This window comes from Microtus ochrogaster, unplaced genomic scaffold, assembly GCF_000317375.1.
Source record: "Microtus ochrogaster isolate Prairie Vole_2 unplaced genomic scaffold, MicOch1.0 UNK109, whole genome shotgun sequence".
In the NCBI taxonomy this organism is placed as follows: Eukaryota; Metazoa; Chordata; class Mammalia; order Rodentia; family Cricetidae; genus Microtus; species Microtus ochrogaster.
Window position 1 is genome coordinate 776,311 of NW_004949207.1, and position 63,863 is coordinate 840,173.

Here is a 63,863-nt window from a genome sequence, read left to right on the forward strand (position 1 = left end):
GTTCTGTTTACATGGAAATGTGGCTCACAGGAGTCTACAAAAGGAAGGTGAACCTCCTGTAGACTGACCTTCTTCCCTGCATTCTACAGAAATGGGAATAATTGAGCTGTCCAATCAGGTACTACACTGAAAGAAAAGGGTGGAGGTAAAAGAGGCTACTGGGTTAAAGTACATGAATATGTGTGGGCTGTGTGATAGACATATGTTATGGGCCTTACAAACTTCAATGGCTGTACAGTATTAACTCTCTCACTGTAACCCGTATGGCAGTCATAGCGAGGATAGCAGGACAACTGAAAGCAGAGCATGGTGAATTTGGGCCAGGAAGTCCAGAAGTGTAGATGGACAAGCTATTGGAATTTGCATAACTAGCACTTACCACCCTGGGTCTCTACTTGTCTAGAGCCCAATTTCCCAGCTGTCCGCTGTGTGGTGTGGATCTGGGACCTAGGCTCTTGTCTGAATGATGTCTTGGGGCCTGGGGCCCTCTTCAGACCTGTCAATGTCCACATGCCCACAACTTCCCAAACTCTGGACTCCAAACAAAGAGAGCAGGGACAATCAGACACTTTGTGGGCTTGGTGCACAGGAGTGTCCACAATACAGTTCTCACCTCACAGGGAATAAAATGCACTTTATTCCAAGTCAAATATTAGTGGCTGTGGCCTACCAACATGGTTTTAGGTGGAAGTGGTTATATGAACCTTTATAGTCACAAGACAATGTCATAAATCAAGGCATTACTAAATATAGTGATGTAGCTATCAGGTAAGTGGCTGTATTAGTTACTTTTCTGCTGCTGTGATAAAATACCATGACCAAAAGCAACTTAAGGAACAGTTTATTTTGGCTTATGGTTCAAGAGGAGTAAGAGTCCATCAAGGTAGGGAAGGCATGGCAGGGTGACAGGAGCAGGAAACTGGCTGATCACATTTTTATCCATGTACAGGAAGCAGAGAGGGAGGATAGGAAGTGGGGCGAGGCTATAAGTCCTCTAGCAAGGTTGTACCTCCTAGAGGTTCTATAACATCACCAAACAGCACCACTAGCTGTGGGCCAAGTGTTCAAATACACGAGCCTGTGGGGAGAATTCCTCACGTAAATCGACACAATGGGTTGAGGCAAAGTAGGCAAACTTCTAGCATAGGTTGAAGATGCTATCTGTAGTTAGCTTTGGGGTGGCATGAGTCAGTGTTCTGTTAAATTAATACATACCAAACATTTTACCTGTTATAAATGGTATCCATATTTTATACAGGAGGTAGTAATTACATGTCCCTTGTGATACATCACTGCTACATAATTTTGATATTTGTTACTTTTTTTGTTCAAGTAATGTAATATGTTTATTACATAAAATATGATGGGGAAATATAAAGGAGGGATTGTATAAGAATACTATAAAACACAATGAGACCATGGGTATGTTAATTCTGCTGATTGTGGTACTGATGTTATAAATGTAAACATGTCAGCAAACAAAAATATATGCAAATCATGTCAATTATAAGCCAATAAACTTGGAGAAGATGTATCAAATCCTGGTGTTAAAATGAAGCATATAGTATTGATTACATAAAGATAATATTAGGTAAAACAATAAAGAGACTAAGAATTCATTGCCTAATCTCTGATCTCAGTAATTAAGAAAATAAATTTTTTTTTCAAAAGAAGGACTGACAAGATAGCTTGCTTACTTATTTTGTGTGTACAAGTCTCTCCTGTTATGTGGGTCTTGGAGATCGAACTGAGGTCATCCGCCTTGGCGATCTCCAGACCCACGTAACAGGAGAGACCCGACTCCTGAACATTGTCTTCTGGTCTCCATACAGTCTCTTGTCTCAGACTCACTCACGCACTCGTACACACAAAATAAGTAAGCAAATGCAATTTTCAAAAAAAGTTTGGGGGCGAGTATAAAAATCCAAAATAAAGGAAATAATGAAGAGGTATTGAAAAGGAACATATCACAGAGAATATCAGCAATCCCAGGCAACTTCAATAAGGAAGAATAGCATGTTAATTTGTATTATATATTTATACTCATACCTCACATCATAGTGTGAGACACCCTATGAAATGTTTTCTCAGGGATTCCGACATTCTGAAAACATTACCAAGTAAACTTATACAAACCCTAGTTACGTGCCACCATCATATATGAATCTCCTGAGAGCACAACATCTTGATGTGCCACATGTCTATATATTATGATGTTGGCAATTAGATGAATAAACAGAATAAATAGAACTGTGGATATGAAGGCAGAGCCCTTAAAACCATCCTTGCCTTTTAGATTCCCAGGTGACAGACTGGACTGCACCATAGGGAAATAATCCCTTCCCAATGGAAACTACTGAAAGACTGGAGAAGCAGGATGGCTACAGATGTTTGCACACCCTTTCCTCATACCCTGTAGGAAGTCATTCATAAATTATCAATCTAAAATCACACTAAGACATCCAAAAGGTGTTATGGGGGTTTGGAGTGGGAACACAAAAGTATTGTGGGAAATCTCTTCAAATATACACAAAGCTATATTTTAAAAAAATTCATAATTTAAACTACACTAAAATAATTGTATTCATCTAGTAAAACAAAGAGTAAAAAATGAAGTGGCCCAGTGGAAGAAACCAACTGTCTCACCTACATCTGATAACTTTAAATATGGAAGGAAAATAGGCAAGGGATTTGAAAAATCGGTTTTATATAGTAAGTATGTACATGTTCAATAACCATAAAAATTGAGAACACATTTAGAAATGAGAAAAAAATATAAAACTAAATTACAAGACAGACGAACAGTATTGACGACCACATGGAACAACTGAACACAAACTCAAGATGAAGTGTAAGTTGTTATTTCTTTGGAGAAAATGGCTATGAAAGAGGCAAAATATTATCTGTCACAGGTATAAATTTATGTCATGATAACACAGAAGACACAGAAATAATAACATAAGAAGCTGAAATCCTGGGAACGGAGACAAGAGGAGACACATTCAGGAAGTGACAAATGATTATTTGGCCTAGGTCACAGTCATCCTCAAGGTCTTTTCTGAGTAGCTAACGTTAACAGTGAAGCACGGGCTAAGTATTGCACAGATATCGTATGCCTGTGATATTTCACCTGGACATAAAATTTGCAAAGGAAATAGGTAGAACTTATTAGAAAATAAAAATTCAGAGAGGCACATAGAAGTGACCAGGTTACATATACCATTTGTGTTGAAAAAAATGTAAACATAACCTTTTCCTCCTAAGTTAATTAATATCCCATCAGAATTTCAACATGCTTAATTTTTAATAGAAGGAAAAGAACCACAAAACCCTGGAATTTTTCTTGAAGGTTTAATATACGCATGCATACATAGATAATATATTTATGTACATGTGTGTATCCATCGTATGTATAATATTAACCTAGAAGTAAGGGCAATAATATGCTATTATTATACGATACTAACATATGGTATGTAACTCTCATACTATAATAATAAACTCCAAGGAATCCCAATATAAGTAAGATCCATTGATGGATTTATATGGATGTGAGGTTTGTATTAAGAGCAACAGAAACACATGTATCAACCCGACCATATTAAAAAAAAAACACTATTAGTAGAGAAAATATAACCAAAGACTGAAAGCTCTGGCATCCAGAATGGGTGTGCAGCCCTTCCTAAGTTCCCCATTCACCCCAGCTCGTCCTGTCTACAAGTCCACCTCCTGGAGGAGTTTAATACCCACCAAGTGTCTTGGTCTCAATGTATCCCACTTTAAGGACGTAATCCTAAGCCTGAGAACTCTAGAAGCAGAGGAGGCTGGGCCTGTGCAAATGGCAACGAATCACAGTCAACATGGAACTTTTTAAGGTGGACACACAGGCACTTCATTGGACCTCAACTCCCACCATTAACGAAGAGTTAAAAGCCACAAGCCACTGCTACCCCAGAAGAGGTTTGAACACTCTTCCGGTGGTGACTTGAGCTCCACCAGGGACTGGTTACTGCACACAGCGGACCTCCTGTAGCTTCAGTACAGAATAAGGCCATGCCAGACAACAGTGTTTGAAAAGACCTGGATAGGGCAAATGAGGAGTCCTGGCACAATGCTAATGAGGATATAAATTATGCAAAACAGTTTGTGTTTCATTTCAAAAATCTAAGCGGAACTACCATATAACCCAAACATTATGATATTGATTATGTATTCAAATAGCAATCAATTTGCCAGAGAAATGGCATCATTCCCGTGTGTGCTGCTCACAGACCTGACACGGAAACAACTGAAGCTCCTTTTAGATGACAGTATACCGGGACCTTCCTTCCAGTAGCAGGACATCCAGGTGCTTCCCTGAGGGATGCACCCCCACACCTCAGAAAGCCTCCTAGAGGAGGAGAGGACCCAGTACCCTAGAATAAGAGCAGTAAGATTGGCTATCATTACATGACGCTAACATGCAGTTTATACCTCGAATACTGTGATAACTGCCCAAGGGCCTCAATGCTGTATTTATATTATCCACCGATGGATGTATTGTTAAGAGCAACAGAAAGACATAGTGATATAACCATATGAAAAAAATGCATCACTAATTAATCGAAAACACATACACACAACCAACAGCAAATAAAGCAGTGGACCTCTTGGCAGACTGATGGGACCTTGGTACTTCCTATGCCCTCCCTGAAGCTCACCCCACATTTCAGGTCTACTCACTGTTACTTAATCCAAGAGGTCAAAGACTGGAGACTAGGCAATTACAAGAACTTGGTGTCAGGTAGTTCTGAAACCTACCACTTGGAAAAGACACGGGGGTTGGGATGAGGACTCTCCCAGTTCCCAATGAGAGGGAACACAAAGACATCTCATAAGCTGTCCTGTCCTGGGGGCGGGGAGGACAAAAGGAACAGTTTCTTTGTAACAGGAACTCAAGTGATTCTTCTCCTGAAAGGTTCACAGGCAAACATCCTTGGGACTAGAGAGACAGCTCCGCAGTTAAGAGCAGTTGCTGTTCTTCCAGAGGACCTGGAGCTTGGTTCCCAGCATCCATATGAGGTAGCTCACAACCTGCGGCAACTCTAGTTCAGGGGATCATACCCCCTCTCTGGCACTGCTCTCACTGGTATACATGCATACATACACTCAGGCGCAAATACACACACACACACACACACACACACACACACACACACACACACACTCATGCACGCACGTACGCTCGCATGCGCTTAAAAATTTGTTAAAATCCATTTCTCTGGTACCTGGAAGAAACAAAACGGTTTTTTTTTTTTTTTAACGAAATAGTGTTTGAGATATACCATGAGGAGCAATTGGGAGGCATTCGGTGCAGCCTTTCTGGGGAGCACCTGTGGGAAGCCAGGGGCACGCACAAACGGTGGAAGGGGAAGTTACAGTGTTTGGGAGTGTGGGCGGGGATGTGGAATTTGAAGAACCAGGTAACCAGACGTCAGAGGAGCTGGCCTAGGTTCTGGATTTGGATCCTGCTTCCCATACATCTGTAAAGTCCAGGGACTAGGTGGAACACGGAGAGGACGAAGGGGCTGGGGATCTAGGGTACATAACATAGCTCCTTTCGTGAATGAACGGCACATTGAGAGACTCTTCCCTGATGAGCCACCAAGTCCTCGCCACACGTGATCCGGAGCAAACGGGCAGCCAGCGCAGAGATGCCCTCGCTGAGAGGGCTCCAGAGCCTGCCGCAGTCGCCACAGCGGGAGAGACAGCCCCACAGCCCAAGGGACCCTGCACGGCCGCCCGCTCCGCCTGGCCGCAGACCCCGCTCTGCTGCAGCGCTTTCCGCTCGCGCACCGCCACCTCCGGGCGCCACACGCACACTCACCATGTCCGCCTCTCGGTGCCGCCGGCGCCCTCCTACCATTGCCCTGCACCCACGGCGTCACCGCGCCACCAGAGCTGCGCAGGAGCTTCCTGGGCAGCAGACACACAGCCCAAGATGGAGGGTCCCAGACAAAGGCCTGGCAACAGGCAGAGCCCGCCCCCGTCCATCGTCTGTGTGTCTGATTGGACATGCCTCCGCCCACGGCTTTCGATTGGGAAGGGCTTCGCGTCCTGCCCGCTGAGTGACAGTAGTTGTCGCCAAGGCACGGTTAAAGGAGCCTAGGATGACAGGTTCTCAGGTGCAGCTGCTGGGAACTCTGGCTTCTGTCAGGTAAATACATGTGTTTATTAGTCACAAACGGGTAGAAGATATCAATTTTCAAAATTCCAAATTTTCTGAACTCTATTCTCATTAACCTGGCCTTCAAAATAGAAAAAGCTATCTAATGCAATTTTTTTTTTTTTTGTATTCAGACTAAAAATTGGAAAGAAACAAGCGAAGTCAATTTTGGTGGCACATGCCTGTATGTACTTTTAGAACTTGCAAGGTGAAGGCAGGGAAAGTTCAATCTCAAATCCAATTTGGCTACAATGAGTTTTATGCCATCCTGGAATACATATGTAGACCCTATCTCAAAGCAAAGAACTACAACCCATGAAATGGATGGTAATGGCCCAATGCACTTAAACACATCTTTATAATCTTATCAGTGTAAGATTGGTGACTTTTATGTTCTGTTGGGACAAAAACCTTCCAAAGTCAGCAAATGTTCTAAGGTTGTAGCTCGTCTCAGTTTAGAACAGCCACAACATCCTTTGAGAGCTGCGACTCTCCTGATCTCATGCCAAAGGGGAGGGAACAGGAGTCCCTATTGGCATTTCTCCTGAAGCCCAGAGAGGAGAGCCACAGCAGCCTGAAAGAGAGCAGAGAACTTCAATCAGAACTTCCCAAAAGTAAACCACTGCTTCCCAAGAGCTGTTGAAGACAGGCCTATTCTTCCAGAGATTGGACAGAGGCAGGCAGGGACTGTAGGGTCGCGAGAGGGGAAAATGTTATGTCTTTATATCTAGCTACAGCCTTGGTCTGTTGTTGAAATAAGAGCGGCAGGGCTGAGTCCCAGGCGCCCGGCCGCCCATATGGCTAGCTTAGCTTATGCCCCGAAATAATTACACGGAAACTATATTCTTTTAATCACTGCCTGACCCATTAGTTCCAGCCTCTTATTGGCTAGCTCTTATATATTGATCTAACCCATTTTTATTATTTTGTGTGGCCCACAAGCTGGCTTACCAGGAATGATCTTAACCTGCGTCTGTCTGCAGTGGGAGAACCATGGCGACTCTCTGACTCAGCTTCTTTCTCCCAGCATCCTGTTGTGTTTTCTCCGCCTACCTAAGGGCTGGCCTATGAAATGGGCCTAGGCAGTTTCTTTATTAATAAGAAATCATTCCCACATCATTTGTCTCGCAGACTCTCATGAATCAGGAACCCCGAAAGACCATCTCACCTTTTGGCAAGTTCAGCAGTCCTCTCTCTGTGGGTTCTCTGTGTCCAGTTTATGCAACAGTCCAGGCAAGAGCAGTTTCTTGCCCAAATGGCTATCAACGTCCATAAGGATCCTCTTCGATGCCCATCTTCTTCCTGAAGTAGATTGGTGCTGCCAGGAGCAGACATGTCTCATTGTCATGAATAACCCTAATTTATTAAAATATTTTAAATGCCATATTCTGTAGCCTTTAAGAGATATGAAGAATGCCTATCTGAAATATATCTCTATATATCTAGAAAATCTAAGTAACATGACTACAAACTTGACTATTATTTATGATTATCCATCAACAACCTATATTTCCTAATTATACATTACATTTTAAAAATGAACTACACAATCACAATACCTTAATCAAGATCAAGAAATACATATACATATAACAAAATTGACCTTAAAATCCATACCAATGCAAATTATTCATACCTATATCAGTCTGTAGAGTTTAACAAAAGATAACCTTCCGATTTTGCTATTTGTTCTAATGATCAAGCTGTGGGTATTGCTTCCTTCTGTGATGTGGGATATTGCGTGATTTCTGGAACAGTATATTTCTATACATATTTCTGTGAACACAACAACATCTAACGAAAGGAAAGGGAAATCGGTGTTCACATGAAACCTATTGTTAGCCAGGTACCTTGTAAGCAATATGTCATTCAGTCCTGGCAACCTGCTTTTCTCTATAGTCCAGAGCATGGTCTGTGGTAGCCATACTTCTGGTTGTGAGTAGGTGTGCTTATTGAGTGTACGAGAAGCAGAAAAAAATAATAAAAGATAAATTGCACACAGCTGATCAAGAGAAGCAGCAGATAGATAGCAAAACATCTTTAAAGCAGGAGTTTATAATATCCAGCAGGGACAACTGAAGGCCCAGCCTGAGTAAGAAGGCAAACAGGCTGGAGAAATGGCTTAGGAGCCCTTGGTGTGCCATCCCGAGGACCACAGTTCCAATCCAGCACCCACACAGATGGCTCAAGAACACCTGTAACTTCAATCCTAAGGGCTCCTATGCCCTCTTCTAGCCTCCAGGGCACCTGTATGTACACGTATGCATACACTCACCCAGACACATAAATGTATACACATAAAATAAATAAATAAACACAGGGAGGAGGAGGGAGGCCCAGAGTAACAACACTAAATATTGTGTTTACAAACAGGCAGCAGAAGCCGGGTGGTGGTGGCGCACGCCTTTAATCCCAGCACTCGGGAGGCAGAGGCAGGTGGATCTCTGTGAGTTCGAGGCCAGCCTGGTCTACAAGAGCTAGTTCCAGGACAGGAACCAAAAAGCTACGGAGAAACCCTGCCTCGAAAAATACAAAATAAATAAATAAAATAAAATAAAAAAACAAACAAACAGGCAGCAGAAATTGGTGAGGGGAATTGAGGCAGTCCTCTGGGGTTCCTGATCTAGATCTTTGTCTCCTCAAATGAGCCCCAGCCTCTTTTTCCTATTGCAAGTATTTTTACAACCGTGGAATGAACCATAGTGAAGTTTGTTGGAAGTGGTTTAGCTTTTAGCAGTTCTGAATGATGCACTATGTTTGATAATCCAGCATGTTTGCTTTGCTTTTGCTCTCCTTGTTACAGAGCCCGGGAGCCAGCCTGACTCAGGACAAGGAGTTTTGGAGGAGACAAGGGAGGACCTCCTCACCCCTCAAATCTGCTTTCAATACGCTGAAGGTAGTACGTGATAATTTGCTTATGTCATTTACGTTACCTTCCTACCTGTCTATTAAGGTTGTGGCCGATTTGATAAGTAAGGCTGGATGCAAGCCCCTTCCAAAGTCTCCAGTGCAAATTGGGGCTGGTTAGTAACCTAAGCAAAAACCCACTGGGCTCCGTCTGCTATATGTATTTATCCACCGCCAGATGAGGTGGCTCCACTGCAGGAGATGAGCTGGTTGCTAACAGGGACACTGCTTGATTTTCCTCCAAACAACATTTCATTTTCTAGCTGACTGCTGGGCACTTGTTCCCATGGAGATGGCAGGATTCTGGAAGTAAAAGGAAAATTACTCCTTAAAACCTTTTCTGCCTGTATCAGGAGCATCGGCTAAAGCACATTGCTGACAGGTCAGGTCGGTTAACAACTGGCTCAGTGGGTAATGTGTTTGCCACTTGTGCAGTAACTCTGGCGTTTGGATTCATAGCACTCATGTGAAAAGCCGTATGTCATCCCAGCTCTGCAGAGGTGGAGACAGAATTCCAAGCTAAGTGAGAGACCCTGTTTGACTTGATCAGTGTTTTGTTGCTGTGAAGAGACACCATGCCTATGGCAACTCATAAAAGGAAGCATTATATTGGGGCTGGTTTACAGTTTCAGAGGGTGAGTCCATTATTAGCGGGCGGGAAGAGTGGTGGCATGCAGGCAGACACGGTGCTAGAAAGGCAAGTTGAGGGTTTTACATCCAATCCACAGTCAGCAGGAAGAGAGAGCCCCTAGGCCTCACTTGGGCTTTTGAAACCCCCAAGCCCACTTCCAGTGATATACTTCCTCCATCTAGGCTACACTTACTCCGACAAGGCCTTATGTCCTAGTCCTAATCTCTCAAGTAGCACCACTCCCTAACGGCCAGGCATTCAAATATGTGAACCTTTGGGGGCCGTTCCTATTCAAACTACCACAATGGTGGAGAATGATAGAGGAAGACACTTGTAATCAGCCTCTAGCTTTCCCATGTACAGGCAAGAGCACCTACACAATACAAACATATATGTACAGTATGTGTATCTGTATATATAAATATCTATTAATATATATTATATCCCTAATAGTCCAAAAGCCCCAACTGTTTAACAACTGGGCTCAGGGGTCTCCAAATGTGAACACCTTCACTTAAACATAAGACTCGTGTTTTTGTTTTTCTTTTTTAGATCTTCGATAGCTTCCTCAGTTGATATTATTCCAAATTCTCATTATGTTTACTTATAAAACATTTGTTTTGTTTATTTTAATTAGTCTGTGTCTATGTGAGTATATGCCATGTATGTGTTTGTACTTGCAGAGGTCAGAAGAAGGATATTTTTTGTTTTTTGGGTTTTACTTAGGACTCCTGGATCTCTCTACATAGGTCAGGATGAACTTGAATTCGCAGAGAAAGGCTTGCCTCTGCCTCCCAAGTGCTGGAATCAAAAGGTGAGCACCACTGGGCCTGTATCAGAAGAAGGCATTAGATCTGCTGCAACTAGAGTTTGGGGTGGTTGTGAGCTGTCGGATGTGGGCATGGAACTTAACCCAGGTCTTCTGCAAGAGCAGCAAGTGCTCTTAACTGCTGAGCCATCTCTCTAGCTCCTGCAGATTTTTTAAATTGGCATGAAAATATTTGTTGCCGCTTTGTGGCTTTTCAGTCTTAACTGAACTACTTAATTTCAATCCTTTGCTGTATTCAACTGTTTATGTTGTTTCTGATTGAGCTCAGTTTCCCAAGCACCCATTGTACGCACTGATTTGTGTTAATTGGTAAGTGTTGGCTGAGGGCTTTGCTGGGTAAAAACAATCTCACACAAAATTGAAACTGCCCAGAGGCAGGCAGAGCTCCCTGATTTTGAGGCCAGCAGGGTCTACATAACTAGTTCCAGCCACAGATACATAGTGAGACCCTGAACATTATACTGTGGACATGACAATATGGAAGCACTCATGAACTCACTGAAGCTGGAGAAGCCTGTAAGAGATAAAGCCAGTCAACATTTCAGAATGGGAGCCACCCTCCCCCAACATTAGATGAGGAGCTATTTATAGTTGAGTGCTTCTGGGGAAAGGAGAATCAGTTTTCTTTAAGAGTAAGAGTATGGATCCACATCCACTAGCTCAAAATTGGAAGGGGTTGGGGGAGTGGCGTTGAAGGAACATAGACAGATGGGGAAATAGAAAGCAGCCTCCTTGAGATGGTGGCTTCTTGTTCCTAGAAGACATTATCAGGGGAAATGACATCAAGGATAGGTATCTAAAGAGGACCAATAGGGGGAAGGGGAGGACTCAGGGGCCCCTATGAAATAGCAAAGCCAATGTCCACTGAGCAATGGGCAAACACACAGGCTTGTGGCTCCTCCCACCCTTAAAGAAAAAAGCAGTTACTTTTACTTTCCTTCCCAGATATTCAATTCTTTGTCTGTTCAAGAAAATGAGCTCAGAAAACCACCCAGAAACCACCTGCCAGCATCCCTGTTAGAGCAGGGTGATGATGGATCAAGAAGGGGGCAGAGTCCCAAGTGAATATGATGGAAATACATAGTGTATGTAAAAAAAGAAGTGTGGGGTGGGGTGGGATGGAGGGGTGGGTGTGGTGGGGCTAGTGAGCTGGCTTAGTCTGTAAAGGCATAGGTCTCTAGGCCTGACAAGCTGAGTCCAATGCCCAGGACCCACAGAGTAGAAGGAGAGAATCAACTCCCTCAAGTTGTTCTCTGACCTCTATGTATGCACAACCAGGGCATGTTGACACCCATAAGCGCATACACATTCACCCCAAAAACTAACCACCAGGTAATCTCTGAGGTAGCCTTGGTAGGGTTGCAGTAAAGTAAAAATCTAGCTCGTAAGGATTCAAGAAGACAGGACATCTTTACTGTAAACAAAGTTAAGCCTTGCTAGGCAGTCCTTGGTTATGCCAGGGAAAAGCAATGAGGTCTGCCCAAGATCATTTACATTCAACTTTGGAGTATAACGTAGACTCAGTTCTACTGGCCAAAGGTTGTGGAGGCAGGCACAGTGACAATGCGAGCTTTGCTTATGTGTGTGTGTGTGTGTGTGTGTGTGTGTGTGTGTGAGTGTGTGTGTGTGTGTGTGTGTGTGAAATCTGGTTCTGTTAAAGCATCAGCTATAACTGGCATCTTATTTCTATTTGTGTGTATACACACACACATATATAATTCTTAAGCTTATATGATATTAGACATGAGGCTCTGAGGGTAAATCGCAAATGCCCAATTATAGGAATATATTGTGCTTCACAAGAAGCTCTCCCTGCCCTAAAATTGGTTGCAGTCAAGAACCTGTCATCCTGGATTCCTTTAGCCCTGCGTTGGCGCCAACCGCTGTCACTCAGCGGGCAGGACGCGAAGCCCTGTCCAATCGGAAGCCCTGGACTGAGACGTGCCCAATCAGACACACAGGCAGAGGGCGGGGGCGGGCTTTGGCGGTCTCCCGGCCTTTGTCTGGGAGTCGCCATCTTGGGCTGTGTGTCTGCTGCCCAGGAAGCTCCTGCGCAGCTCTGGTGGCGCGGTGACGCCGTGGGTGCAGGGCAATGGTAGGAGGGCGCCCGCGGCCCCGAGAAGCGGACTCGGTGAGTGTGCGTGTGGCGCCCGGAGGTGGCGGTGCGCGAGCGGGAAGCGCTGCGGCGGTGCGGGGTCTGCGGCCAGGCGGAGCGGGCGGCCGTGCAGGGTCCCCTGGGCAGTGGGGCTGTCTCTCCCGCTGTGGCGACTGCTGCAGGCTCACAAGGTGCGCAGCCCTGCGCTGACTGCCTGACTTCTGCAGGTTGTCTTAGGTTTTGTTCTTCCTATTCTGCGAGGTTTTTCCTGGAGGCGAACTGTCGTCCACCGGATGCTTATCCCCCCCCCCTTCCTGTGACTTAGCCTGTTTCTAATTTTCTGGAAGGTTTGGTCCTTGGAGTCCCAAATCCAGAATCACGAATGCCAGCCCCTCCCCTCCTTGTTCCGTGTGAGCACTTGCCCCAAATTTACCTCTCTTCCTCCCTTCTCAAACACCAACTTCCAGTTTCCATTATGCTAACTGTTCCCCATTGTATATTTTAAATATACAATATTGTATGGTTTATTTTTTTAAAAAAAATTTCAGAGGACTAGAGAAAAATAATCTCTCAAAGACTTTAAAAACTTTCCAGTGAATATAACACGAAAAGAAAGAAAAACAAGTCATTTGACTCTTGAACTTTGTGCAGAACGTTACTGAGTTTCACAGGAATGCTTCGTGAATGTTTTAGCATGCGGGTTACATCAACAAAAAGTAACACCTGTTAACGTTTTGCATACCTAAGCATCTGAGAATAACTCTAGAATGGAGCTTTGTTTTAGTGCTGGCCATGACCACACGTGTCCTTGTGAGGTCAGTTGTGGTATTTTGAGGTCCTCACCCTGGGGCGAACCCTAAGCACTGCCATGTTTGTTTGAATTTACTGAGTGTCATAGTTTGTGGATGACACTGTCCCTCATGTAGTGCTCACTGAAAACTACCTTATGCAGGCTAGGACACATCTGGTGTTGGGTTCAGTCAGGGACAAAGTAATTGCAGAGTTGAGCGAATGATACTGATTATGTAAACCTACGTGAATGGCTAAGACAGAAACACAACTTAGCAGTACATTTCTTTTGTTTCTTCCACTTTCACATTCTCTTTTTTATTGCAACTCAAGAGTCCAGTTAGTTAGGTCAGCTGCTTAGTACCTGAAGGGAGAAGTTCCTTGATATGGAACAGGTGCAGAAACTTCATCTGCAAGGAGCGGCTGAATGATACTGAGTGTCAGGATGTTAGCAAGTCGCTATTAGTTTTCCAGATTTATAACCGGGACAGCCCCCATTGAAAGGGAGCTCTATTTCCTGAACCTTGGATTCAGGGTTCCCTTTTTTTTTTTTTTTTTTTTTTTTCCGAGACGGTTTCTCTGTGGCTTTGGAGCCTGTCCTGGAACTAGCTCTGTAGACCAGGCTGGTCTCGAACTCACAGAGATCCACCTGGCTCTGCCTCCCGAGTGCTGGGATTAAAGGCGTGCGCCACCATCGCCCGGCTTTCAGGGTTCCCTTTTTGGCACATCACTTATGAAGCTGTGTTTGTACCTGCACTGCAAAGGCCTTGGAATCCATTCATCCTTTCTTTCAGATCTCTCCTATCTCCCTGAGAGGAGTAGGGCACTGGTGGATGAGAATCAAGGAGGAGAATCAAGATGCTCCAAATGACAGTCAGGTCACTCTCTGAAGCTCAGCTGCCTCTTCAACCATCAGGTAGGTGCACTTATCAAAAAGAGCCCACCTGATCCTAGCCTAAACTACCGGCCAGCCCAATCATACTGTATTTAATAACATCTAGTGCAGATAATTATCACCCCTTATGATAGATAGGATCCAAATTTAATGACACCTTGCTTATATTGGCAAAGCAATAGATGATTTATAGGTACCGATTTCCTCTTACTGAAAGATACTGTTAGGTCACACCAAAATACATGTAGATGTGTAAACACATGATTGGTGTTCAACTCACCGTACCTGTTATGCTGGCTTTTTCCATTTATGGGGTGGTGACTCTCCTGTTACTTAGGGACCTAGAAAGGCAGCCCCTCCTGTACAACTGAAGGCATTGGGTTGAGGAATGTCTAGTCAGACAGATGAACAGTAGAGGGCAGGCTTTCCCAGTCTTGCTAGGGCCTTATGCGTCCCTAGGCTCAGTCTCCTCTACTCTGGAGGTCTAGGTGGCTGTGCTGTAGACTCTGTTGCCCTGTGACGTGCTGGTGCGGGGAGTTCCATAGGGAAGACGCTCGATGCCCTGGAAGCCAGAAATGGTGAGTGTGTGGGCCAGCGTCTTGAACCAGGGACTGTAATTGGTGGGAATTGTTGGTGGCTCCCAAGTCATTAGGTTGGGAACCCTATACTGGGTGTCTGAGCCCCAGGTCCCCTCTTTCTGTGGGATGGGTGATGGGCTGGTACTTGGGACCCAGGTGGCCTGTCTCATTCCTGCAAGGTGACCAGCTCCTATTGGAGCTCTCTCTGTGCCTTTAGTTGCCTACCAACTGCAGGGCAGCAGGCTGGACCATCAGTGGGCACGGGGGTATTGTGTTCTGGTCTCAGATGATTACAAACATTTTAGCTATCACGAATTTGACTTTTAACATAATTGATACAGCTTTAAAAATTGTTTCAGAATTTCATATACTTTGATCAATCCCCCATTATCCTTTTATCACCATCCCCCTGAATATTTCTTCCCAATAAGCCTTTCTCTTCCTTTTCTGTATTTAAGTTTTTAATAGCCCTCAGCATTTAAGTAGGGTTGCTGGCATGAGTGTAGGTAGGGGATTATTGGTTGCAAGGGCAGTTGAATCCGTGGCAACACCACTAAGGAATACTCAGCATTCATTAACTGTCATACTCCCTAAGGAATGATGGGACCTTGTGAGTACTGCCCCATCCGCGGTGGATTGCAATGGACCACTTCTTGTGTAGGTAGCCACTGCTAGTCTCTTTTCCCCAAGACTACTTCGCTTTTCCTCTCTGGGTTGCTTGAACTGAGGTCACTGGCCACTTCTACTTCTCACTGCCTTGTCTCTCTCACTGCCTTTCAGCTTCCACTCCCCTCTGTTGTGTTTCTCGGTGTTCTCCCCCTCTGTTCAGAATAAAGTCTGTCTTTTGTTACTCTGGTCATCTCGTTCTTGGAGTCACCTGTAGACAGCTTGTAGTCCTCCATCTGACCCCAAAATCCCGAATTTCAATCTGTTTTATCCTTCTTTCTTACTTGACATTTTTTTTATTATAGGATTTGAAAACTGTGTTAAACTTGGAATTCACAAATGCTAGCTGACTGCTGTGGAAGTGAGCTACATTCCTAGCCCACAGACCATTATTTTTCTATTTGTTTTCTGCCTGAACTAGAGGAGGCAACTTTTAAACTATTTTCAAGCATAAAGATGAGATGGAAACATGTTTAGATTTTAGTCCTGTATGTTCTTAGATGTCTGCTGGTTCCTTGCTCCTTTCTATGCATATCAGCTGGCATGTGTGTAATCTCCATTCGTAACTGTGTATTACAGTCTCCAAACGCAATGCCGGTACCTGAAATATACTATTGTTGTTTATGTTTATTTCCCTGTGGTAAGCAATACTTGTATTACATTAATTGTTATCCTAAATAATATAAGTAAAATGTAACTTAAGTTATACCACTGGTAGGGGCTAAGTGTCATTTTTTATTTAGGGTTTGTTCAGTTTTAGTTAGCATTTAAGACAGTTTATAACAGCATCCTTACACTGCTTGTTATTTCTGGTGATGTTTATAATGATGATTAATTTTCCAGGAAGTTTTTTTTTTTTTACTCATACTAACCTATCCATCAACAGCATAAAAGTGTTTACTTCTCTGACTTAAAGTAAAGAGGAAAAAGATTTTTTTTTATCTCTGTGTGGTACATTCTCAGCCTTATGACAAAGGGAAAATGTGAACTTGTGGGTGACACCTCTGACTTGTGCTTAGAATACTGTGCATCCCTTCCATGTGGCTCCTCCGGCTTCTTCTCGAAGATTGTACATCACTTGCATTCACAGTGCAGAGGGGGCCCAGACAGCAGAGCGAGGCTCCAAGTTGGCTTATGTGAATGTTGTGTTTTTTTTCAGCATCTCACTTGGTTAAAGGCATGGCAGTCAGGGCTATGGATGAAATGTTTATCCTTTCCCCAGAACTTCTGTATCTGCAGATAGGGCTTATCGGAGTTAATTAGCATTAAATGAGCAAATGTGTGAGATGCTAACACCATGCAGCTGAACTTCCCTATTTAAAAGAGGAGGAAGGGCTGGGTGCTAGCACAGTGTAGGAGCATTTGTCTAAGGCATGGTTGATTCCTCGAAGAAATTAAAAGAATTACTTGATTTTTGCGTGGAAAGACATTCTGATTAGGCTGTCACCTGTTTATCAGGAAAGGAGACCTTATCAGGTACAGAACCACCTGCAACCTTTGCTATTAACTGACACAATTGTGAAAACAATTATCTTTCACCCATTCTATGTAAGTTTTTATTGTAACCCATGGCACCATGGCAACTAATGCAGGGGGAAGAATTCGATTTTGAAGCACAGGAATTCAACCTGTACTACTCTTGCTATTTTTGTGTTGATTTTTCAAGAATTGTTTTTATTATTATCATTATTATTATTATCATTTGGCATATACCTGGTGATCAGAGGACAACTTTTGAGAGTTGGATCTCCATGTGGAGCCTAAGGATTGAACCCAGGACATCAGATTTCTTAATGGGCATCTTTACCATCTTGCCGGTGTATAAATTTTGATAACAACATTGAAATCAACTGACCTAAGGAAAATTAATGATACTGTGATAAGACATCCAGTTATTGTATTTTTGTGGTAAATAATTTTACACCCATGAATATAGTGTTTAGTTTTTTTTATAACCTTAATTTGTTTTATTATCTGAGAAGTTGATATATTTTTGTTACTAAAATAGGTACCTTTAATTCGGTATTTTGTTAATGTCTGAACATATTCTTATGTGTGACTAATCTTGCTTGTCATTTTGACATACCTAGGAAGAGGGAATTTTAATTGAAAAATTGCCTCCATTAAATTGACCTGTGGTCATGTCTGTTAGGAATTTTCTTGGTTGCTGATTGATGTAGGGCTCCCAGCTCACTGTGAATGGTGCCTTCGTGGGCAGCTGAGGAAGCTAGAGGGAGAGAGTCAGTAAGCTTCCTTCCTCTGTGGTTCCTGCTTGAGCTCTTGGCTTGGCATCCCTTGATGATAGGCTCTATCTAATTTGAAAGATGTCGTAAATTCTTTCTCCCACAGCTGCTTTTGTTCAGTGTTTTATTGAAGCATAGAAAGCAATTAAAATGGTTTCTTGTGGGGCTGGAGAGATGGCTCAGCGGTTAAGAGCACTGACTGTTCTTCCAGAGGACCCGGGTTCAATTCCCAGCACCCACATGACAGCTCACAACTGTCTGAAAATGCAGTTCCATGAGATCTGACACCCTCACATCAATGCACATAAAAGAAAGTTAAATAAATCATAAAAAAATGGTTTCTTGTGCAGTTTATTTAGGCATTGCTGGATATTGAAACCAGAAAGCTGTGTGCTATGAAAGCCCTCTGCCACTGACCCACATCCCCAGCCCTTATGTCATTTGTGTAGTGTGTTTATTGAATCTTTCTATTTGGAGTAATGTCTGGGGAATTCTCTTGGGATGTAGGTATATGTTGTAAAGATGATGCTCTTTCTTATGTTTTGTTAGATTTTTCCAGTACTCATTATAGAGTGCTGGATACTTTTGTGATTGAGCACAGAAGTTAACCCTGCAGTTGTGTGAAGACATCAAATTTCCATTCACCCTTAAAAACACCACTGACAGGTGAAAAAAACTATTCCACTCAAGTCCTAGTGAACCAGTGAGCTTAGTTGGAGTTACTTAATAGGCATATGGGTAATTATTAAACAGTTACACAATTGAAGGGAATGTCTTTCTGCTAGATGTCTATAAATCTTTGAGAATGGTTGGCACCTTGTGAATGCCTCTCTTTGAAACCATCAATTGCCTATAAATCAGAGGTCAGAGTTAGTGATGTAGATGGTCAATTGGCTCATGTAACTTACATAATTTATGGCACCACATGCTTTTTTTTTACACCTTTTGATTTAGGAAATGAGTAAAATAGTCACTTTTATGTGGACCCTAGCAGTTCCTTTTGAATTAGTAAAAAAATACAAGAATGACCATAACTGCAATTATTATTTTTTATAGCAGGTTTAATTTTTAAAAGTTTTATGTATATTGGTGTATGGACGTTTTGTCTGCATGTCTATGTGATAGGAGTGTGCTTGTGCCCTTGAACATCTTTTGATCCTCTGAATTGGAACTCTAGATGACTGTGACCAGAATGTGGGAATCAAATTTGGGTCCACTGGGAGAACTTAACTCTTAACTGCTTAGCCATTTTGCTAGCCTCTGAACAGTTATTTATGTATGTAATGGACTACTAACAAATCCATGAAATTAATCTGCTAGAATTACTTAAGTGCAAAATCAATGGATAATAAATGATTTGAACATTTACTGGTATTTTCACTTATCACAACATGGGACTACACAGACATGGTATTCTGTGTGGTTCTGTTAGCCTGTCTTGTGTCCTTTGTGCTATTATAACTAGACTTCTGTTGCTTCTTGTTCATGAGAACACATCCATGTAAACATTTAAGAGTACTGCCGTATGTAAGTAACAAATGTTTTCTACTTCATCATTCTGTTGTACATGAACATTAACCTTTTGTACACATCAACAATGTGTTGGTACTTGTGTCTTTGAACTATATCATCTGCTTTCCTAAGAACTTTATTAATTCTATCTTCCTACTAAAAAAGATTATTCAGCATCCATAAGGGAAACTGGATAATTACATTTTCTTGAATTATATAAATTCCTGTTTAGGTAAGATAATACTTTCTGCCATGATAAAGAATACAAATCAAGTTTTGTGTTATGTTAGACAGATACCCATATAGAAGGATGAGCTCCTAGGCTGAAGAGAAATGTGTCATTACAGGGGTTGGTGTCATTTGAGGATATAGCTGTGGAATTCACCTGGCAGGAGTGGCAGGAGCTGAGTGAAGGTCAGAGGACCCTCTACAGGGATGTGATGCTGGAGAACTACAGCAACTTGCTGTTCTTGGGTGAGTGAAGAATGGAATGTAAACTCTTTATCATTGATTTTTCCTGAAATGAAGATATTTTCTTTTTTCTCTCTGCCTGACTTCGTAGTTTAACATTTCCCATTTACAGGGCACTGCAAGACCAAACCTGAGTTGATCTTCAATTTGGAGCAAAGACTTGGATCATGGATTGTAGGAGAAACCGTAGACCAGAGTATCCCAGGTACATCAGTGCATACTATTTAGAGATTAGGATGATGAGAACTAATCAGATATGGTTACCAAATTTACCCATCCCAGCCCTAAAAATGGCTAATCTTGTATATTTACTCTCCAAAGAAGATTGTTTTTGTTGTTGTTACTAAACTTTTTTATTAGACTAATTATAAATTAGTTTTTAAACTTAGTATAAATCCTATGTGGATCTTGGAGAAAGAACATTTATAGTGCTAATTTAGGAAAAGTCTAATAAACTAAATTGTAAGGAAGTAGCTTTACATTTATTTTTATTTAGGTAATTTAACTATGAGATGAGTATTTTCCAAGTTTACTACATAATATATAGGTGACTATCTAATAAAGACTTGATTATAGTCATGAGTATTAATAACAGACTTACAAATTAATGAATGAGTAGTTTAAGGCTACTATTTAATCGATTATTTGGCAGTTACAGGTAGAATTTGCATGAATAGCATTAGAATGTTCCATAGTAAAGCTGTAGACTAAAAATGCTTTAGGATTCTCTGAATACAAAGAGATACGGTAAAAGGGGAGAATATTCCAAGTCTCCTGGGCAGCAGAAAAGCAAAAGTGTAATATGTGAGCATACACACACACACACACACACACCACACTACACCACACCCACCTGATACCACACCAAGAGGAGATAGCCTCTCACTATTTCCCTATGCAGAGGAAAACCAAAAGCCATTAGCATAAGGGAAGCCTGGAGCGTGTAGTCAGCCTTAGGGACAACTAGACACAGGAGAAACCAATAGTTTTCAGAAGGCTTAAATCCAGTTGAGCTTTCCTTGTCTTAAAGTAACTTCTTCATAATAGACTAGCAATGGAGAAGAAATCAGTTATAGTGTTATACCTAGACTTGAGAGATACCTATACTCTCAACTTGAGAGGGCACTCATTCTGTTTTTGAGACTGAACTATGCTGTAGACATGAAATCAGATAATCACAGATTGTAGAGGGTATAGACATGCTAGCACTCTTATTAATTTAGCAAACCAGATGACCTTTTAAGATAAAGATTTAATGTATATCTTGCAATAAAAGTCCTAAATATAAGTATTTTTAACTTTAAAGCAGATGACTAGAACACAATAAAACAAAATAAAAACTAAGATCTTGTTTGTTCTCTGCAGCATCTCCTGTCACTGGCAAAAGTGCATATGGATTTAAAATAAGAACAGTGTTTCTTAAACAGTGTAAAGGGACTCAGCAGTAGCTCTACTCATATGAGTAAGCCAACTTCATGATTAGTTAGCTTAGAAGGCATAAAGAAATTTACCAAATATTTATAAAGAAACCAATCCATTAAAATACAATTCTTTCAAATGTTTATGCATTGAATATTGGTGTCTGAGTTCCATAAGAAATTATTTCTAGACACAAAGGAAGACAGAAATTCTGGACAGATCAATAGCGAGTGACTTCAGTATTCCAGGAGTGGATAATATTCCACTAATTAATATAACAGATTTGAACTAGACAACATCCACTTTCATGAGTGAAATAAATACTGGAGTTGAGTGATTAAAATAGTCTACTATCATAAATAACTAACTCACAGTTAACAGAGTGCATCACTGTAACTGAAGAGACATCTATAGTATATACTATCCAGTGGCTGTGAGATATACATCTGAGCTTTCTCTAAAATAAGTCAAATTTGAGGTCATAAAGCAAGCCCTAATGAACAGATAACATTGGAAATATTTTCTTGTATGTTTTAAAAATCAAAACTACCAATAGTCAGAGAAAAGAAGCGAAACAAATAATGTGGTTGAATGCAGTTTTGGATGATGAGTGGCTAGTAAAAAAGATAAGTATTAATTTTTAAGTAAACTTTAAATAAAAAAAAGAATGAGGAGTGTCTGGAAAGAGGAAGAGAACCTATAGGTCTGGGCAGAGAAAGATAGACATGAATATGATCAGAGTACATTTTGTACATATATAGAAACAAAACAAGGAAACCTCTTTGGGTGTGAATAGTATTCAATTGTATACATATATAAAAATAACATACCATGCCTTAGTTTGTATAATTAATGTTTGTTAAATTTAGAAGTCACGTACGACATTGAGTTAGACAAAGGAAAATGATATCATTTTGGTGTACTATATAATATTTTTCTAGTTTTTTTTTATTTTGATAGAATGAGTAGGAAGCAAATATATGGTTAAAGCATAATAGGGATTTGGGGGGTGTTTATCTTTGTGGTGGGAAGGAAGATAGTCCAGTTTGTGCATATAAATTTACTTTAATGTCATTTCAGATTTCCAGGAAATGAATGTCCTGGACAAATTCTGTCCAGAAGCCAAAACAAGGCATGTATGGCAAGTTGCGCTCGACAGTGATACATCAAAGGATTTGACTGGAGTAGGGAAGGCTTTCAGTGTGAGTGCAAACCATGTTTCAAATCAGAATGGAAAGAGCGAGAACCCACGAGGAATGAGTCCTGGAAAGTTTATTCTGTGGAAGAATGTTTATCTCCGTAATGATGCTGATGAGCTAGAAGTTGAACCAGATGACCTGAATGGAACTGTAAAATCCATCAAACATCCAGAGGATGTTACTCTATACAAGTCTGAAAATTCACAAAGTTATTTTCAGAGTCTTATACCAGGGAAATCCTTCAACACAAAAGCAGTATTACTGACTCATAAATTCAGTGAATATGCAAAGTCTTTAGGTGATACAACATTTATTGGCAAAGAGATGGCTCAGATAAGGGAGAAATCTTTTGAATGTAACATATCAGAAGTAAAATATAACAAGTCTGACCTTGATGAAAATGAGCAAAGATACCCTGGAGAGAAACATTACAAATGTAGTGACTTTGAGAACCCTTTCATTATTGAATCATACCTTCCAAATCATAAGGTACAGCATGCAGGAGAAAAACTCTTTGCCCAGGAGGAATACGAGTTTTCTCAGCAGTCAGAAGTGAATCTCCATCAGAAAATCCACAGAGGGAAAAAGTCCTATGAATGTAAAATATGTGGAAAGTGCTTTCATTGGAAAACTAGCTTCAACAGACATCATAGTACTCACACTGGTGAGAAGCCCTATGAATGCAATGAATGTAGGAAAGCTTTCTGCCAAAAGTCACACCTCACTCAGCATCAGAGAGTTCATACAGGTGAGAGACCATATATATGTCTAGAATGCAGGAAAGCTTTCTATCGTAAGTCAGAGCTCACTGACCATCAGAGAATTCACACAGGTGAGAAGCCGTATGAATGTAAGGAATGTGGGAAAGCTTTTTGCCAAAAGCCCCAACTCACTCTACATCAGAGAATTCATACAGGTGAGAAGCCCTATGAGTGTGCAGAATGTGGGAAAGCTTTCTCCACCAAGTCCTACTTAACTGTACATCAGAGGACTCACACAGGCGAGAAGCCATATGAATGTACAGTGTGCAGGAAGTCGTTTATCTGTAAGTCGAGTTTCAGCCATCATTGGAGAACTCATACTGGTGAGAAACCCTATGAATGCAAGCAGTGTATGAAGACGTTCTACCGGAAGTCAGGCTTGACTCGACACCAGAGAACTCACACAGGTGACAAACCCTATGAATGCCAGTTATGTGAGAAAGCTTTTTACTGCACTTCCCACCTCACTGTACATCAGAGGACTCATACAGGTGAGAAACCCTATGAATGCAAGGAATGTAGGAAATCTTTCTATGATAAGTCAAACCTTAGAAGGCATCAGAAGATTCATACCATGGAGAAAGCCTGTGAATGCAAACAATGTAACAAATCTTTGCTGAGTAACACTTTGCAGCATCAGACAATGTACTATGAATATGAAGAATGCAAGAAAGCTTTGCACCATAAAACAAACTTTACTTAAACATCTAACACTTCTTACAGGTAAGGGGACCTGTGAATGTAAAGAACATTGGGAAACATTTACCCACATGACAGATCAGATCTTACTGTACATAGGAGTACCCACATGAGAGATTAAACCTTATGAATAAACAGTGAAGGAAAAACCTTGATTTATGCCTTTTTTTTTTTTTTAAATCAAACAATTTACTGTGGCAAGTAATTTAGCTGGTACATTAGTGATTGCTTTTAACCCAACATAAGATATGTTTATGGTAGGGGGTCATTTGTACTCTGGCAATAGAGGATGACACCATGACTTAAAAAAAAATAGGGCCAAGTTTTCTACTTAAGGTTCTCCTAACATACTATCAGAACTTGATGTGAAACCAATGATGGTAAAGAATTGCCCCCAACTCTGAATAGAATTTGGAACTCATTGCTGGGTGTGTTGGTGCATGCTTATAATCTCAATACTTGGGAGATTGAGGAAGGAGATCAGGAATTATAGTCTTGGCTACAGAGCTATTTCAAACCCAGTCTCTGTTACATGAGACCTTAAAAAAAACAGCAACCAGATGAAACAACCAGATGATTAAAAATACAAGAATTTGAGAAGCTAATGGTGTCATAAACCCTGTATGTGACAAAGAACAAGAACACAATTAGGGAAAATGTTGCCATACTTTACTTCCATTTGAATCAAATATGCTATAGGAGTTTTGTAGAAACGTGTGGAATTTTGTGGAAATATATGGAAATGGGCATCGCTTCACTCAAAAGTGAGTCAACTTGAATTTAAGCAGTTAGGGCTGTGGATGTAGCTTGGTGGCAGAGTGCTTGACCACTAATGTTAGCTGTGTTTCATATAGATTGCTGATTATATCCTTAAAATTTTTATATTTACTTGTGTATGCGTTTCATATCACATATGTTAAGGGCAGAGGACAAACTCTCCAAAGTTAGTTTCCTCCTACCTGGTGGGTCCTTAGTATAAAACTCAGGTTGTTAGACTTGGCAGCAAGTGTCTTTATCCTCCCTCTGAGCTATCTCTAAGCCTGTATTTTATACTAATTAAGTTTGATAAAATAAAAGCAGTTCTGGAGGTAGTCCATCCAGTTCAGTAAGGACATTTGTTTTATCATTTTTGGAAAAATCTCCCTAACTTTTCAATTTGGAGAGGTCTTGCTATACACACCCTGGTTAATATTAAAGTCCTGCTCTTCCACTCTTATAAAGTGCTTAGATTACATGTATGTGCTATTCTTTTGCCCAGCATAAAATTTTAAGGTTTAAAAAAATTAAGGCTGAAAACTTCTAGAGCTCTTTGGCTGTTGTCTGTATGTCTAAATGTTCCATCACTGTGTTACAAAAATTTGAGCAAATGAAAGATTTGATTTCACAGCTCAGTGATAGGATGCCAAATCTGTGAAGATGAAGAAAAATGAGGGTAGTGTGAAGTTCAGAGTTCATAGCAGTAGATACGTATACCTTGATCATCACAGCCAAGCAGAAGGCAAGAAGAAGATAATGAAGGAGTTGAAATGAAACATAGCCTCATTTGGATTAAAATCCTACAATGTAAAGAAATTCTGTTCATATAACTTGGAAATAAAATATTTAAAAATATTATTTCAAATCATGTTCAATGTGTGTACAAGCAGGAGGGTTGTTCCCAGTTAGCATAAATTGACCTCCAACCTGCAGCCCTTGTGGTTGACAAAAATGAAAATTTATTATTTAATGCTCAAATTTAGTGAACATGTTTGAACACACCTTAAGTATAAGTATGTTCAATATTATATATTTTTGTTTTAGAAATCTGAATTAAGGGCACTCAGCCTAAGTATAGAATATTTGTTATTTATGTAACAAATACATTGGGATACTACTTAAGAGGTAGGGTGCATGCCTTTTTATGTATGTGATTCTGATTGCAGTTTCAGACTTACACAGAGTATTAAAATGTTGTGGTCATATTAGTTAACTTAGTATTACTGTGGGCAACTAGCTGACAGAACCAGTATAAGGGTGTACATATTTATTTTAGGTCATAATTTCATATAGTCAATAGTTTCTTGATTCTGACCATGAGTAGATTGTGGTTGGCAGAAGCACTTTTTATCCTATAGATAGGACACAGCAAAGAAGAGGCTGAGTATCAGGCTTATTCTTTAAAGGTATCTAACAGTAGCATACATTAAAAAAAAATCTTCCTGAAGTTTATATCATCTCAAAAGCATTGCCACAATCTTAGACCCCAGCATCCAACACAAAAGCCTTTGGGCAACGTTTCAGATTCAAATCAGAATGTACAGTTTTCACATTAAACAGCTACCCCGTTTATTTTTTGTTAAACATATGTTCGTATAGAGTTGTATGGGTATTTTTATAAAACTATTCAGATTGAAACTGAAGTGCTATCTACTGCCTCAAGAGGGCGATTGCTAATGTATTTATAGTGTTTAACCAACATAGAACCTGTTACTTATCGTGTCTAATCTCAGCAATTTATGTTGAAAAGCAGAAATCTGGTACACAATTGTTTATAGTTGACATCTGAATTAAAGCATTTTTGGCCAATAATTCTTGTTTCATCTTTTATTTTTGACATTTTTAGTTAATAATTGTATCACCTCACTACCCTTTTCCTTCACACCCTCCAATTCTCCCTCCCTCAAATTGATAGTCTTTTTCATTATTACAGTTACATGTATACATACAAATATATAAATACAGCCCAATGAGTTACTTGCGTGTGTGTGTGTGTGTATGCTGTTTAAGTACTGACTACTTTCTAGTGGATTACCAATTTAATTAGTTGGAGTTCATTCCTGGAAGAGGGTGATTCAGTCCCTGATCAGTCATGTAAATTTCACTGAAATATTACAAAGAGTAAAGACTACCAACCCAAATTTTTGGTTGAGTCAAGCAAGCTTTATTTTCTGTCAGGGCTATCACCCAAAGCTGGGTTAAGAGAACAGGCCCAAACATAGAAAATTTTTATAGCCCCCAAACTGCAAGATTAGGAGGTTTCCAGGGAATTTTTAGTTAAGTAGGAACATGGCAGAACATCTCAAAACTATTTGGTAGAGCATCTTATCAGGGTGAAGGTCAGGGTATAGGGTGTTGAGCATGTCAAATTCCAGAAAAGTGGTCAAGGCACAGTCCAACTTAAGTTTTATGGAAAACAGGAATTAATTTATTTTGACCATTTGATAAGATGGCTTCTAATCTTAACACCAAGTTAGGCTGCTATATCATTCCCCCATTGTCTTATGTGTCCCTTTCCAATCCCTGCCAGGGAGCAGTCATTTCTGTCTATTATATGGGCTGATAGTGCCAACAGAGGACAAGTATCTTAGCTTTTTTGTCAGGACTTAGAATTTGTAACACTTTGGAAGACAGAAGGCCCTGATTGTGAGTAGCATTATAAGGAGTGTTAGGAGCCTGCAGCAGCTGAAGCAAGAGTAGTCCCAGGGGGCCCAAGTGAACAGGGACTGGTACCCATTGTTTCCTTCCTGTTGCTTTAAGATTGTTCTTTGTTCTGTATAGAGCAGGTCAAGTATCCTTTCATATTGTAAAACTGCTTTAGTGAACAAATCTTCCTGTTGATAGATCTTGTTCTATTTAGTTTTATTTATTTTTTTAAATATTATGTATACAATATTCTGTGTGTATACCTGCAGGCCAGAAGAGGGCAGCAGACCCCATTACAGATGGTTGTGAGCCACCATATCTTTTTTTTTTTTTGACAAGGAGTTTGGTATACTAATAGGTATTTATGTAGCCTCTCAATAGACGAATGGATAAAGAAGGTGTGGCACCAGGCGGTGGTGGCGCACACCTTTAATCCCAGCACTTGGGAGGCAGAGGCAGGCGGATCTCTGTGAGTTCAAGACCAGCCTGGTCTACAAAGCTAGTTCCAGGACAGGTTCCAAAGCCACAGAGAAACCCTGTCTCAAAAAACCAAAAAAAAAAAAAAAAAAAAAAAAAAATGACATCTTGAATTTTGCATGCAAGTGGATGGAAATAGAAAACACTTTACTGAGTGAGATAACCCAGACCCAAAAAGATGAACATGGTATGTACTCACTCATTAGTGGATTCTAGCCATAAACTAAAGGACATTGAGCCTATAGTTCATAATCCTAGAGAAGCTAAATAAGAAGGAGAACCCAAAGAAAAACATAGTTATCCTCCTGGATATTGGAAGTAGACAGGATTTCCAGGCAAAAGTTGGGAGCATGGGGGTGGGGTTAGGGTGGGGGGCAAGGGGAGATGGGGAGAGAAGGGAGAAGGGGAGGATTGGGGAGAGCTTGGGGGAATGGGATGGTTGAGATGGAGGAAGGGTGGATATGAGAGCATGGTGTGGGAGAATTGTCTGTATTCTGTCAATCATGTTTTAAATAAATGCTGATTGGCCAGTCAGGAAGTATAGGCGGGAAAACCAGACAGGAAGTAGAAATGATGTAATGAGAACAGGAGAATTTCGGGAAGGAGGAAGCTGATTCTTCCCACTCTCTGACATTCACTCACATTTTCTTTGTTGTTCCAGACTCAAGTAAATCAGTGCTTCATAGTGCAACTTCCCAAATGCTCTCTAATCAATCATTCCAGGTTGATACTGTCTATCTTCTTTGATGAACATAAAGTGAAAAAGTCTATTCCTTTCATTGTTATACTTAAATGTATTTCACTTAAGTAATAAATTGTATTTGTATAGTCATAATTTATAAAGTCACAAATTATTGAATTAAATTACATAAACCTAACTTTATCATAGGATCAACTCCTTCTGAATTCCCAGGTGTGACTTTGTCATGTGAGTTCAGCATAAGGAGTATGTGCTTTGAAATTTCTTTCTTTTAATGTTGGCCTAAGTCATCAGATCCAAATTTACTTATTTCCATACTGTTTGAGTCCTCTAGTGCTTGTGGGAATGTGAATTAATATATTCTTGAAAGCTGGAAAAACTCCTATTGTGAAAATATTTAATCATTTCTACAGAAAAACATCTACTTAATAAATAGATATAAAACTCTTGTTTTAGTCTTAGTTGGTCATGAAATAATTTTGTGGTACTTTATCACTTATAATTTGTGAATTTCATCTTGAATTAAAAGATATAAGTATCAATGTATTTATCACATATTTTTCATTAACAATATTCTGTTTCAAATTTCTATTAATATTTCCAATATTTTTATAAAGTGAATTTCGCAATTTAATTTTTCTTGAAAGTTCTAATTAAAAGTATATTGAATTCACCATTTTGCCAATGCCTATTGTACCTTTTATTTTATCATCATTTTAGGTTTAATTTCTTCAGATGTGCCTTCCTGCTACCTCTCATGCTCTCAAGCACTCCATCAGTTCTCTATCCTGTGTGTTTACTTCTATTGGCTTCTAACTGAGCACAAATGTTTCATAAGCACAACCTTTTATCTTCTTTAGGAAAAACACAGGATTTATAGTTAATTACACTTATCTTTTAGGAATGAAAAATGATTTTTCAAAGCCAGATGAACCTCATTCTATAGATTTTCAGGTACAGAATTCATTGTTTTGTGATAATTATCATTTATGTCTTAGTTTCTTCTTTCTTACTAAAATATTTTATAGTGTCACTTTAAACTGCAAACATGCAGAGTTTGGTATTGCTGTTTCTAGTTCCCTCCAATGAATTTAATTAACATGTCCACGAACACACCATGGCTCCAAACTATACAAAGACGCTATATGCTCATTAAGTCTTTGATGGTCTGTATACTCTCAATATGCACGTTTTGAAATTAGACAAATCAAAGACAACAAATCATTTGAAAATTTTTATCTTCATAAGGTAATATTTAAATGTCTAATTGTTCATAAAAATTATAATGTTATTCAAAATATTCCAAATAATATATGAAGAAATGCATTAGACATAAATGGTAAAGTTGAAAAATACTCTTTGATTTTCTCTCCATAATCAACATTGTGTCATAGTGCTCCTCACATTCGCTGCTCTCAATGTCTCATTCCTATTTTCTGTTCCTTGGATATATTTTGATATAAGGATTTCTACTATGTCTACTTTTGCCTGCAAAAGAGAATCCATTAAATTCGGTGTCCTGACTTGTTTTAAAAACATGGTGTATGGGACTGGAGAGATGATGGCTCAGTGGTTAAGGGCACTGACTGCTCTTCCAGAGATCCTGAGTTCAATTCCCAGCAACCACATAGTGGCTCACAACTATCTATTACTCTCTTCAAACCAGCAGTCATACATGCTGGCAGAACCATGTATACATAATAATTAAATAAATCTTTAAAAAAGAACAAGGTGTGCATCTATGCATGGCATAGTCACACTATCATTAGTGGGGGTGCTGATGAGCCATTTCAACTTCTTTTCACAATATACGAACAGCATACCTGTTACTCTTAAGGCATACGTGGGTTCAGTTGCAAGCCTCCACATGGTGGTCAATGCTCTCTGTGACACCACACCCAGGAGATCTGATGCTCTTTTCTGACTTTGATGTGCACCAAGCAAATAAAGGGTATACATACATGCAGTAAGGCAAAACGCTCAAGGATAAAACAAAATAAACATATCTAAAATAAAACAATTTAAAATATATCCATGGTTAATCAAACATAACCTTTCTGATCACCTCTGATGAACCTAGAACCATGACTCAAATTATGCAACTAAGGGCCACAAGGATCTAAAACTTAAATGTAGGTTAATTCTGAAGTAAATATCCTTTGAAATACAACAAAAGTCAGTAATTTATAATGTGTGTCTGTGTGTGTGTGTGTGTGTGTGTGTGTGTGTGTGCGCGCGCGCGTAGTGCACGTCATGGAGAAATAAAACAGACTACTCTGCGATGCTAAGTGGTTTTCTGGAAGGAGCAACGTTTATAGAGGGCAGAGGATTGGAAACCATGAATTCAGTATGAGATTCAATGGCCAGAGCATCATTTAAAATGATGATAAAATGAACAAAAGCACTTTCACTTCTACCTGAAAGAATCACAGGATTTATGTCTATTGTTCCTTCACAGAACTTTTCCACCTGCTTAGACATTGAGAAGATGGTGGAAATTTCCCAGTGAGTCGGACACATACCTGTCTCATTGGAAATCTCATTTTCTGTACAAGGAGTGCAGTCATAGCAACAAGTAGCCTTGCCCTCTTGGGGGATTTTCTGAATCCTGGAACACAGCTCTCACTGCACACAAACTGAGGAAGCTAATATTTAAATAAAGAAAAGAGAATACTCAGGAGTGTAGAGTTTTAAAATAAGAAAAAAATTAAAATAAATAAAAGACGAGAAGAACAGTGTTCATTGCTATCTACTTCCCGACTGAAGATAAAACATGACTCCCTTTCTCAGGCTCTTGCCAACATGATTGCCTAAATACTTAGGACTGATCACACCAAGTATGATCCTACCAAACTCTGTGTTCTTAAGTTTTGTCTGCCTGTTTGTTTTTGGGGCATTTAACAAATTGTTTTTTCTTTCAGTCCCAAGACATGTAATTAACCCATATTCCTATGCCCTCCAGGCTACTGGGTATATCTAGGTGCCTGAAAGATAATAGTTTCAAATGAGATATTATTATGAGAAGATTATGTGATTAATTGTAACCCACTCATGTGGTGCTGTTTGTTTCATCATTTGTCGCCAATGACATACTGGTCCCTGTGTGGAGGGGCTGAGCCTGTCATCCAGGATCCCTGTACCCTATATTCTATGTGGAATGTACAAAGGGAGGGAGGAATAGTTTCCTGGGCCACACATTCCCTTTGCTGCCCTGTCCATTCTAAACAGTGCCAAGAAAGGGTGAAAGGAAGCTTCACTCCTTTCTGTTCCATGATTTATGACCTCCTTTAAAGGGCAATCTGTATAATCAGAAAACTCAAAGTTACCATCCTCTTAAAAATTAGAAAAAACTTCCCTGGTCCATCAAGGGAATTGCTGCTGGATAATGCTGCCTGTATAGAATTGATATCCCTTCTGCCATACACTGACCACTGAGACTTTAAGTAATTTTTAGGATTAAAGACGGTTGCTCAAAAGATTTCCTTTGTCACCCAGTTGACCCCAGAATTTAGAAAAAAAAATGGTTATAAAAGTTAAAAACAAATTAAAGATATAACTAGTTCCCAACTGCTGAAGGGAGCTAAAAGGCATTTAACATCAGAAACCTGATGGAGAGACAAGAATTTTTGCATAAACTGATAGCCACAATCACCTTCTCTGGTGATGAGATGCAGATAGACTTAAAGATACTCAGCAAAATATTGGTGTCTTGCCTTGTGTCAGAAGAGTATCTAGCTGAAAGTCAAAAGATACAGTTGGACTCTGCCTTGGGACACAAGGTAGCTGCACATAGGAATTCATAACCAGCGAGACAGCATGCAGAATCCTAGTACAAGCCCTAGCTAGACCAAATCCCACCATGGAGAAAGAAAGTAGACTGAATTCCCACTCAAAACCTGAAGAGCTTTTGGCAATTGATGGCTGCTGGGAAATGGAGTCAGTTTTCTTTCAGAGTGTTAACACTTCATAACTCAACCACACTCCAGCAGAAGTTCACACATAAAATATATGGGAAGCACAAACTGCACTTGTTGGATTTAAAAGGAGGGGCACAAAGTGGGTTGGCAGTGAAGGGCAGGTGATTGGGGGAGGGATTTGGGGAATGGGATAAAAACTTTCAAAACACATTTTTCAAAATTTTCTGAGAACTAGATAAGAAGCTACTTATCCTGTCAAATTTAAAACTGTAGACAAGTCATGCCATAGTTTCTGTAACCTTTATAGAGATTAACACCATTAGGCAAAAATGCATAATGTGCACTGGGAAAACAACTAGGAGCACCTGAGAATATAGCACCACTCAAAAACATGAAAATGCAAGTTTATAGTTCATTTGAAACATACCTGAATTGAGAATGCTAAACAAAGGCTTCCCTCCTAGAAAAAGATCAACTAAACTTGCATTCTCATGCATTATGCAGAGGTCACTGTGATTATGGCCCCAGGATTTGGGCTACACTTTAAGATGGTAACAGCACTTGGCAGCAATAAGATATGCATGAGGAGTTTGTGAAAGCTTGTTTCAGAAATGCTACTGAGGACAAGTGGTGCATTGTACACTCAAAGTCTCTACAAGGAAATCCCGAGAACATCCCATGTGGGATACCCAGCTAAGTGAAGCCATATACATGATGTAGAGCTGAACAAAGATAAAGGTAACATGCGTTATAAGAAGCAGATCTGAAGGGTTTAGGGGTACCAGTGGGGACCAGAAGATTGATCTCAATAAAACTCTTAGTACTGGTTACGGAACTGAAGTTTTGGGTGTTTGCAACAATAGCTGTTATTGCTTTAATTCAGTCTTTCATGGTTCTCATAATAGTGATAAAACTTGGAGCCTGTGGCAGTGGGTCATTACTCACAGACTTTTGAAGTTTATACCTACTCCTCATACTGGCCTTCAGTCTCTGCTTCCTTGTTCTCTACCATATGAGGAGTGGATACCTCCAGCTCTCACTACCTGACATTTAGCGAATCCTGTTAATGCACCTGTCTTGCTAAGATGGACTAATAACTCTTGAAAACCAAGAAGCAAAATAAGCATTTCCTCTTCTAGTTTTCATCACTGGTCATTTTTCTCAAGGAAGAGAGAACTAATAAAAATCGAGAACAATTGCTTCCTTAAAAAACAACTCACAAATATATATGTAAAATTATTTTAGAATAACAGAATACTTTAGCTGGTAGTTTATATATGTATATAAATTATATATATATATATATATATTTTTTTTTTCAGCTAAAAAGTTTGGAGTCTAAGAGCTTAAATTGTGGTGGCTAAGATGGTGGTCCTATAACCAGCACCAATGTTGAAGGGAAGGAGAGAGGGAGGGATGGAAAGGAAGCAGGGAGTAAACTTCAGTGATAATGGGAAGGGACAGTAGAGACCTCATACTATAACCCAGCACCTCAACACTGTCACATACATAAACAGGTTTCAAACGTAAGAGAATAAACACGTCAAAACTGTAATAATCAACTTTTGCACGTATTGTTACTGATATGCAGTTTGTATAGACAGTAGTATCATACAGACCTTCACAATTGCATCTGGGAGTCCCTGTAATAATCACAATCTAAAGGCTAAATGCAGTTGGGTATGATGGTACATGCATATAATCCCAACACTTGAGGGGCAGAAAAAGGATTGCCGCACAGGTGAGGGCTTCCTGTTCTACACTGTGAACTCCAGAAGAGCTAAGGGTGTGTAAAAAGCCCCCTTATCAAACTGTCCTCAAGAAATTGAATACTTAGTGATGTATGAGCTATTCACTCAAGTGCACAGCTGTACTGGGTGCTAGTTTCTCTCAGGGACAGACATTTCAGTTGTTCTAAGTATGTCAGAATTTTGTTCACAGGTTCATAAATCAACACGAGATTTAAAAAAGTAATTTAATAAAGAAATGGATCTTTGTCATACACATTCTGTGTACCCAAATTATCAATTAAAGTAACTTAGGCATAAACTCATCCTTTAAAATACAAGCTCTTTAGATCTGTGTATGAATGAAGGTTAATTTTAATCATTGTTTTATTACCAGTTTATTCTGGTTATCTTACTATATCAACCATTAGGTTATCATTAGTTCTCACCAACAATTTCTAGGGGCCACATCATAAAGATAAGAAGTAATTAAAGAGATGAAAATTTTTAAGAATCCACAACTTCACAGAAAGGGATTCAAATAAATACGGGGTGTTGGCAAAACATGCTTGTTTGTTCCCAGGTCGCTCAGACCAGAAATAGCCACACAGAAACTGTATTATTTGCAATACTATTTGGCCAAAAGCTTAAGTGTATTTCTGGTTAATTCTTATATCTTAAATAACCCATTTCCATTATTTTATATTTTACTATGAGGCTTATAGTTTACTGGCAAGGTTCTGGGGTGTCTGTCTCCTACGGTAGCTACATGGCATCCCATTAACTCTGCCTTCTTTCTCCCAGCATTCAATTTAGTTTTCAAGCCTATTAAAGTGTTTTCTGAATTACAATGAACTTTCAATTTCTTGAAATAGGTAGTTAATTACATCATATGTTCCTTTGTGCTACTTCATTTATTTATATAATTGTATCATTTGTCGAAATTGCTTTTTGTCTTACAAAAGTTGAACTAGTGGGAAAGGTGCACGAAGGATTATAAAGCTCCTAGAAAACAATTTAGTGAGATGGATATCTTAATTATCTTGACTAGCACTGATTTTATGAATGCTACATATCAAAAACAGACTAAACATATATTATATTCAAAGTATTATTCCAAGTACACCTCACTAAATTCATAAAAGCAGAATGCATCTAAAGTCATCACCAAAAAAAAAAAAGGATAAAACAGTGTTCAAGAAGGAAAAAAAATAGGCAAGGGACTTGAACAGCCACATTTTATAGAACATATCTAAATGTTCAATCATCATATCCTCAACATGAGAAACAAAAGCAATGCAGATACACAAATTAAAATACTACTGATATTGGCTGGCTGGAGACAGCTCAGCAGTTAGAGTCTTGCTGCTCTTTCAGAGGACCTAGATCCAGTTCTCAGCATTCACATGGTTACTCACAACCATCTGTAACTCCAGTTCCCTTGGCTCCAACATCTTCTTCTGGTATCTGCAGGTAATAGGCATGTATGTGGTATATGCACATAAACTCAAGCAAAACACTCATACACATAACAATTCTGAAAGTTTTTTAAAAGGATAGCATTAACACACATTAGCGGGGTGGGGGGGTGGAGGTTAATCTCACAACACACCAACTCTAGACAAAGAACTACAGACAACTAAAAAATGTTGACAACAGGAAACAGTCTTTCCTGAAAAAAACCATAGAAATTGGTTACCCAATACCATGAAATCATACACATACAAGTAACATGTAGACTGAAAGGGCTGCATTTATATATTTAGGAATATATATATAATATATATTCACAAACATCAGTAACAAAAGTTAAAAAGATACCATGAATTTAAAAGAGCAAGGGACTACAAAGGAAATGCTGGAGGAAGGAAAAGGAAGAGGGAAAATAATACTGTATTTAAATTATTCATTTAGGAAAATTAGCTCATGAATGTATTTGACATTCTCCTACCAATGACACAGTACAGAAAATAGTGTTCATGTATAGCAATACTGGTTCAAAGAGTTAAAACCCCACAGTGCAAAGAAAAACAGTCACAAAGAAATTAAAATGTACAGTAACTATATGTTCACATTAATGATCCCAACTATACACAGGCAGACGAAGCTTACTAGAGCATTTTCATTTTATTTACAAATTGTTCAATTTGACTGCAGGAACCAATCCCACTTATCTACAAAGTATTTCTTTTTGAGAGTACCTTCACAAGTGCAAACATATCCCTGTGATTAAAGTATCTGGCAACTGGAGCAGTTTGTGCAGTCTGATATTTGGAGAAAACAGTCAAAAGCTTGCTTGTATGACTTAGCACCTTCCATCACTTTTTCAATGAGTATGTCATACGTATAGACTCACTTATTATATTCCATTCCCTGTGATTCTCAAAACATTTGGCAGTTGTATATAAGAACTACATTTAGTCAATAAATTTGGAGTCTAAGAGCTTAAGCTGTGGTGGCTAAGAGATGGTGGCCCTGAACCCAACGCCAAGGGTAGATTAAACCAATGTAAGATGGGAGGGAGGCAGGCAGCCAAGGTCTATCCAAATTCCACCCTCATCCCCCACATCACTGCTACCACACCTGCTATCATTTGCACTATTTCCCAGACCTTGTGGATGCAGCTGTGTGTGAAAAATGTGTGGGTATACACCAGGCTTTGGCTCTAAAAGAAAATATGGGAACTATCATAAATCTAAACCTCTGATCAAAGGCTGGGGAAATGTGGGCTCACATAGAAAATGTGTACTGGGAGCTGAAGAGATGGCTCAGAGGTTAAGAGCATTGCCTGCTCTTCCAAAGGTCCTGAGTTCAATTCCCAGCAACCACATGGTGGCTCACAACCATCTGTAATGGGGTCTGGTGCCCTCTTCTGTCCTTCAGGCATATACACAGACAGAATATTGTATACATAATAAATAAATAAATATTTAAAAAATAAAAAGAAAGAAAAGGTATACTGGCCACTAGTTTTTCCTTGATTTAGCAGGGACACATTCTATCTCTAATCTACTATCACTAGAAACTAACTCCAAGTCAGTAAAAACCTCACACTTCTGTGTATTCAGGCACCTTAGTATCTGGCTGGTTTGAATCTTGTCAAGGTGACATCTGATAAAGCAGACAATATGCACCAGAGCATAATCTCGGGTCTGACTCCTCTGAAGGGAGTTTTTCTATGTGTTGAGGTTTTGAGACATCTTCCTAGGCCTCAGCCATACTCCTTGTCCAAAAGCTCTGGTTCCAGGATCACCATATCCACATAATCATTCAATGAGCCAGAACTGCCAGGTCAATGAGAAAGGTGGCATGTAAAGAGAAGACACTGGCTACCACAGTAGTGATGCATACACACGCTTGGTGCCCACTCAAGGCCCAGATGACTGCTGAACTGAAAACTCATTTCGATACACCACTTGGGAGTTACTGGAGCCCTTATTTGTCTTATTTTCTCACTCCAGTGAGTCAGGGTGGTTTTACTAAAATTCTTGGAGGCTATTAAGGTAAACAGTAATACTATAGCATATCTCATGTTAACTTTACAAATTAGTACCTCGTATCCTAATTCAACCTGAGCACAGAATTTTTTCTAAGCACAGAAGTTTTTTGCACTACCTACTCTCTCTATCAGTAAGTAACATGGGGAAAGGTAAGAAAGACTGGATTTAGAGAATATAGCAGAAAAAAGGCTCACCCCGAATTCCCGAAGACCCAACTTACTATAGGAACTCACATTATGCTGCCGCTGCCTCATCTTGGCTGTGGGTTCATCTAATGATGACCCTATATTGTTATAAATTCCTTCCACGGGGAGACATAATCAGTGTCTACCTCTTCGAAGAGCCTAAGGTCCTAATGGCAAACAAAGGCATGATTCAAACAAAGTCCCAAATAAACCAATGAGTTTATTTGGCTTCCTTACAGAGAAAGCTTGGGTGGTGAGGGTTACTTAAAAGAGTGTGGGTTCTCCATCCCTAATGGGCCACATCTGGAAAACTTTACCCAGCAAGAACTGTGTTTCTTCCAAACAGCATAGATGGAGGATATAGTGCCTTCCCTGGCATGCATACACATATGCATATATACAGATACAAATACATACACATACTGCCTAAATCTTTTCTCCAGGCAGTCTATAGAATTGCCAGTTGATAGGGAGCAACTGGCTACTGAGGGGAGGAGAGGAGGCTATAAACCATCAACAAGCCCAGCTGGGATTAGCTTTTGCAAGGTGGCACAGCTGAATTTCCCAAGATGGTAGTTGCTTTGCTCCGAGGACAGTCACCTAGGACACCATTATTTAGATTCTTTTCTGCTGTTGAAATATGTTACTGAAGATTACTCTCCCTTCAGTCACAAAGAGAACTGTCTTTTGACCTCAAACTGTGTGTATCTGGCCCAACTAAATTACTTTGTGTATCTGCAAAGTATGGTACAAAACCCCATGTACCTTGGTCTCTCGTGTGCCCCTAACCTGATATAACTGTTACCATGCAAAGCTGCATTTCTCTGAGGGCTGGGAAGTAAGTACTGTTAATTTCATGACTCCTATGCCAGTGACTGTCCGATTAAAATGAATTTGAGAAGATCCACCATTTTTTTTCTCTTGCCAGATGAAAATAAGAAAACACAGAGCATCAGTGACTTTAACAGTCCCACAAAAGACAGTGCCTATCAGGTACAATGTCACAGTCACACCCAGCACACCTCAGCACCACTTCTCAACTACACTTCTATACATGCTGTTATATACAACTCCAGGCCCACCAGAGTTGGACAGGCTATATTTCCAGTTTGAATAGAAATGTCTCAATGACCATGGAACATAAACAAGTATCATACAGGACAAAATTGTTATCTGTACATAGTCACTCACCTATATAACTTTTCTGATGCAGAATGTGATTTGACTATCAAAGTTTTCCTATGTTCTTTAGCAAGGTCCCTTACATGTTTGTTTTCCAAGGTTAGTACATATACAATATTCTACACTATAAAATGTTGGATTTTTAACATCCTCAGGATTCTTCATAGCATGTATACTCATATCAACTGAGATTTGAATTATCATTTAAAACTTTTAAACTTGAAATCCCTAAGCTTCTTCACATGTATGATGCTTACAGAGAGATAACCACAGTAGAGCTTTCCTACATTCTTTCCAGACACAGTGGCACACACCAACCAATATGGATTTTCAGATGTTGAGAAAGGTCTCCCTTGTGGCAGTTTTCACTTGTTCTTTGCTGTCATCATTCTACATTCTCTGATGTCAACTCATCTTGGCTGACTGCGAGCTTTCTTGCCTTCTCTACACTATTAGTGTGTCTCATCTGAGTTCACTCATACTGAATGAGGCATGAGTTACAAAGGGAAGTTTGCCTGCATTATGCACATCGATAGGACTTCTCAACTGTAAGAAATCTATGGTATGGAGTGAGGACTGATTTACAGTAGAGAGTTTCTCTTCATTCTTTATACTCACAGGACTTCTTAATTGTATGACATTTCTGATGTTGGTTGACATGTGAGTTGCAGGAAAATGCTTTTCTCTATTCTTTGTATTAGTGTCATGTGTATGAGTTCCCAGATGTCGGGCAAGTCCTGACTTGCAGAAAAAAGCTTTTCTACAATCTTTACATTCATAGGGCTTCTCACCTGTATGGATTCTATGATGTAGAGTTAAATGTGACTTGCGACAGAAACATTTGCCACATTCTTTACATTCATAGGGCTTCTCGCCAGTATGAGTTCTATGATGGGCAGTGAGCTCTGACTTGGAGGAAAAAGCTTTCCTGCACTCTTCACATTCATAGGGCTTCTCACCTGTATGAATTCTATGGTGGCGAGTTAACTGTGACTTGTAGAAGAAAGCTTTGCCACAGTCTTTACATTCATAGGGCTTCTCGCCTGTGTGAGTTCTCTGATGTTCAGTCAGCGTTGACTTATAATAAAAAGATTTCTGACATTCTTTACACTCATAAGGCTTTTCACCTGTATGGATTTTTTGATGTACACGGAGGGTTGACTTGCAGTAAAAAGCTTTCCCACATTCTTCACACTGATAGGGCTTCTCACCTGTATGAGTTCTATGATGTGAAGTGAGCTCTGACTTGGAGGAGAAACCTTTCCTGCACTCTTCACATTCATAGGGTTTCTCACCTGTATGGGTTCTATGATGGCGAGTTAAGTTTGACTTGTAGAAGAAAGCTTTGCCACAGTCTTTACATACGTAAGGCTTTTCACCTGTATGAATTCGCTGATGTTCCGTGAGGGTTGACTTATAATAGAAAGCTTTCCAACACTCCTTGCATTCATAAGGTTTCTCACCTCTATGAGTTTTCTGATGCACAGTAAGGGTTGACTTACGATAGAAAGCTTTACCACATTCTTCACATTCATGAGGTTTCTCACCGGTATGAATTCTGTGATGTACAGTGAGTTCTGATTTGGAGGGAAAAGCTTTCCTGCATTCTGTACACTGATAGATCTTCAATCTTGTACGAGTTCTCTGATGTCCAGTGAGCGCTGACTTATAACAGAAAGCTTTCTGACATTCCTTCCATTCGCAGGGTTTCACACTTGAGTAATATTCACGCTGCTTGTTGTGCTGCGATGGCAGGTTAATCGATTTCATACATGGTTTACATTCATAGGGCTTTATACCTCGATGGAGTTCCAATTGAACCTTCATTTCTGCCTTGAGACAAAAGAATATGTCAAGGTTTTATATCAGTAGGGCTATTTTCTAGCATGTACTTAATGTTCTGTAAGGATAATAAATTCTTTAAGTTTTATAAAAAGTACATTTCCAATATTTTCCCCAGTATACAGCTTGTCATAAAAAAGATTTATTTTTTCTATTATTTTTAATTATGTATATATGTGTAGGGGTATATGCATTCAGGAGTAGGTACCCATGGAAGCCAGAGGTATCATATTCCCTTGGAGCTACAGTTATAGGCAGTTAGGAGCAGCATGACATGTGTTCTGGGATAGCTCAGGTTCTGTGTGAGAGCAGCTCATGTTCTTAACTGCTCAGCTATCCTACACTTTACCATGTTCTGTTCTGAGTCCTCTTAAATGCAATACTTTTCTTTCATGAGGTATGTTTTGCAGAGTAAGTGTTATACAAACAAAAGATTTCCAATGCATGAAATGAGAGGTTCTTATATATCAAACATTTTTCATAACAGTCTTTGTATAGATGTATATCACTGGTCAAATATATTGAACATCATAATGTGACCTTTCAAACTTGTTAGGGAGACTAAGGTACTCAGGGTGCCAGAGGGGCTTATCAGTCATATTATCAGCTTCTGCACTGTCAGCATCAGATTAGCCTCACTATGGACACTCTACCACTGGTTAGGTTCCTAGGAAAAAAATTCTAGTCCTATGTCCAGTTTCAAAATGTGAAAGTTCTGCTTACATCCATGTTTTACCTACTTCAATCATCTCTCTGTTTGACAGATTGCTGGTGATGCTTCCCACTGGCCACACATGACTCCCCTGATTTTCCAGGCAACTCTTATCTGAAGCATACACTTCAAGAACACCTGAAACAATATATTAAAAAGTCACTATTGATTAATCAAATATAGTTTACTCTGCTCAAATAAAATTGTGCAGTAGATACTTCTAAGTATAAGGGAAGATTACATGAACAGATAAGGTGTGCTAAGTCATGTTCCTTTGCTGCTTTTACTCTTGTGAAACACGTGGAAAGAGGTCATCCATCCTTCTCTGCTGTTTCTGGCACACTCATTTTTAACTGCTGGGGTTACCCTGAGCTCCTTTTCTCCATTACTTCAATCATAGACACACCACCTGATATCACATCTCTACCATGTGAGGGGGAAGATTTTCTTTCACTATCTACCCACTTGACATAGGTTTCATAGTCTGTTATGAGCAAGAACGTAGGATTATTATGTATGTGATAAAAATTTGTTTAATTTGCCCTGAAAATCTGCAGCAACATTTCATTGGTCAATGTATAAAATCACCGTTCTCTCACACTAGAGGACAGACTCTTCAAAAACTCCTTGTAATCCATCTTCTATTGTACAAATCTCTTTTGTTTCTTAGACATAAATACATTTATTTTATTTTTTTATTTTATTTTTTTATAAATACATTTTTGAAAATAAACCATTTTATTAAAAATAAATACTAAGAAATAGTTATGCTGCAAATCCAGATTAGTTTGCGCCTGTACATATAGGAGAATATCAATTACATACTTTTAGGTGATTTATACTGTATATCAACTGTACAGGATTATGGGCATAATTTTTCCAAACTTGTGGCTAGGGAAGTCACAGTCCTTAAGGGAGAACCTATTTTGTCCTCTAATGGCCATACTATCGAACTGCATCCTAAACATTTACGTTTCTACCTATACATCTGTGCTACTCTAAAACTTGATCAGAGAAGTTTCTTATTGCACAGGGTAGTGGTTAACAAACACATACATCACTGTTTAAACTAAAAAATTGAAATAATAGTCTAGATGTCCATCATATGATGACTGGGTAATGAAAATGTGGTATGTATACCCAACGGAAGTTTTTATTCACTCATAAAAGAAATTTTGAGCTTTGAAGGTAAATAAATGGAGCTAGAAATAAATTATTCTGAGGGAGGTAGCCCTGATCCAGAAAGATGATTCATGTTCTCTCTCATATGTGGATCCTAGCTTTGAATCTTTAGATGTGTGTGCTTAAACTGGAGGACCTGTAGAAGTTAGGAGAACTAGGAATGGCCACGGAAGAGGAGAGTAAGGAATGGAGGCTGTAGCACATGTGTTATAAAGGAGTAAGGAATGGAGGCTATAACACATGTGTTATAAAGGAGTAGAAGGAAATAAAGCTACAGGTAGGGTTCAGTGGGCTGGTGGTGAAAGGACGGGGACAGGAACAGGTGTATAGTGAAAGATAACACTAAAGACCTTTTGAAGTCATATGGAAACCTACTTTAGATGCTTCCGAAAACAGACAGACAGACAGACAAAATGGAGTTACTTACCCTATATGGGGAAAAATGCCTCAGATGTCACAGGCTATTAAACAAAATGTTCAATGCATGGGGATTATCTATTTTCAAGGTGTTGTCAGTGTGGTTCCAAAGACTTCTCTTGCCCCAACATTACAAGATGTTGTTACTGCTCTGAGTTACCCTTCACAACTTGATGTTAAGATCCAATTTCTGAAGACACTACATACTTTAACTATGGGACATGGAAAAATCAAGCTGTATTTATCTGGAAGCTTCATCCCTACTTCCTATCTTTCATAGTCCTGGGAAGTGCTATCATAGTGTTGAAAGAAAAAAAGTAATCAATGGTCTTAACCAGCTATGAACCTTGAGGGCTACAATAATGACCGGCCTGACAACCAGTTATGAACCTGGAGGACTGCAATAATGACTGGCCTGACAAGATATACCTACTTTTGCAAAAGTGGCATGAAATTTGTGGGAGGAAACAAGCACTTGAATTGTAGTTAAGGCCCACTCCACAAGACAGAACTCATGCCTGATACTGGTAACTGAGACAAGAACCTGTGACTGGGTAGGTCATAGGTTGTCAGGCACAAACTACTTCCATTTTTTTCTACTGAATAATTACAGTATTAAACGTCCACTAAGTACTTATCTTTATATTCATAGATAAGTACAGTTTTCAACCATCATTTGCCAGAGTGTCCAATCCTAAAGAGACATCTGTATCAAACACCTAAATCCCAAGGGTCAAGGAACACCACAAAAGAAGGGGAAGAAAGATTTTAAGGCCAGAAGTAGTAGATGACTGTTGATAAACAGCATATTCCAGACACAATGGGGTCACTATACACATGAACTCACAGGGTTCTGGTATCAAGGTTTCAGCTAAAAAGATTTAAAGGCTAAATGGGTTTGCTATTATAGTAACAGATTTGTTGCCTCTTACACTGTAAGATGTCTTTCCCTTTTCTATCATCTGCACTTAACTAAAACCAAGTTTGACCAAGTCTTTCTAATTTATATTGGTCAGTGATTCTGAATGGCTCCTTTCTTGGATGTATACATGTTTTCTAGTTTTGCTTTTTTGTTCTTTCCAGATATTTGTGCAATTTTCAACTCTATTTTATGGATTACATTTTCTGTGTCTTTAGTCTACTTCTCATTTCTCTGTTCTGTATGACAGTCATAGATTGCATCTCCTTTATAGTCATGACTGCGCTTCCTTTTCCTCTATTATAGAGTTCTTTCACTACAATAATTTCTCGACCTTACCTTCATTCCTGATATTCTTCCTTCTACAGTCTACTCCAACAGATGTTGCTTTCCATTGAGTGACCTGTTTATTGAACTTCTTCCTTCAACTATTTAATGTGCATTTTCTGTCACGATCTCTGTTCACTGAATTTGTCACAGAAGCATAAATAGACCCATCCACCCATTTATCTGAATACTACTTTAGTGCATGGATCATTACTAAAACCATGCTTTTGCATTTTATACCTGACATTCCACTATTTACAAAATCCTCAGAATCAGTTATTGGAGATGTCCTAGTTTTTCCAGTAATTATCACCATTTACCTGGTTGCTGTCATGCATATTAGGTTTGTGTGCCACTGACAACCACTTTGGAAGAATGGGGATGGAAAGCACCCCTCATCTTCTAAAAAGGGTCCTAGCAGCCTTTTTCACCTTTGGCTTCAACTCCCAACATCATTCAGAGAGAAATCAAAATGCTGAAAGAACAACACCAAAACAAATCAGACATAGAAATAATGCTAAAAACTTTAAAAGGCAGGCATCCCATACCACATCTCTAACTACCGGGTCTTGGCTCTGGCTGCCGCTGGAGAGGTGAGTGTCTGAGTTCCTGGCTGGGGGGTCCAGAGAGCTAGACCTTAGCTCACAAAGGCATATGCTGTGCCCCACCCCCACCTAGGGAAGTCCCAGGGACCTGGGAACAGTCTCTCCAAACCTGCAGCCATACCCCATTGCATCTCTGACAACTGGAGACTTGGCCCTGGCTGCCCCTGGAGAGATGAGTGTCTGGGTTTCCAGTTGGACTGTCCTGTTCTCCTGACCCCAGTCAACATCCTGTGCCCCACCCCAAACAGCAAACCCCAGAGACCACAAGCACTCTCCACATACCTGCAACCATCCCTCACTGCACCTATTACCACCTGAGTCTTGGTCCTGACTGTACCTGGAGAGGAGCCCCCAGAGCCGCATCAGCAGATAGCAAAGGCACAGCTTCACCTGCACCAGGAAGAAGAGTGACCATCTAAAGCCACAGGTCCCACCTGTACCAACTGGAGGAGGAGAGACACCCTGAAGCACAGGCCCCACATGCACCCCTTGGAGGAAGAGATGAGTAAGCCCGAATGCAAGAATACATTCAACAACCTAACAGGAATACAGCAACACCTGGACTTGGTGGTCCTACAAAAGAAGACCTGAACATCCAAACCCAGAAAAAGCAGAAGAAAACGTATTTAAATATAATTTTCTGAGGATGATAGAGATCCTTGAAGAGGAAATAAAAATTCTCTTAAAGAAATGAAGGAAAGGACAAGGAAGAAAATTGGAAGAAATCAATAAATTTCTTATAGGCAAGAAAACCAAGAAAAAATAAAACAAACAGATGAAGCAACCATTTTATTTAAACAGAAAAGGGGAGGTGATGTGGGATTCTCCTCTATATGCTGTGAATACCATTGGTTAATAAAGAAATTGTCTTGGGCCTGGCAGGGTAGAATAGAGGTAGGCAGGAAAAACTGAACTGAATGCTGGGAGAAAGAAGGCAGAGTCAGAGAGAAGCCATGTAGCCGCTGGCAGGAACAGATGAGCCAGAACCTTACAGGTAAGCCACAGCCATGTGGTGATATACAGATTAAAAGAAATTGGGACCAGGCTAGTGCTTGAACTGGCTTTCTAGAGTCCATTCCTTTTGGTCGGATACTTTGCTCAGACTAAATATAGAGGGGAGGGCCTTTGGTCCTACCTCAAAGTGATGTGTCAGACTTGTTGACTCCCCACAGGAAGCCTTACCCTCTCTGAGGAGTGGTAGAGAGGGAAGGTGGCAAGAGTTGGAGGAGCAGAGAAAGTGGGAGTGGGATAGGTATGTAAAATAAAAAAAGGTCATTTTATAAAATAAATTTATTTATTTAAAAAAATTTAAACAAATGCAACACTAACGTAATTTTTAAACAGGCAGAACAATTTGTGACAATAAAATTTAAAGAGTAAGACAATAATCTGAGCAAGATAAATGAAAAAAAAAGCTAAAACAACTATGCAGAAAGAAAGGAATACAGAAAAGGTTAAAAAGCCAGAGAACAAACCAGATATTCAAATATAGAAAAAGGGTAAATAAAACTATAAAAAGGAATAAGGAACAGTAAAAATACAAACATCAAAGACTTAAAAAGGATAAAGTCAAAATGTGCTAGCTAGTTTCATGTCAACTTGACAAAATCTAGAGTATTCTGAAAGGAAGGAACCTCAATTGAGAAAATGCCTCCCTAATATCTGGCTATAGGGCATTTTCTTAAAAAATGATTGATGGGGGAGGACCCAGCCCATTGTGGGATAGTGTCACCCCCGGGCTGATGGTCCTGGGTTCTATAAGAAAGTAGACTGAGCAAGCCATGAGGAGCAAGTCAGCAGCGCCCCTCCATGTCCTCTGAATCAGCTCCTGCCTCCAGGTTCCAACCCTACCTGAGCTTCTGCACTTCCTTCAGTGATGGACTACAATGTGGAAGTGTAAGCCAAATAAATTCTTTGCTTCCCAACTTGCTTTTGGTCATGGCAGTTCATCATACTAAAAGTAACCCTAATTGGGACAAAAGAATAAAAATAAAAATACTAAAAATGTCTGAGAAATAGAAAGAAAGAAAAAAAAAAAGGAAACGTACTGGAGAAGATTCATCCACGTCCACTATTACTGGAATCCATCAGCAGGCTGCTGAGGTTGCTGAGTAACGGTGGGGAGTAACATTAATTTTTCTGTTCTCACTTTCCTGTTAGCATTATACACTCGTTAAGGACTGAGTCCACAAAGGTTATATTGTTGGTGACAAGCCTGAATCCAATGATGAAAACTATGTACCTCAATACAGGAGTCACTGCTGTGCTCAAGCTTTTCAGAGTATCTGCCAGACAACATACAACTCCTTCAGAAACGTCAGTATTCTATATTCACTGATGGAAAACACATGAAGTATTTGCAGAATTAGCCTACACAGCAAAGAGTAAGGCGATTCTGGGCTGGTCAGGCCCTCTGAAGCCCAATAAACAGCATATTCTGGTAAGAAGATCGCTATGAAAGGCTAATAACCTGGGCTCAAACATTTTAGTACAATATATTTAAGTACAAATCTCAAGGTACAGTAAACATGGAAAAGTACAGTGGAGAAGGAAAAAATGGTCTCGAGGCCAACCAACTGGCTGACTGGGCCCACTATTATTCTCTGCCAGTGTCTATGAGGAAAGGGCATACTCCTCACTAGAAATGTAAGACCCCATTCCTAGCATTTTATGCTCCTTTCTTGAGGAACCTACGTTTTACCACGTGAGTTTCCATGACTACGTCTCGTGCTCACCTACTACACAGAAACTGTCAGTATGTCCCCAGCCTCCTGAGATTTTGTTTGGTCTTAGTTATGGCCCCTGGTATGGCATCCTATATGCAGATGAATGCAATTTGTTTTCCGATTTATGCCAACATCTACAAGACACTGTCAGAGAAGCTATTTCTCTGTATTAACACTTGCCAGTATCAGGCTTCTCCCATGACAAAAAACGCTGGTCGGTGGCAGCAGGGCACTCTGCTCATTATTATGGTCATTACCTAGTTGTAGGATTAGAATCATTACCACTGGGATTGAGATTAAAAGTGCAGCCTGTGCCACATTTTTCTCAAAAAGAGAGAAAATAGCTTTTCTGTTCTAATGAATACTGTCCTGTCACCTCTTTTTTGATCCCAAGTACTCTTTCTCTCATGCTCTCTTTGGAAACCATTCTCTCCTTTCTGACTGGCATTGGGCATTTGTGTATCAGCATGGAAAAACATTTTATCTGCCATCCTACCCTTAAATTTCCGATGTGTTTTTTCCTAATTTAAAACTATATTCTGCAGTTGATTTTCCTTAAGCCACCACATTTCCAAATTCCTTTCTCCATGCTAATCTCTGTCCTCAATTTACATCCATACACACACACACACACACACACACACACACACACACACACACACACACACATATATATGTTTTTTCTTTTTTTTTATTTTTTAAGACAAGATTTACCTGTGTAGCCCTGGCTGACCTGGAACTTGCTCTATAGACAAGGCTGGCCTCAAACTCAGAGATCTGCCTGCCTGCTTATACCTCCCGAGCGCTGGTAGTTCAAATAATTCTTAAGAGTAATCATAACACTAAACTAAAATAAATGAATAATGCTTCAACAGTGCCTTACTTTATACTTTTCCTAAAATAAAACTTCATGTGTTTTTTTCCCCCTCCTCAGGTTAATATTCTTGGTGTCTCTTACCTCACTGTGGTACATTATTATAGCACTGCTTCATTTTTCTCTCGCTAAACTTAAGCCCTTAAAGAGATGCATTTGAATGTTAATAAAATTTCTGATCAAGACTAAGCACTGAAATACATAAATCGTCAATATTAAGATAAGAATGACAAGTGAGGGGCTGGAGAGATGGCTCAGTGGTTAAGAGCATTGCCTGCTCTTCCAAAGGTCCTGAGTTCAATTCCCAGCAACCACATGGTGGCTCACAACCATCTGTAATGAGGTCTGGTGCCCTCTTCTGGCCTGCAGGCACACACACAGACAGAACATTGTATATATAATAAAATAAATAAATAAATATTTGAAAAAAAAAGAATGACAAGTGAGAATTCAGATGAAGTATGTAGACAGAGTATCTAACTGACAAATGCACAGATAATGCTGGGTGTGATCATACAGGTGGGGAGTGGAAACGGAGGGAAAAGGATGAAGACTTTTAGCCCAGAAACATCAAGTTGGAGGGCAGTTTGAGCTATGAGACCCCATCTCAAAGCAACAACAAAAATGTCTGTGAAAATCTATACAAAGATTGATTCTTTTTTTTTTTTTTTTTTTTTTTTTAGCAAATTTAGGAATACAGACTTCAATAGTAAAAATGAGACGGACTGACACAGAATTCCCCATTTGAAATCTGCATAAACTAAACGCCTGACAGAAAAAACTAGCTGTTACTTAGACTAGTTGTGGGATGCTGGTAAAGACAGCTCAACATGTCCTATAAGCAGTCAGTTGTCCTTGCTGGATTTCCTTCCTCATTCCTCAGTTCACATTCACTGACCTGGGAGATTCCAGAGTGAGTTCTCTCCTATGCTCCATGGTCCAAATCCACGCTCCAACCTGAAGATCAACTCAGGTTTAGTCAAGCAGTGCCCTGTAAATAGAAAGCGATATTAAAATTGTGCTCAAGCAGAAAGTCCATTTCACTGATGGGCTATGACAGCGCCGTTTGAGGCATGCTATCAATGGTAAATGAAGCTACACAGAGAAAAAACTTAAAGGACTCAAAAGAAAAAGAAAACCTAGAAACTAGATGAAACTTAGAGAACACACAGTCAAAAACTAAAACACAATGTATGCAATCAAAAACCAAAAGCATTAATTGCTGAGAAGTCCAATTTTACATTCCTCTTCAAAACAGCTGCAGGCCAACTATCACTGAGCTATGTCCCCAGCTCTACTGTAAAACTTATTAACCAACAAGCCCAATACCAGCCTGAAAATTCCCAAACACTGAGAAGTTAAAAGAGACCACCCCCTCCTCCTCGCCAGATGGAAAAATCTCAGGATACAATAGCTGGAATAGGAGGACTGTTGTAAGTTCAAAAACACTTTGAACTACAAAGTTCAAAGGCACCCAGGAGACACAGTGAAACACTGATTCAGAAAACCAAGAAAACAAACTGCCTGTGCTCCATCCAGGAATTAATCCACAATCCCATATTCACGCAAAGAATCCTAATCAAATTCAGTGGTCATAAAACACACACACACACACACACACACACACACACACACACACACACACACGGAGGAAAGGTGAAGGGAGACTGTAGAGGAGTGTACTCAGAGGAATGGGGAGGGCATAAGAAGATAACAGATGGTAAAACTGAAAAATACATCGCATCATGTATGAGATTATCAGAGTAAAAATAAACTAATATTATGAAATAAAAAAACACAAAAATAGGTCACCACATTTTATGTTAAGAAATGGAAGAAATAAAAGTATTAAAAGACACAAAACCCATACTTCTTAAAGTGATTTACAGATTTAACAATACCTTCATAGTAAAATCAATGCACGTCTCCAGAAACAGAAAAGCACTTCCTAAACAATGTACATCATGGAAAAGTGCAAGAGACCTGAAGCTAGCAAAGCATCTTGTTGAAAAGGCACCAACATGGACCTACCTTCAAAACCCACTACAAAGACACAGCGGAGAACTGGCACAAAAAGAAACCTAGACACTACTGGAAGAGAACACACAGCCCCAAACAAAACCATATCTATTCAGGGTTATAAAGCGGATTTGAAGCATATTCCAAAGAATACAGCATTGATAAAGTTAGCAGGTACAGTCTAGCAGAAGGAAATGCGGACAAGGGGAGATGCCCAAAAAGGGATGCTGACATGTCAGAACCCTTTCTTTGCTCTCCAGTGTCAGTGAAGTAAGCAGCACACCTCAGTTCTGTGCTCCCTTCATGTGACTCTACCTCACTATAGGGCCAAAGTGACATGGCCAAGTAAAACCATGGAAAAACCTGGGAAAACTATGAGCCAACATCAATCTTCCTTTTACGATTTCACTCAAGTACTGTGTTGGAGTGATGAAAAGCTGACTAATACATTCAGTCAGCTGATTTTCAACAAAGGTTCAAGACCTTTCAACCAGGAGGGAAGTTCTCATCTGTAACTCTTGCAGAGAAGTATGGACCATTTATGCTGATAAAAGGCAAGAGACCCCTCTCTCTAAACTTTACAGATCAGGTTCTGAGTGTGCTACCACACACCTGAAATCCCAGCATTTAGGAGATACAGCCAAGGCAATCAGAAGGTCAAAATCAAGTGAGTTCAAAGCCAACCTGAAAAGCTGCATTATAAATGCATAGTGAGGAAAAGGAGAACTCCAAAAGTAAATCAAAGGTTTAAATCTAAGACCAGATTAAAAGGACTTGGTATACAGATATAGCATTAAAATAGATAGAGCACCGCAATAATGATGGTGCCAATATTCCCTCAGAAGACTGCCTCGAACCCCTCAAGAGAGATTCCAATCCAGACCCCTTCTGTCCAACTGCAACAGAAGTCAAAACTGAGTAAGATGTGGAGTTGTCAGGATTACCACTGTCTGAGAGTCATTTTGGCTGTCTGACCAGAACAAATACACTTTCTGATTGATCATACTGGAATAGGTGGAAGTTTTATTGAACGACTGACTTCCTCCACAATTGAGGTAAACACAGGAAAGACACAAGTTCAATGAAAAATATCTGTCATAAAAAGCGAAATCTCACATGTCTTCATTATACTTGCAAGCTAAGGTAACCTCAAAGAAGTAGAGAAAATGGCAGTTAGAAGAGTAGAGCAAAGACACAGGGGACATGGGAGTGGGGTAGACGGGGAACGGTTAGCATTTGTTCTTGGTAGCTGGGCAAAGGACACAGAACTTATGTTCCATAGTGTGGTAATAAATATGTTTGACAATTAAATCTTTAAAAATAGCTATCAGGAAGAATGTAATATATGCACATATGCTAAAACATCTATCAACTTAGTCAGACTCACCCAAGGAGACCAGGCTACTGTAGTTCTCCAGCATCACATCCCTATAGAGGGTCCTCTGAGCAGCGTCCAGCTCCTGCCACTCCTGCCATGTGAAGTCCACAGCCACGTCCTCAAATGACACCAAGCCCTGTAATGACATACCTCTTGTCAATCCAAGGCCTCAGAACTGAAAAAAAAAAAATCCTTTTCTCTAGGTGACTGTGTCTTGCCAGTGTCACATAGAAGCTGGGGCTTGACTTGTATTCTGTATCGTGGGACACATTAAGATTAACGCAAGTATCTTACCTCTGTGTTAAATAGTTAACTGAAGAATTATAATTAAAGAGCTCTCCACGGAATTATAATAGAAACAAAATTGTATCGGAGCATGTGTTTGTGAGGTTTTCACTAAAAGGAAGCGAATGGATTCTATAAGCTCAATCATATAAAAACAAAATTAAATCTGTAAGGCATGCAGAGCACAGTGAAAAGGCAGATGTTGGGGCTGGCAGGGCAGCACTGTGCTAGAGTGCAGAAGACATAGGGGCATGAACTCAAGTTCCCTTCCTATAGTAGAATAGATCTTATTCTTCAAAGCAAGATGATAACCCCATACATGAATCTAGGGTCATAAAATTATTTTTGCAACAGAGAGGATGTATAAATACTCCATGACCAAAATTTAACTTGGAAAGACGTTGTGAATCCAGGACAGCACTTGGCCAGGTGGCATCAGGTAACAGCACTGTAGCCTTCGTTGTGAACACACAGCATGTGCACTAGGCACTGTTCATGCCATCACACCACACAATTTCAAGGAACACTGCCTGAGATGATATCTTACACTGCAAATTTTACTCTCCATACAGCTGTCTACTCTTATTGAAATGATTTAATCATGGGAATTAGAGATTTTAAGTATTTTCCCAACTTCATTTCTTACTCTTTAAGCATGAAATTAGCATATATTTGACTTGTATTGTGTTCATTTACAGGCAAAGTTCATTTCATCTTTTACAACCAACAAAATCATGAGGAATTATTTTTTAAAATGGGTAAGACTTATTAAACACAAATATTTGGTTTGTATTCCTGTTTTATATGAACCTATATATCTGAGTTCATACAAAGTTTCTCAGGCAAAAAGCGATCATAAGTGGAAAACATTTATCTGTACCATTTCTCTCTCAAAAGCATAAATGAGTTGCCCTCTATATACTGGGAAACTGAGACAACAATCACATCAGTGAGTCCCAGTTGTGAGACACACAAGAGCAAGAACTCAACTTGCATCACACTATACAAGAGGAAAATGATTCTATGCTCCGTAGGTCATCCAAAGAGTGGGTGGGAAGATAATAACCATATATGTAAAAATAAATACCCTCTGATAGCCTCGATGGGAGTTTAGACTCCTGAGCTCTTCCTCCACTCACACAGATCTCCAGGTTCACCAGCTGTTCACAGGAGGAGGCTGACACTCACTGAATGCCTCAACTTTAAATTGGGTCTGTTTGTGGGAATATATACTAAACTTCCAACCAAGTTCTGGGAACAAAGCGATCTGACACATGTAAATCTATTTAGGGCCCAGAAAGAAAAATGTCTAAAACCCAGAAATATTGCAGAGAAGAATGACAAGACAGATTCTAGTCTAGTCCCAGAAGTCGTCTGCTCTTTAAGAAGTTATCAGACAGCCTGAATGGTAACCAATTTGCCCCAGGGATTAGACAGCAGACAGCATACTTCTTGCAACCTCAGGAAAGCTGTGAGAATGACCATGTCAATGCAACGACAGATTACAAGGGTCAGATTATAATGGACATGGCAAAAAGGGAACTCAGTGTTCTTCTGTTGATGTGTAAAATTAGTACAGTCGCTTTACAAAGTAGTATTCAAGCTTTGCAAAAAATGGAAACAGATCGTCCATATGATCCAACTATCACCAGGGCTGGCAAGTACACAACAAACAGCTAAATGTTTAGGAACTGGTTTCACATTCACGTTCACTGCCAAGAATGCTAATAGTTAAATGTCTCTTAGATGAGGGTATGGCAGGACATTCCTCCAACATACAGAGCATCCACCTATTCCCAGAAGATCCACAGTACACATGAGATTGTCCCATAGAAGAGAAGCCAAGAGCTGGTATTCAGATCAGGAAATACAGATGTTGGGACAAAGGCACACATCACTATAAAATCTGCTAGGAGCTAGCTCAACACAATGTCATCAGATAACGTTTCTGCCCCTAGGGTACACATGGCTCAACTGAATTTTCTCAGCTTTCCTCTAAAGTAATAGGTTCATGAACAGAATTAAATTCTTCAAATATCCACTACTCCAGGACTCGGGGAAAAAAAGAAGACAACAAAGCAAATCTATATTTAATAAATCACATCTGTAGGAAATGAAGTTCATGGGGCTGGAGAAACGATGGTTCAGCTCCAAGCACATACCTAGTAGCTCAGAACTGTCTACAACTCCAAGTCCATAGAATATGATGCCCTCTTCTGGCCATTTAGAGTACTGCACGCATATGGTACATACAAATTCATTCACAAAAGTAAAAAGTTGATATTTGGTAACGCGAGGAAGTGTCATTTTAGGAATTTGCTGCCAGAGACACCGAGGGTGCTGGAGACACTAGCCATGGTGTCTGGATTTTAAAACTTGCTTCCCACACAACTGGAAGACTCAGGGAAAACAGTTTATCCATACAGAAGATGTGAGGCAAAAGAGCTGGTCATCCAAATTCCACATCCTTCCTTCCTTCCTGATACTGCAGGCAAGGCTGGGACTTTCATGAACAGCAGAAAGGTCAAGAAAGAGACAGATGCAAAACAGGCTGGCTCCTGGCTTCCCTTCTTTTCTTTCCATTTGGGTCATAGCTGTCTGACCTCCAGGAAATGGGTCCTTAAAGGTGCTCCTGCTGTCAACAGGATTTGGGGCACTGGCCTGTGGGAGTCTGAGGAATTCCCTTCAGAAATCTCCTCTCACAGGGACTCTGCTCCTCCTGGTTAGGTAAAACAGGAGAGGGGGCCCCTCAATTCCTCTCTTAGACTCTGTCTTCTTCCTACAGGTCCTCTTCTCTCAGGACCACTAGTGTCTAAACCATCCTCAGTAACCAGAGAACATCAGCACCACCTCTTCCAGTCAGTTGAGGCCCCACTGAACCTAGTGCACACACTGCCTTCTCCTGTCCTATGAGGGCCAAGTCACTGCCCCAGGGAATCAGGCAGTTAAGTGTCAACCCCTAGCCTCAGCTTTTTGTTCTTCATAGTGGGAAAGGCTTCATATAGCACCCTTTTCCTGGTCTCGGGGTCCCAGGATGGAAGGTTTGTGTGCACTAAAGAGCCCTTGGCCTTTTCATGGCAATACTATGTATCTTGCTGTACAAAAACAGATAAGGGGTAACATGATTCTATAGAACTGAATCTAAAGGTAGGGATTGGCTTCTTTGAGGTCCCACAGGGAGGTGACTGGAAATGGAACCTACCACACGTGTCCAACAAGTGCTCTACCACTGGCTGATTTGTGTCTTTTTCTTTAAGGCAGGGTTGCACTAAATTGCCCTGGCCCAACATGAACTCCACTTTGTACTCCTCAGACTTGCTATATATATACTGGCCTGCACTAGCATGCCTTCTGGATATGAGAGAAGATGTCAACCCAGATCTAGTCCTCCCATTCCTGTTTCACCTTACCAGAGCACAGAAAGAGACATCTAGAGAGGAAAGGAAGAGGGAAGAAGTAAAGCCTCTATGCACAGATGCTCCTGGAATCCCAGGTTAAAAAACGCTACCAAGTAGATGGGCAGTGGTTCCAGTGCTCGGGAGGCAGAGGCAGGCGGCTCTCAGTGAGTTCGAGGCCAGCCTGGTCTACAAAGCGAGTTCCAGGACAGCCAGGACTGTTACACAGAGAAACCCTCTCTCAACAAAAACAAAACAAAACAAAAATTTCTACTGAGTGGGGTCAAAGTCAGCCAAATTTCCTTCCAGAGCAGGACTCTACACAAGCTTTCAGAGACCGAGACAAACCAAAGACACAAAGACAGAGAGATGAGGAGACAACAAGGAACAGAGAATTAGATATCATGGCTCATGCCTAAAAGATCTCAGGGAACAGAGGGCTACAGCAGGAGGATCACCATAAGCTTGAGTCTAACATAGGCAACAGAGTAAGACCCTGTGTGAAAGATCAAATACAAACAACCAAAGAAAACAGGAGAGGAGGCAGCAAAGGATGGCGAGACAGATTTGCAAGCACACAGGGACACATACAGAGAAAACTGAGACCCACATGTGCAGTGCTCAGGTTTAGGGAGCAGGCCCCATTCCCTGCACCGAGTCTCCTAATGCTCCTCCTTCATGTCCCGTGAACCAGACCAGTGCCAAGGGAGATCAGGAAAGTCCAGTGCTATATGGCCAAATCCAAAGAAGGACACTTGGAGACTGCTTTTCTGAGCCACCTCTCTAGTTCCACAGTACAGGAGCCACATCTGTCCCAGGCACCTGGCTCCTTCCCTCCCTGCCTTATGGAGAGGCTGAGGGGGGTCAACATGGCTGGCCTGAGTCTGGTATTGAGACCTTCCTGTGGCCTGTTGATCTGCTGCAGGTCTTGCTGTGTAGCCATCTCTCTTATGTGCTCCTCTGCCTCTAGCTCTCTTTTGTTCTGCGCACCTTAATTCCAACCAGAACCATTCTGTGCTACCCAAGCTATGCCTGTGTGCCAGGACCGCCCCAGCAGAGAGGCATTCTGAATTTCTCCCCATCCCCAAGAGCACGGGTGGGGGCAAAGATGGATTAAAGGAGACGGGGCAGCTGGTACCTGGACACCTGCCAAGCATAAGTCCCTACCTTGGGGTCCTTTCTTTACTTCCCAGATAAGAGAGGAGGATGAGAAGTTCAAAGCCACCGTGGGCTGCAGTTAATACTACATCTCAACATAAATAAGTAACAAATAAAACTGTACAAATTAGGTAGAGGCTCACAAGGTCCCATTCTTCCTTCAGGATGTATGTATAAGGAGTTAAAGGTTGGCTCGGGAGAGGGTTCTTTTTTTCAGTACTGTAAGCAACAGTTTGAGGCCCATGCTCCTGTAACTAACCCCCCTTCAATGTGCCTGTAAAAGTCAGGGGTCCTTTAAAAAAAATACTTGACAACATCCAAGAATAAGGGGAAGTACTAGGAGAGAGGAAGGGGATTAGAGGGAGTGTGTAAGGGACCAGGAGAATAACTGAGGCTAGCGTGAAGAAAATACATTATACACAGGTATAAAATGTAATGAAAGCCATTACCGTGTACCATTAAAATATGATACTAAAAAACGTTAAGTAAAAGAGGAGGAGTTTGGTTCTCGGCAGAGCACTACCGTGCACGTTCATGCACTATTTCACAGGAACGAATTCTTAGGTTCCATCTAATAGCATATAGAGCCAGAGCCAGAAGTCACAGAGGGAGAGCGAAGGAAACGGTTCAGAATGGGATGCACCTACTCCAGGTCACCAGGGGCTCCAGGACCTGAAGGAAAGGTCTCATGGAGGAGACATGTTGAGAGAGCCAGAGACACTAGGGAAAAGACGAGCCATTGACAGCAGAGACTCCCACAGACAGAGCTTCAGAGACACTGCACAAGATTGCAACACAGACAGCCGGGCACAAACACAGACGTGCAAGAGAAAGAGAGGGGCGGGGCGGCTGTAGGAAAGCCCGGGGAGGCCGGTGGCCACGAGGGCCCCGAGACCGAACAGCCAGCATCCCAGCCAGCATCCCCAGCTGACCGCAGTCCTACCACATCTGGGGGCTCCAGGGAAGCTCGGCCCCGGCCACGGGAGCGTCACTGCAGGTCCCCAGTGCGCGGACGCGACAGGACCCCGGGCTGCAGCAGCTGCCCTAGCCCGGCCACTGCGCAGGGGGCCCGGGCGCCTGGCGGCTCCCACCGGGGACTCGGGGCTGGGGACGCTGCAGCGGCTACACGCACCATTTCGGGACTCCCGGTGAGCGGCCCCCTCACGCTGGATGTCCAGGCACCAGCGAGTCACAAGGCGACGGGACCTGGTGCACTTCTAAAGCCAAGGCAGAGAAGAAAAGCGGCCACAGACGCCAAAGATGGCGGGATCAGCAACAACGGACGCGCAGCTGAACGCCCCGCCTCCAGGCCCCGTCAGTGTGCCTAATTGGGTAGCCTTCGGTCCTGTGCCTCTGATTGGGTAATGCTTAAGGTCCCACCCTGAGTGACAGTTCTTGCTTCACTCCGCGGGTGGGTGAAGCCAGAATGCCAAGGCCTTGCTTTTGCAGGTAAATTAAGGCAGGACTGCCTGTGACAGGACCTCCTTCTTATTGGTCTGTATTAACCTTGTAAATAGAGTAGGAAAATTTATGAATTGCATATGAATCTATATACATTGTTCGTGTCCTATGGATTCCAAGAAGAGCAAATTTATTTATTTTTTTAAATTTTCACTTAAAAAAAAATCAAAACAAGCGTTTGAACTGGACTGTAAAAACTACCATTTAGCAAACCAATGCTGTGTTTTTCATTGCTTATCTTAGGAGAAATTTGAAAATATGTATAATACATCCCACATGCATGCAAAATATGTCCATTCCTTTTGGGTTTGCTGGATGTAATTTTTAATTTCCCTCACAGACAATAATCCAATGTCTGTGCTTAAGTCATCTTCCTTTGAAGCTACTGGCATTCATACAGATGTGTCTACTGAGAATGCATTTCCTCTAACCAAACAAGGGAGCATTTCTTGAATTTGTTCTTTGATTTTAGCTAGACAAAGTAGTTTCTTTCCTCTAGAGCTGAGATGCTGCATCAGGCAAAGGGTCACAGTACTCATGGATGTCATGAATTGCTCATGCATCCCAAAGTACAGACCTCCTGGTTGTAACCTCTGACTCTCTGCAACTGTTTCCAGAGGAGCTTTGATCTAATGGGAGCTCACCAAGGCCAGCTGTGATGGAGGAAGGTCATTGGTTAATTAAATAAAGAAGCTGCTTGCCCTGATAGGTTAAAACATAGGTGGGAGGAGTAAACAGAACAGAATGCTGGGAGGAAGAGGAAGTGAGGTCAGACTCCACAGCTCTCCTCTTGGGGGCAGACGCCTCAGAGAGACACGATGCTCCACTCTTGCGGGCAGAGGCGAGAGCTCTGCTTTCTGAGACACACGTGATGAAGCTCCGACCCAGGATGGACGTAGGCTAGAATCTCCCTGGTAAGCCACCTTGTGGGCTAGAGCAGATTATTAGAGATGGGCTAGTCCAGGTGCAAGAGTTAGCCTAGAAGAGGCTAGATAGAAATGGGCCAAGCAGTGATTAAAAGAATACAGTTTCCATGTAATTATTTTGGGGCATAAGCTAGCCAAGCGGCTGGGGTGCTGGGGACTCAGCCCTGCCACTCCTATTTCAACACAGCTGGGCTGGGTCTGATGGAGCATGTGATCAAACCGGACTCTCTGAATGTGGCTGTCAATGAGGGCTGACTGAGAAGTGAAGGACAATGGCACTGGTTTTGATTCTACTGTATGGACTGGCTTTGTGGGAGCCTTGTTTGTTTGGATGCTCACCTTCCTAGACCTGGATGGAGGGGGGAGGACCTTGGACTTCCCACGGGGCAGGGAACCCTGACTGCTCTTAGGACTAGAGAGGGAGGAGGAAGGGAAGGGGGGAGTGGGAAAGAAATGGGAGGTGGGGAGGAGGTGGAAATTTTTAATAAATAAATAAATAAAATTAAAAAAAAAAGAAAAAAAATGTGACAAAGTCAATTTATAAGGGAACGGTGAAATCAGAGTCCAGGTTCTTGGACTCCAATTCAGTGTGAGCCCAATCCCCAAACACCATCTTTGATGAAAATGCTTCTTCGGGGCTTCTTAAAGGTTTTATGACATTTTCCTAAGCAAAGGTCTAGTTGACCCTGACTGAACAGAAACAGCAGAGTGGAGAATCAGTTCCACTCCTACAAAGCTTGGTACACTGCCGGAGTCTGTGTTTTATTACTATGAATGTTGTAATATGGGCAGTGGGACTGCGTCCCCAGCACCCTGGCGGCCTGGCTAGCTTATGCTCCGAAATAACAACACACAAACTGTATTCTTTGAATCACTGCTTGGCCCATTTCTATCTAGCCTCTTCTAGGCTAATTATCACATATTAATTTAGCCCATTTCTAATCATCTGTGTAGCACAGCTAGGTGCGCTTACCGGGAAGATTCTAGCCTACGTCCATCCTGGGTCGGAGCTTCTTCGTGTGTGCCTCAGAGAGCAGAGCTATCACGTCTACCTGGGAGAGCGGAGCATGGCGTCTCTGAGCTCACTTCCTCTTCCTCCCAGCATTCTGTTCTGTTTACTCCTCCCACCTATGTTTTAACCTATCAGGGCCAAGCAGTTTCTTTATTACTTAACCAATGAAATCAACAGATTGATATATGACACTCCCACATCATATGAAGAGATACCATGACCAAAGCAGCTCCTATAAAAGAAAGCAATTAACTGGGGCTGGCTTACAGCTTCAGAGGTTTTGTCTATTCTCACCAAGGTGGGGACTTGGTGGCACACAGACAGCCATGTTGTTGGAGGCATAGCTGAGAGCTCTACATTTGGATCAGCGGGCAGCAGGGAGAGAGACAGTGAGCCTGGCTTGGATTCTGTAACATCAAAATCTATTCTCAGTGGCACACTTTCTCCAACATGGCCACATCTACCCCAGCAAGGCCGTATCTCCCAAACCTTCTAAGTAGTTCCACTCCCTGATGACTAAACATTCAAAGATATAGGGACCATTCTTATTCAAACCACCACATGTACCAGTGAGTTTAAATTTCATTTTATGTATTTATCTATGTTTGCATGTAGTGGCATACAAAAGTCACAGGAGAGTTGACAGTTTGCAGAACATTATGAGTCCCAGAAATCAAACTTAAGTCATTTAGTTTGGCAGCAAACAAAAGTTTTTATTTGAGGAGCCATCTTGGCAAACTCCATGGGTTTGACAAGAGGAATGTATAAAGGTGTGCATTTGGGACCATGAGTAACACCACCACCAAATACCCTGAGAAAACAGGATGCTGGGGATGACACATGGCCAGATATTAGAGAGTGTAGGACAGTTCTCTCGGATGCCAGGACCCTGGACTTTGAAGCAGGTGCAGACAGATGCTCCATAGAGACTCTGGTTCTCTCAGGCAACTGTGTCTTCTGTCACATTCTAATCTTCACTGCCATTATAATAGGACTCTAGAGGGAAACTCGGGGAAGAAAGAACAGATGCATAGGAGGAAGAGCAGAGACTTCAAAACTGTACAGTGGGTTGTCTGCCCCAAATATAAAACATTTATCGGACACTAAGGGGATTACAGACTGATGAGGTACAACACCCAGTAGAAAGAAAGACCAGACTTAATTCTGCGGCAGTGCGGGCCGGCCGAGACGGATTCCATTCTCCAAAGGAGACCCACGGGGGTAGAAACATCAGGACCTTCCTATCTCCAGCTGGCTCAGCCATGCCAGAGGTCCTGAAGGCTTTTGTTTCCATCTGACAAACAGGGGTGGATCTTAATGGAGTCACCACTGAGATGTCATCAATAACATCTTTTAGCAGCTGCATCATACATACTTTATTGAAAAAAATCAGATCAATATGCTCTGTCTGCCACATAATGACACATTATTTGTTTTGTCTTGTGGAGGTGTTTGTTCTCTGCAGTAGGAATTTGATTGCTTGCTTTTTGTTTTGTTTTGTTTTGTTTGCTTTGTGGTACTCAGGATCCAAGAGACAGCCTTGTCCATGGTAGGTGAGTGCTCTATCACTGAGTTACAGTCCACTCTCCCTTGCTTTCTTCTGAGACAGCGCTTTCCCTGTGTAGCTCAGGATAGCCTTGGACATCTTTTCTTCCTGCAGCTGCCCCTCAAGTGCTAGGATTACAATAGTGCACTACCACAGCCATATCCCACTGAGACCTTATACTGTCCCAGATCTGGGCTGACCCATCTCCTACCCCTTTGAAGGATGGAGGTGAAGGCACCCATGTGACCAGGTAGATCCCTGAGGACAGGCAGTGAAATCCCTCCTAGCAGATAAGTTTTTCTTTAAATTCAGGTAGCCAGTGTTCAGTTTTAAATAAGAAACCTAATGGCAATTACATTTTGTGTTCTTGCATGATATGCATTTACACCATATCTTATTTCTCTGAAAGGTTTTCTAGTTTGCTGAATTACTAACATCTAGTGCTTTCTTCATTCTGATGTGTGGTATTAGTAACTTTCATTATCTCCTAAGCTTTCCATTTTGCTTGTTTTTGTTCTTTGCGTTCAATAGTCCTTTAAGGATCTTATGCAATGGTACCTTAGTATTTGCACAATTATTTATCTAGGTTTACCATGAACAGCCGGAAGAGAGTATTAAAGAGGAATTATCTAGATCAGGCTGTGCTGTGGGCGTATTTGTGGGATCTGTCTTGATTGTTAATTGATGTCGGAAGATCCAACCCATTGTGGGGGCCACCATTTCATGGTCTGGCCGCTGAACTGGGTAAGAATACGAAAAACTAAATGAGTGTTAAATATTAAGGTTCAAACCTGTGACAAATAGTTGAGGTGCCTGTTTAACAAATCAGTTCAGCCCTGGCCAGCAGGTTCTTCTAGAGCCCCCCAGTCCCTATCTGGCACAGAGTATGGCTGATATACCCTTCCCCCACCCCGATCTCTCCAGCACAGGAAGTGGGATGCCTTTATCCCAGAGGCTCTTCCTTGTATAATCCTGACATTTTAGTTACCCACCCCTTTGAACCTTTGGCCTTTTGGCTGCTGCACCTGGTTGCCCCCTCTTAACTCTTCCTTCTTCTCCCTCTCTCCCGTCATGGTCCAGCTCAATCTGGTCATGTCCACTCTGAACTCCCAGATGCCCCTGCCTCTGGATGTGCTCTCCCACACAACTCTAATAAACTTTCTTCTCTGCCACACCTAGGAGCAGTCATGTCCTCTCCTTTCCTTTTTATTTCTTTTTTATTCACTAAATAGGCAAGCAGGAAGGATATATATATATATATATATATATATATATTCTCCCCATGCTTTGTACTATGAATCTGATGTGACTAGCCACTTCAAGCCCTGCCTTGACACACAAAATTATGAGCTGTAACTTGCCTTTCTGCCCCGTTACTTTTTGTTAGGGTATTTGTCACAACAACAAAATATAAAGTAAAATAAAAATTGAAACACCAAAAAGGATAGAAATGAAAGGGAGAAAAAGAAAGATTAAAAAGTCAGAGAACAGAATCTGATGTTAAAATGGGGATCATAAAATTAAAAAATACATATGAATTAATAAAAATATAAATCTAAAAGACTTGAAAAATAAAAAATTCCAAACAATATTAAGTAGTGGGAAGAAATGGTAAAAAATAAAGAAACAAAACATACAACGAGAATATTTCATCCATTTCCACTGTGATGGTTTGAATAAACCACATAGGTTTATATATTTGAATATTTAGGGAATGCCACTATTTGAAAGGAGCTGGAGGTATGGTCTTGTTGGAGGAAGTGTCGTGGACTTTGTGGTTTCTACCCGTCGCCTGCTCAGCCACTCGCCGCTGGGAAACTGCACCTTCCCTGGACTCGCTGGGAGCTGGGATCAGCGCAGCGCCTGGACTGGCAGCTCTCCCTGTCAGGGATCAGCCTAACCTGGACAAGCCACCGCTCTGAACCTCCTGGCAGCCGTCTCGGCCTGGGACTGGATGCTCTGTGGGCCTGCCTGCCTACTGCCGCCGGGGATCTTGCAGCATTTTTTTTTTTTTTGTTTTTTGTTTTTTCGAGACAGGGTTTCTCTGTGGTTTTGGAGCCTGTCCTGGAACTAGCTCTTGTAGACCAGGC

At 40.8% G+C, this 63,863-nt stretch overlaps 3 protein-coding genes across 10 annotated transcripts in view; 1 reads left to right on the plus strand and 2 right to left on the minus strand.

Annotated features, from left to right (window-relative positions):
* LOC101993129 (zinc finger protein 883-like) overlaps positions 1-6,084 on the minus strand; it is a 29,425-nt gene extending 23,341 nt beyond the window's left edge. For both annotated transcript variants that reach the window (XM_013355273.2, XM_026778164.1), the window contains exon 1: positions 5,867-6,084. In XM_013355273.2, the coding sequence (XP_013210727.1) occupies positions 5,867-5,905 (39 nt within the window). In that variant the 5' untranslated portion in view covers positions 5,906-6,084. The remainder of the gene's footprint in view (positions 1-5,866) is intronic.
* A 2,928-nt stretch (positions 6,085-9,012) lies between these two features.
* On the plus strand, positions 9,013-26,467 carry LOC101989079 (zinc finger protein 39-like). Of its 5 annotated transcripts, XM_026778165.1 has the most exons (7): positions 9,013-9,101; positions 10,470-10,557; positions 14,251-14,372; positions 14,834-14,929; positions 19,698-19,824; positions 19,934-20,026; positions 22,321-26,467. In XM_026778165.1, the coding sequence occupies exons 4-7, from the start codon at positions 14,909-14,911 to the stop codon at positions 23,901-23,903; spliced, it is 1,824 nt and encodes a 607-aa protein (XP_026633966.1). In that variant the 5' UTR covers positions 9,013-9,101; positions 10,470-10,557; positions 14,251-14,372; positions 14,834-14,908; the 3' UTR covers positions 23,904-26,467. The 5 variants fall into 5 exon arrangements, with proteins under 5 accessions (XP_026633966.1, XP_026633967.1, XP_005371517.1 ...); XM_026778166.1 differs by lacking the exon at positions 10,470-10,557; XM_005371460.2 differs by lacking the exons at positions 9,013-9,101; positions 10,470-10,557 and adding an exon at positions 12,588-12,703.
* Positions 26,468-35,897: 9,430 nt separating this feature from the next.
* On the minus strand, positions 35,898-58,129 carry LOC101989368 (zinc finger protein OZF-like). Of its 3 annotated transcripts, XM_005371461.2 has the most exons (5): positions 57,961-58,129; positions 52,000-52,126; positions 49,492-49,584; positions 41,572-41,681; positions 35,898-40,822 (listed from the first exon to the last, which is right to left on the minus strand). In XM_005371461.2, the coding sequence occupies exons 1-5, from the start codon at positions 57,961-57,963 to the stop codon at positions 39,452-39,454; spliced, it is 1,704 nt and encodes a 567-aa protein (XP_005371518.1). In that variant the 5' UTR covers positions 57,964-58,129; the 3' UTR covers positions 35,898-39,451. The 3 variants fall into 3 exon arrangements, with proteins under 3 accessions (XP_005371518.1, XP_026633969.1, XP_005371519.1); XM_026778168.1 differs by lacking the exons at positions 41,572-41,681; positions 52,000-52,126; positions 57,961-58,129 and having other exon boundaries at positions 49,492-49,561; XM_005371462.2 differs by lacking the exons at positions 49,492-49,584; positions 52,000-52,126; positions 57,961-58,129 and having other exon boundaries at positions 35,898-40,818; positions 41,572-41,649.
* Positions 58,130-63,863: the final 5,734 nt, after the last annotated feature.

Bases quoted from the DNA above. Each gene is read 5' to 3' on its own strand.
- LOC101989368 (XM_005371461.2), bottom strand. The intron at 41,682-49,491 runs GTCAGTGAATGT...ATATTGTTTCAG, and splicing joins CTCACTCTGGAATCTCCCAG to GTGTTCTTGAAGTGTATGCT. The intron at 40,823-41,571 runs GTAGGTAAAACA...TTTTGTCTCAAG, and splicing joins CAAACAGAGAGATGATTGAA to GCAGAAATGAAGGTTCAATT.
- LOC101989079 (XM_026778165.1), top strand. From the start codon at position 14,909: ATGCCCTGGAAGCCAGAAATG. The intron at 14,930-19,697 runs GTGAGTGTGTGG...GTGTCATTACAG, and splicing joins TGCCCTGGAAGCCAGAAATG to GGGTTGGTGTCATTTGAGGA. The intron at 19,825-19,933 runs GTGAGTGAAGAA...TCCCATTTACAG, and splicing joins CAGCAACTTGCTGTTCTTGG to GGCACTGCAAGACCAAACCT.